General features: G+C 50.3%; 5 protein-coding genes across 10 annotated transcripts in view; 3 read left to right on the forward strand and 2 right to left on the reverse strand.

Moving 5' to 3' along the window:
• Positions 1–9,826: 9,826 nt before the first annotated feature.
• On the forward strand, positions 9,827–12,556 carry SLC25A35 (solute carrier family 25 member 35; the record flags this gene model as incomplete). 2 transcript variants are annotated; one of them, XM_079725346.1, is made up of 5 exons in its annotated part: positions 9,827–10,201; positions 11,094–11,159; positions 11,585–11,737; positions 12,094–12,228; positions 12,383–12,556. In XM_079725346.1, the coding sequence occupies 5 exons, from the start codon at positions 9,827–9,829 to the stop codon at positions 12,554–12,556; spliced, it is 903 nt and encodes a 300-aa protein (XP_079581472.1). The 2 variants fall into 2 exon arrangements, with proteins under 2 accessions (XP_079581472.1, XP_079581473.1); XM_079725347.1 differs by lacking the exon at positions 11,094–11,159.
• Positions 12,557–12,984: 428 nt separating this feature from the next.
• On the reverse strand, positions 12,985–14,277 carry RANGRF (RAN guanine nucleotide release factor; the record flags this gene model as incomplete). 4 transcript variants are annotated; one of them, XM_079725351.1, is made up of 5 exons in its annotated part: positions 12,985–13,230; positions 13,453–13,538; positions 13,629–13,785; positions 13,987–14,103; positions 14,192–14,277. In XM_079725351.1, 5 exons carry the CDS (start codon positions 14,266–14,268, stop codon positions 13,107–13,109), a joined length of 561 nt encoding a protein of 186 aa, XP_079581477.1. In that variant the 3' UTR covers positions 12,985–13,106. The 4 variants fall into 4 exon arrangements, with proteins under 4 accessions (XP_079581477.1, XP_079581476.1, XP_079581475.1 ...); XM_079725350.1 differs by having other exon boundaries at positions 12,985–13,218; positions 13,650–13,785; positions 14,192–14,268; XM_079725349.1 differs by having other exon boundaries at positions 12,985–13,218; positions 13,453–13,529; positions 14,192–14,268.
• A 15,352-nt stretch (positions 14,278–29,629) lies between these two features.
• LOC307068413 (cytochrome c-like) lies at positions 29,630–30,490 on the forward strand (the record flags this gene model as incomplete). Its single annotated transcript, XM_079726255.1, has 1 exon — positions 29,630–30,490. The coding sequence occupies exon 1, from the start codon at positions 30,005–30,007 to the stop codon at positions 30,488–30,490; it is 486 nt and encodes a 161-aa protein (XP_079582381.1). The 5' UTR covers positions 29,630–30,004.
• An 855-nt stretch (positions 30,491–31,345) lies between these two features.
• Positions 31,346–44,670, reverse strand: PFAS (phosphoribosylformylglycinamidine synthase). Its single transcript, XM_079724759.1, has 27 exons — positions 44,511–44,670; positions 44,290–44,425; positions 43,733–43,838; positions 43,166–43,355; positions 42,972–43,077; positions 42,488–42,628; positions 42,245–42,369; positions 41,948–42,076; positions 41,203–41,334; positions 40,944–41,072; positions 37,576–37,649; positions 37,308–37,464; positions 36,959–37,020; positions 36,650–36,811; positions 36,281–36,406; positions 36,018–36,149; positions 35,531–35,761; positions 35,215–35,395; positions 35,053–35,136; positions 34,672–34,827; positions 34,331–34,450; positions 33,876–34,021; positions 33,544–33,751; positions 33,303–33,394; positions 33,109–33,223; positions 31,880–32,203; positions 31,346–31,789 (listed from the first exon to the last, which is right to left on the reverse strand). Exons 1-27 carry the CDS (start codon positions 44,650–44,652, stop codon positions 31,479–31,481), a joined length of 4,017 nt encoding a protein of 1,338 aa, XP_079580885.1. The 5' UTR covers positions 44,653–44,670; the 3' UTR covers positions 31,346–31,478.
• Positions 44,671–52,888: 8,218 nt separating this feature from the next.
• Positions 52,889–68,117, forward strand: part of CTC1 (CST telomere replication complex component 1) — a gene marked incomplete at its 5' end in the record, with an annotated part of 19,330 nt that continues 4,101 nt past the window's right edge. Inside the window, 14 exons of one of the 2 annotated variants that reach the window (XM_079724971.1) lie at positions 52,889–52,921; positions 56,261–56,424; positions 59,338–59,575; positions 59,727–59,935; positions 60,486–60,630; positions 64,028–64,318; positions 64,421–64,549; positions 65,064–65,296; positions 65,423–65,600; positions 65,699–65,899; positions 66,456–66,582; positions 67,193–67,307; positions 67,446–67,773; positions 67,851–67,940. In XM_079724971.1, the coding sequence (XP_079581097.1) occupies positions 52,889–52,921; positions 56,261–56,424; positions 59,338–59,575; positions 59,727–59,935; positions 60,486–60,630; positions 64,028–64,318; positions 64,421–64,549; positions 65,064–65,296; positions 65,423–65,600; positions 65,699–65,899; positions 66,456–66,582; positions 67,193–67,307; positions 67,446–67,773; positions 67,851–67,940 (2,481 nt within the window). Of the gene's footprint in view, positions 52,922–55,591; positions 56,425–59,337; positions 59,576–59,726; positions 59,936–60,485; positions 60,631–64,027; positions 64,319–64,420; positions 64,550–65,063; positions 65,297–65,422; positions 65,601–65,698; positions 65,900–66,455; positions 66,583–67,192; positions 67,308–67,445; positions 67,774–67,850; positions 67,941–68,117 lie in introns of those variants that run through there. The other variant, XM_079724972.1, reaches the window with a different exon arrangement.

Below are 68,117 nucleotides of genomic sequence, written 5' to 3' on the forward strand. Positions count from 1 at the left end.
TTTAGTCTCCTTTTCCTGCCATGAAGATTCCTGGAGCCTCTGACCCCAAGAGACCAGGAGGCCCCGGCATGGTCTCTCCTGCCCCCATCCTCATCCCTGCCTGTCTCCCAGCCCCCCACCTGGTCGTGAAGAGAGGCCCCGGTGGAAGCCTGGGTCCTGCCAGGATGCCTAGAGGGTGGTCAGGAGGCCAGACTAAAGGTGAGGACCAATGGGGCCAAGATGCTGGGGCCTGGGCTCACTTCTTCCCGTCGGGAAGGCGCTGTAATCCTGAGAAGGCAGCAAGGTCCGGGCTGGGAGACCTGGCGCCCCCAAACTCCCCTGTGGAGTCAGCAGGAGAGTCAGATCCCTCCAGGCCCCAGATTGGTTTTTGAGAAATGATGCAGGGTGGGGGCTGGGAGCTGTAGGCTGGGAGTCTTGCAGCTCAATGGCCTCTGTGTTCTGGCAGGAAGCTCCTTAGGTGACCCCGGGCAGTAGCCTTGCCAGCTGGCCAGCTCCTCCCCAGCCTTGCCCCCCTCAGAGATCCCTGTCCCCCTCAGGTACCTGCCCTAACTTCCTTCCCCCGCCCCCCACTCAGGCCTCTCGCAGGGATCCAGGTACTCGGCCCAAGCACTCACCCTCGAGGCCTCTCCACTCTCGGTCACCTCCCGGGGCCGAGTGACTAGGGGCAGGAAACAGGAATCGGATCCTCCTCCCAACCGGACACCCCCCCCCCAAACCACACCACACTCCACATGCGCACACTGGGGCTCTGGAAGATGTGAGGGACCCCGAATGCTGGGTTTCGGAGGATAACAGAGTCTGGGGAAAGGATGAAACTCAGCCGTGGAGAGTGGGCTGTTTGTGCACGTTGTATGTGCACGTTCTGTCCTGGGTCCGCATTGCTGTGTGGACAGCGGCCGGGGGTGGACGGGGGTGGGGGTGAGGGCAGGGTGGCAATGGCACTGGCTGGGCTGGCAGGAGGGCGTGGGCTCCAGACACCTTTGGATCGCCGAGGGATGGGGTGTGTGTCCCTCGACGGCGTGTCTGACCATCTCTTCCACACCTCGCATGACAGCCTGTCCCTTTCGCATCCAACCTGTCCCCTGGGGGTGAGTCAGCCCATTATTTCACACCAAGGGACCCCACCGCCCGCCCCGGTTTCCCCCTCCGTAAATTTACCTTTATCTTTTTGGAAGCTGTTTCTATTTTCAGCCCGTCCTGCCTGCCCCTTGGAGCAAGGAACACGGGGCCAGGTCTCTGATGGTCTGTTCCTGTGTTTCTGGGGCGGGAACTGAGGGCCCAGATTGAGATCTCCGCAGAGGAAGCCAGTTCCTCAGCCCCACCCGGCCATTGTGTCAGGCGAGCGTGTGTGTGTAGTGGACCAAGGGGTCGGTGTGAGATCTCGGTGCACCCCAGGTGGATATGCCCTTTGCTGGGCCCCCTGCCTGCTCCCCATTCTCAGTCCCTGTCTCTCAGGATCCCAGCCCCTGACTCTCCCTGTCCCCCTGGGAGGCTTTGATGTTGACTGGCTGGGAGTCGGTACCCCTGGGGGCGGGGGCAGTGGGCAGGGGTCCCTCTCACCTCTGATTTGCTCTGTGATTGAAGAGCTGAGTTCCCAGGGCTCAGAGTGTGTCATAAAAACAACTGAGGGGGCGGAATGAGCCACACCCCAGCCTGGGAAGTAGGGTAATGAGAGGAAGATGCAAGGGCAGTTAGGAACTCAGGGGGCCTTTGCCCACGCCCAGGTGCCTGCTTTTGCCAGATTTTCTCACACACACACACGCTCCAAACAAAACACTAAGAAGAAAAGCCAGAAAACTGGGATAAAACATATGTTTTAACTCATTTTTCCTCAGAGTAAAAGACAAGGTCCAACAATGAACCTAAACCTCTCCTCTGAGGCACATTCCTGCCCCAGGGCCTTTGCACTGGCTGTGTCTTCTGCCTGGAGACCCCCTTCCCAAGACATCCCCATGAAAGATTCCCTCACCTCATTTCTCAAATATCACCTTCTCAGTGAGGCTGCCCTACCACTCTTTAAAATTGCATCACACCAAATTCCTGACCTGCCTTTTTTCCCATAGCAATCATGCCTTATAACATAGCATATAGTGTATTACTATTAAATTGACATAGTTTGTTTATAGCTACATACACATTAGAAAGTGAGCTTCCTGTCAATAAATAAATGATGACATTTTACAAAGAAGAAAGTAAGCTTCCTGGAGGTGTGATCTTTATCTTTTTTGTTCACTGATATACCCTAAAATTCTGGAACAAGTTCAGGCACATAATAAGAGGTGCTTAATATTTTGGTGAATTGAACAAACTGAGTTGAATCCTCCCCACAGCCCACTCACTACTTCCTGGCTCTCCTTTCCTACAGACCATTTCCATAATTCTGTTGATCTCACCAGTTTCCCATCTCTCTCTCTCTCTCTCTCTCTCTCTCACACACACACACACACACACACCCCAGGACCAGACATCCAGTCTCCCAGCCCTCACCTCTAGATCCTTTTCGGCTTCCAGGGAGAGGAAATCTCTACAAGAGTGCCTCAGAGACCCTATCAAGAAAGCTAGATACATGTGTGTAGCCAAACAGATCCTGTTTTTTGTTTTTACTAAAATAGGAATGTCTTTATTAGTTTTACTACTTACAAAAATAACATTTAAAAAGATAACTGAGACTTCCCTGGCGGTTCAGTGGTTAGGACTCCACGCTTTTACTGCCTAGGGTGCGGGTTCCATCCCTGGTTGGGGAAGGAAGATCCGGCAAGCTACACAGCACGGCCAAAAAGAAAAATAAATAAAAAGATAACCCCAAAGTGCTGGTTGTCGGCTGCAGACATGTTGGCACTTGGTACTACATGAACCACCCCAGCTCTGCATGGGGGTATGGGCACAAAAAGAGGAATTAGGTGGGCTGGGCCACCCATGCACCTTTACCTGTCCTTCCTGGCTCGTCTGAGCTTATTTCCTTGTCCTCTCTCTGTCCTTATCAGAGACCCACCTGAAGGCTTTTCACCTGCCTGCCTGGTGGGGAGAGACTTCCTCTACTCCCAAAGGCAGGATAGCATGTTTTGGGGAACTAAAGTTCACTGGAGCTACACTGAGAATGTTCTAACACTCCTGACAAAGAGGTTCCACTGGGCCCCCTGCTCAAAGCAACCACAAAGATGAAAAGCATGACATTTCAGATCTTTACAAATCACTGTCTATTTATGCCCCATCTCATTCCGAAAAGAAACTTAGCTCTGAAAATCATATCCTGTGAAATGTGCCAGATTATTTTTGCACAAACACCTTTTATTTATTGTACAAATATTTTTGCAAAGGTACTGAAGATTTTTATTTTATTTATTTATTTATTTTAATAAATTTATTTATTTATTTATTTATGGCTGCGTTGGGTCTTCGTTGCTGCGCACAGGCTTTCTCCAGTTGTAGTGAGCGGGTGCTACTCTTCATTGCGGTGCGCGGGCTTCTCATTGTGGTGGCTTCTTGTTGCGGAGCATGGGCTCTAGGTGCGCAGGCTTCAGTAGTTGTGGCACTCGGGCTCAGTAGTTGTGGTGCACAGGCTTAGTTGCTCTGTGGCATGTGGGATCTTCCCGGACCAGAGCTCGAACCACCTGTGTCCCCTGCATTGGCAGGTGGATTCTTAACCACTGCACCACCAGAGAAGTCCCAGAAGATTTTTAATATAATGATACATTCTTCCACCACCCCAACAAAGCAAAAGTTTTCTCTTTTTCTACCTTCCAAACGTGCCATCATAGTTTCAATTCTGTTTTCTGCTTCATAACTATTTGCCATGTTACTACATACATGGACTTTGTAATTATAATTTTTCCTGGAATGTAATATTACATCAACTAGATTTTGTCACCCTGGTAACAGCAGTAGAAGTCTTCTGGGAAACTCTTCATCCACCACCCCACTCCATGTGGTTCCGGTGGGTCGGTCAATCACAGCAACGTCCTCCTGGCCACCAGAACCAGATTCAGCCAATCACAGGATCCCATTCCTCTGGCCACAGAGACTGGCCCAGGAATGAGCAAATCACCCATGCCAGGATGTCCTGCCCTGGGTCTCTGGGAAAGGGCATCTTTCTCTTTCTTCCAAGGTCACAAAGCAGGAATAATATAAGTCTGGAGCAATCTGTGTCTTGGCCTCCCTTTCCCCACAATGGAGGAAACTAGTCAATAGTGAGAGAAAATGAGCCCCACACCGGAGGGAAGCAGAACCAAGAGATGGAGGGGGCCTGACATCATTTAAGCCCCTTGGACTGCTCAGTTTCCGGAGCCACTGAATTCCCTTTTGTGCTTAAGCTAGTTTGAGCTGAGCTTCTGTCACTTACTGTTGAAAGAATCTTAAACGCTGTAATTCATTCTCGAGTGCAGGGCATTTGGGCAGCTTCCAGTTTTTGGCATTACAATTAATGCTGCAGTAAACATCTTTGTGAAAAACAAAACGAAATACTTTCAATGTAAAAATGATTAAGGGGAGTTCCCTGGTGGCCTAGTGGTTAGGATTCCGGGCTTGCACTGCCGTGGCCTGGGTTCAATCCCTGGTTGGGGAACTGAGATCCTGCAAGCTGTGAGGTGCAGCCAAAAAAATAAATAAACATTTTAAAAAATAAAAATGATTAACAAAGTAGCCCCAGAAGCTTCAAGGTGGTTGGTCTTGATTTTGCCCAAAGATTCTCTGTTGGAAGGTTGGAGGAGTCCTTAGGTCTTTCTATCTCACCCCTTTACCTCCACATCAGGTGGCTTTGACCCTCCTTCAGTCCTCCTTACGTCACTCACCTGGTTGTTAGGAAAATCAGGTAAAGTTTGGCCATGCCAAGAGACAAGGCATGGGTGACCATCTGGGGAGACCATGGCAGTAGAGAAACAGTGAAGAGGAGAGTAGGCCCATCTGGAGAACTGTGAAAGGGAAGCTTAGCTGATATGAAAAGAGGAGTATGAGGCTAGAGGAACATGTAGAGGCCACCCCACAGGCAACCAGACAGGGCAGAACAGGCACTGAGGTTTCTGAGCAGGCGGAGGAGTGGGTGGCAAGAGTTTTAACCAGTTCCCCACCCATCACCCCCTTCTGGTACCAGCACCTAGTTTTCTCTTGGGGACCCGCCCTTCCATCATTCTAGGTCCACATGGCCCATTCTGGGGGGAATGTATGGCCCAGAAGCAGCCAGTCAGCACATTTCCTCTTCCCTAGCTACTGAGATTGGCTCAGGGGTGAGCGTGTGACACAAGCAGGGACAAAGCTTAATTCATGCAAAAAAATCCCTTCCAATGGGAGAGGAGTGATGAAAGAAGTGCTGAGTCCCACTGGCCTCTGATAGGGCCAGGACATTGAACTCCAGTAGAATCCTTCACGGAGTACAAAACACCTAGGCCCTCTTTTCTGTCTAGAAAGCTATTAGGGGTAGGTAGCCTGCCTGTGGTGTGGGATAAATCAGGAAGCGGGCAGTGAGGAAACGCTGGCCTGCTCTGGGAATCCGTGCAGGTTCTAATCTATGTGAGGATAGAGGATTCTGTCCAACTGCCACCAGGTGGAGTGTGAGCACTTCAGGTGTGGGGCCTGGCAGCCAATATGAAGCTATGGATGTATAGGCCACCGCAGGTAGAGGTGCAGAAGAGGCACAGCTCCGTGCCTTCCAGGCCTCTGCATCGTTCACTCTCCCCTCTCTGTGGTTTCACCCCCTCTCTCAGACCTGGGGCCATCTTTGTGCTTCCCCTCCACTCCTCTCACACGTGTCTCAGGACATTCATACCCAGGGGGAAATAAAATGATAATAGCCTATGATAATCAACACAGCATGGTATTGGTCAAAAAACAGACACATAGATCAATGGAAATGGGCCAACACAAATACAGTCAACTGATATTTTTTCAATTTTTAAAAAATTGAGGTATAGTTGATTTAGTTTTGGGTGTACAACATAGTGATTCAAAATTTTTATAGATTATATTCCATTTATAGTTATGATAAAATATTGGCTCTATTCCCTGAGTCAACCTATTTTTGACAAAGGAGCAAAAGCAATTCAATGGAGAAAGGGTAGTATTTTCAACAAAACTTCCTGGAACAACTGATATCCATATGTAAAAAAGACACAGACATCATTCACACTCAAAAAAGATCATAGACCTAAATGTAAAATACAAAACTATGAAATTTCTAAGAGTATAGGAGATAATCTAGGTGACTTTGGGTTTGGGAATAAGTTTTTAGATACAACACCAAAAACATGATCCATGAAAGAAAAAAATTGATGTTAGACTTTATTATAATTAAAAACTTCTGCTCTGTAAAAGACACTATTAAGAGAATGAAAAGACAAGTCATAGACTGGGAGTAAATATTTGCAAAACACTTATCTGATAAAGGACTGTTATCCAATATACACAAATAACTCAAACTCAACAATAAACAACCCAGTTAAAAAAAAAAACAGGAAAAAGGGCTTCCCTGGTGGCGCAGTGATTAAGAATCCACCTGCCAATGCAGGGGACATGGGTTCGAACCCTGGCCCGGGAAGATCCCACATCCATGGAGCAGCTAGGCCCGTGAGCCACAACTACTGAGCCTGTGCTCTAGAGCCCAAGAGCCATAACTACTGAGCCCATGTGCCACAGCTACTGGATCCCGCACGTCTAGTGCCCATGCTCCGCAACAAGAGAAGCCACCGAAACAACAAAGAGTAGCCCCTGCTCGCCGCAACTAGAGAAAGCCCGCGCACAGCAACGAACACCCAACACAGCCAAAAATAAATAAATATTTTTTAAAAAAATTAAAATTAAGCTTATTTTTTAAAAATAACACTTTAAAAGTTGTCTATCTGTAGGGCATCTGGATATTAAAAATGAAAGGCTTCAGCAGTGGTTCTAAAACTTTAGCACATATCAGAATAACCTAGATGGTTTGTTAAGCCCCTGTCAGGCCCCCACCTTCAGTGCAGGAGGTCTAGGATGGGCCTAGAGAATCTGCATTTCTATTAAAAGTCTCCAGGTGCTGCTGCTGTTGCTCCAGGGACGGCACTTTGAGAATCACTGGTATAAACTCAAAGATTAAAACAATGATGAACTCTCATCCTATAAGCAGATAGGGTAGAGGGTCCCGGAGAAAGAGAACCCCGCATGGCTTTCTTGACATAAGAGAAGCCATTTTAGGCCTAAGCCATTTTGTGATCTCAGCCTGGCCACAATGCTTGGCCTAGAACAGGTCTCAGTAATTAATGATCTTAGGAGAACAAAAGAATGCAGGAACAAAGGAAAAGCATTCAAGAAGCAACAATTCAGCGATAAAACAGAGTCCTAGGTCCTCCTCAAGGGATATGCATAACAATCTGATCTTTTTAGTTCTACTGGAACCAAGGTCCCCCATGCAGGTGGAGGTTGGTAAGTAATTAGGGGCTAACACGCAGACTGGTGGGAACCTAATGATGTTAACCTTCTTCAGATGCTTGAGACTTCAATCAACTAAAGCTTGGACTCTAGCAACCTTCGCCCCTATTCTATGCTGATTCCTCTTCTGCTCAATCCCCTTCACGAATAAGCATACACCACCCAAACCCATTCACTAATATGCATGTATCCTTAGCTTAAAACGTCTCCAGTTTTGCTGTTCGGGAGACACTGCTTTGGGAAAGATCCCCTGTGTTCTCCTTACTTACTTACAAATCCTTCCTTCTCCCGCTCTTTGGCTTGGTTGTGTCTTTTGGCTCGACACTCACCAAGAGATGAATTCAGTTTTCTGGGTGTCAATCCCAGCCAGCAGGTGGAGGCATTTGGGGAGCATTCCTTGGAAATTTTCAGGGGACCCTTTCAGAGCCTCTCCTGAGAAGCCCCGTTATATGCTCCACCCCTCCTGCCTAACCCAGAGGCTCAATGATTTAGCAGTACACTGGGGAGATAAGACCCAGACTCAGCCCCCCAGCCCCGGGGGCATCCAAGAACTCCCAGAGTACTGGAGGACTCAGAGTAAACAACTACTAATCAAATGAGAAACAAGGGTAAATGCCTGAGGAGCAAAGCAGGATGGAAGTGGCTAAAAAGCTTCAAGGATCAGGAGATGAAGCTCAAGATGAAGAGTGATTTGGAGGTCACCAAAATAAGGGTGCAAGGACTTTCACCGGCAGTGGGAACAGGATACGCACGGGCACAGGGAGACTGATAATTGAGAATCTAGAGAAAATGCAACACTTTCACTCAGGTTTGTGCAATAAATAATTATCATTCCCATTTTACAAAGGAGGCTCTGAGATGTTAAGTAGCTTGCCCAAGGCTGTCCAGCTGGTAAGCAGGAAGACCCAAACTGGAACTCCAAAGGCCTCTGAGTCTAAGTTTGGTGGCTGCCTCACACAGAGCTGTGCCCCCTTGCCTCCTCCTCCCGCCCCAGAAGACATCCCCTATCCTCCTGCCACCTTTCTCCAAGCCTTCCCCCCTCAACCCCTTCCCAGCTAGCTTCCCTAGTCTCTTTCCTCAGAAGTTCTTGCGTAATTAACCATTACCAGGCTCACGAACTAGGACAGGAGGGAGTCCAGAGTCTCAGGACCTCTCCCACCACTTGCTGGCCCTGTGTAACCTAAGCCCAGGGATCAAAATCCCGTCTTACTTAGCCTGTCTGGTCTTCTCCCTGGTTTGCTGTGAGGATCAAAAGAGCGTAGGGATGTGACTATGTTCCGTCGCCATCCTTCGGGACCCCTTCCTCCGCTCCCGCAGCCACCACACCCCCGCGCTGGAACCTACAAATATTTTACCAAGCCTAAGGAGATCTGTCCCGTCCAGCAGGTGTGTCCCACCTGCCTCGCGGGAAGAGCCGCAGTTTCCGGGCTCTCCTGGCGCCTGAACCGAGAAGGGAGTGGACCTACAGTTTGGCAACCCCACCCGGCGATGACCCGGGATACAAGGCGAAGGAGGGGAGCCCTCCGCCCGCAAGAGCAACAGCCCAAAACATGCAGATGAGGGCCCGCTGCCTCCGTACTCGGCCTCTGCGCCCGTCCAGTAACCCAGGGTCCAACCTCTCCTCCCCGCCAGTGATAAAACCGCTGCTCCCCGGGGACCCCTCCCAGCACTCCGAGTCCGCAGCCCAGGCACTGGTACCGGGGTGGGGAGAGTTAATTCCAATCGCCTCTCTGCGGATTCCGGAGGCCGGGTCGCCGAGAGCACCTCCCATTGGCCGCAGAGCCGGCTCGGCGCTGATTGGCTGAGGCTCTCGGCTAAGGCTCCCCATTGGGCGTCGCTCTCCAGTGATTGGAGTGTGGCGGCCCGGCCTCCGCAGGCTCCCTGGGGTGAAGCTGCTGCGGGCTCCGGCAGCTGCCTGAGGGCGCTCATACCCGGCCGGAGCCTCGACTTCCTTCCCCGATCCAGACCTCGTTGCTGTCCGGGGACGCCACTGGATCTTCTCCTGGATTTTCTTTTTCCTGCTGATTTTCTTTTTCCTTCCTCCCTGGCTCCGGTCTCCCAGCTCCGCGTTTCCCTCACCTACTCCCGGCCCCCATAGCCGGCCATCCTCAGCATCCCACCTGCCGCCCTCCTGGCTTCTGCCCCTCCTTGACCTCAAATCCCTTGATTAACAAGTTCCTGTCATAACCTTCTCGCCAGACTCTCCTAAACTCATATTTCTTCTCTCTTTGCCATCTCCTGACCCCCAAATTCCAGCTAACCCTTGACCTCTTGATATTTGACCCTGACACTCTTGACTCCAGACTTCTGCATTTCTACCTCCTGCAGCCTGGACTGCTAGAACTGAGGCTTTCCCCTGATTTTCTGACTCCGTTTCTGAAGCTCATTTTAACTTTCTTGCCCCTGGGCCAGTTCCTGCTACTGCTGTCCCACCATGGACTTCTTAATGAGCGGCCTGGCAGCCTGCGGGGCCTGTTTGTTCACCAATCCCCTGGAGGTGGTGAAGACCAGGATGCAGCTGCAGGGAGAATTGCAGGCCCCCGGGACCTACCGACGACACTACCGAAACGTCTTCCATGCCTTCATCACCATCGGCAAGGTGGACGGCCTGGCAGCCCTGCAGAAGGGCCTGGCCCCTGCCCTCTTATACCAGTTCCTGATGAACGGAGTCCGGCTGGGCACCTACGGGCTGGCTGAAGCTGGGGGCTGCCTGCACACGGCTGAAGGCACCCTGAGCCCTGTCCGCAGCGCAGCAGCTGGGGCCCTGGCTGGGGTCATGGGAGCCTACCTGGGGAGCCCCATCTACATGGTGAGAAGAAGGGTCTTGCTTGGGGCCTTCAGGGCAGACCTTTGGTGTAGGGTGGGTGCCTGGGCCTTCACAACCTGATATTGAGGTTGGAAGTGGATTTGTGTAGGGGAGGGTGAGGAATTTGGTTAACATACATCATTGAGCGTGGAGATCCGGGGAAGTCCTGGGCATTACAGAATTACTATCCCACAGTCTGCCCCTTTGAGTTAATCTGCTATCGGTGAAGGGTCAGGAACCTGAGGCCCAGAAAGGGGAAGTGACTAGCTCAAGGTCACCACAGCTGCTTGTTGCTAGGACTTGGCCCTGCTTAGCGCCCTTTCTGGAAAGACGTTGGGAGGCAATGAGTTCTGTAGAAGGAGAGGCAGTCTGGTATCCCTCCCAGGGTATGAGATTCAGGGACAGTGACTTCTCCAAAGTCAGCTGGACACATGCCCCCCACAGGGCTTGGGGGCCAGAGAGCAAGTTTTGCCGATGACCTCTCACAACCTGCCCCAGAGTCTGATGGGGAGCCTGGTCATGATGGTGGCTGAAGATCCTGTCTGCCGGTCTGGGAGTAGGAGCTGGCATGAGAGGCTGGACACCAGGTCTTGCCTAACATGAACAGTCTGAGGAATTGTTGCCATTCTCCAACCTCTCCATCCCCGCCCCTTCCCCCAAGGGAAGAAGGATGTAGAGGGGGTCTTGCAGCGCTAGGAGAGCCATCCCCCGGGACTGGAGCCAAGGGACACAGTCTCACGCCCAATTTATTAAGTGGGAACAACAATAATTGTCAGATTAGAAGGATATTCATTTCTGAACACCGCAGAGGAAGTGTGAAGGGGTCAGGCATTTGGCTGTCTGAGGTGGGGGGCTGGCCGCTGGACCATAGGCTGTGATACTCTCTCGTCTCCAGGTGAAGACACACCTACAGGCACAGGCGGCCACAGAAATTGCTGTGGGGCACCAGTATAACCATCAGGTGAGGGTTTTCCAACCCACTGGCATCCCTGCCCATTCTCTTCCATTTTCCCCCAGGTTTCTGCCTGCACCCAACAGCTGCAACCCAGCCACGGCTCTGCCCAGCCCATCAGTTCAGCCCTACTCTGCCCCTGGAGTCCACCCAGACCCTCTTATCCCCATGTTCCCTGTTCCTCTAGCTTCTGCACCTATTTCTCTTGCCCCATTCTCCTGACCTGCTAATGTCCTCATTTGCATATACCCTGCCCTGTTCTGGGGTGGCAAGTGAGGGCCACATTCATGCTCTAAGCCCACATGGCACTGGTTGTCTAGACATCAGGTGCCTTTTATGGACCCATACTTGGCACTGTTAAGGGGTGGCAGTCCCTGATGCCTGGGTGACTGAACACCACCCCCATGGTCTTTTCTCTGCCCCCCCCCAACCAGGGCATGTTTCAGGCGTTAATCAAGATTGGCCAGAAACATGGTCTGGTGGGGTTGTGGCGTGGGGCCCTGGGCGGCCTGCCCCGAGTTATCGTCGGTTCCTCCACCCAGCTGTGCACCTTCTCGTCCACCAAGGACCTCGTGACCCAGCAGGAGGTACTGCCTGGGAAAGGGGCGGGGCCACCCTGGGAATGTGGGCAGGGGGAGGGCAAGCTGAAGTGGGCTCAGCTTGAAGAGGGACAGTGCCAACATTCAATGTGAGGGAGCGGCAGGAGGGCTTGGGGGGATCACTGTCTCTTTACAACCTTCCCACAGTTCTGTCGTCACTTCCTCCCAGGTGTACCTGAGTCCTCAGGGCCTTCTGCTCTTCCACCTTCACAGTGTTATCACCGGTGGAGTGGAAGCTCCTTGAGTTACCAGCTCTCCACTGTACCCCCAGTGCAGGGCCTGGGCTTTCCGAGGGGCTGACTGATTGGCTGACTGACAGAGCTCTTCCTCCCTACCCCCCTTAGATATTTCCACCCCAGAGCTGGAAGGTGGCTCTGGTGGCCGCCATGGTGAGTGGCATTGCGGTGGTCCTGGCCATGACACCCTTTGATGTGGTCAGCACAAGGCTCTACAACCAGCCCACAGATGCTCAGGGCAAGGTAAGGGAGTGCTCTGGTGTGCAGGCAGGCAGGGAAAGCCATGGGGTGAGGGAAGCAGATTGTGGGTGCAGGTAGAAAGCCTAAAATGCAGCCTGCTGAGGTGAGGCCCCTGGTGGGCTCTGACAAACTCTGCTCTTCCTCTTCAACCTTTCAGGGCCTCATGTACCGGGGCTTGCTGGATGCTCTGCTGCAGACAGCTCGGATAGAGGGCATTTGGGGCATGTACAAGGGTATAGGTGCCTCCTACTTCCGCCTCGGCCCCCACACCATCCTCTCCCTCTTCTTCTGGGACCAGCTGCGCACACTCTACTACATGTATACCAAATAACAACAGCCACTCTTCCAACACTCCACCAAGTCGGCACTCCTTGGACTCTTCTGACTCCATTGTTATGACCTGGTGACTTCTGACCAGATGATCTTTCATCCATCAGAGGGGGACCACCAACCCCACTCCCCATCTGTTTTCTCAGGGTTGAATCACTACAAGGGATCGTTTCCCTCCCTTCCTTGGGTGTCGCTTTAAACCTTCCCTACCTGTACCCCTGTGAATTTCACACCCCTCTCTCAGGGCTGAACCAGTCACTGCAAAGTGTATGTCCTCCCTTCCTCCACTGCCGGCCTTGGGTCCCTTCTGATCCCATGCACAATTTTAAACTCCACTGTCCAAGACCAAAGGGAATTGGGGGGACCCAGGTGTTCTGTTAGATTCAAAGGCACAGATTATATTGGTTATAAAGCAAGTTTATTTCTGCAGAGAGGAGGTGTCTTATGTTTATGCACTGGGAAGGAATTAGGGGAATATATCCAACCCTTTGATCCCCTTGCAGAACAGAGGCCCCAAGTCTTCAAAAGCAGCATGCAGCATTTCAGCCTCCTTACTGGGGACCAAAGATGTTGGGATCGTGAAGGGTCAGACTGGTCACCAACTGTTCAAAGTCACCCAGGCTCCAGGGCGGAAGTGACAGATTTTCAGGGCCAAGAGATGACCTATTCTCAGGGCTTGGGGTGGGGAAGAGATAGAGAGAGAACATCATCCGGGCCTTGGGCTTGTAAATTCCCATTTCCTGTTTCCCAGAGGACCTGGTTATCTGTGACCCCAAACCCCTGGCCCACTCCCACTTCCTTGGAGGACCCCACCAGCCAGTCTCCCTACTCTGCCCCTCCGAGCCAGTTCTCCTGGGGACCCAGTCATGAGCCATGTGCCCTTTCTGTTCTCCTTACGGGGGCTGATTGAAGGTGAGCAGGAAATCAGTCTGGTACTGGGGCAGCCGCAGCAAGGCCTGGTACATTGTCACATACTTTGCTACCTAAAGTGATCAGAGTCAGGATGCTTACCTGATTCCCTAGAGCCACCCCCTTCACCCCTCCAAGACGTCTCACACTCCCCTGGCCCTCACCTGCTGGTTTTCTTTAGCTACCTGCTGCTTGCCAGAGAGGATCCAGGCTTCTTGACAGCAGCCCCTCAGGGCCAGGTTCTCCAAAAGGAGGGGCTGCACAGCCTCCACTTGCACAGCCCTAGCCTCCTGCACCCCGCCAACGTCCTCAAAATGGTACCTGGAGTTGGGGGAGCAGGGTCAGGGAGGGGCATTTCTCACTGCCCCTTACAAGCATCTCATCCTAAACTTCGCTCATTTCTGGTGATGTGGTGTTACCCTTGGAGTTTTCATTGCCCACATTAACCCTCCCGCCACAGGCCCCGCCCACTCCTTCGGCTCTGGTCCTCCCATTGGCCAGCCGCGGGCCCGCCTCCCTCACCGCGCCGCCTCTTCGCCCTGCACGTGGGCCTGCAGCTCCAGAAGTTCCACGATCAGGCTCTGGTCTGTCACGCGATGACAGAAAACTTCTTGATTGTCCGGGACCGGTCGGAGGTCGCTGAAGAGAGGCGAGGCAGGCCCTGGTTGACCCCGGCTACTTCCGCAACCCACCTGGTCAGCCTCCTTTGGCACCCGGGCCTTCTTACCTTACGTCGATGGCCCCCGGAGGGAGAGTGGCGGAGAAGGCGCCCCCGAACAGTGGGTAGTCTCGCGTAGGCTCCATGGGCCTGAGACTAGGGTATGGGCATTAAAGAGTTAAAAGAAACCCACATGGGGCCACTTGGCATCACCTCCGTTTCGCAGCAGCCCCGGCCCCCTTCAGGTCTTCCTCTGCTCCTGACCTTTTAGGATTTGGCCCCGCCCCGCGATCACGCTGGCCAATTGGCGCCCGCGCCTTGGGGGGCGGTGCCCCAGCGTAGCTCCTCCCGGAAGCCAAGCTCTTAGAAGGGCGCGGGGCGGGACCGCGGGGTCCGCTAGGAGCTGAGACTTCGGTTTAGGACTTGTGACACTCTCGTGGTCCCTCACCCGCGCCCGCCGGTCTCCCCCTTCTAAAGGGGTCGCACTTTCTAAGAGTGTTGCCTGAGACCCTCCTTAGGGGCCGTTGCTCGTCCAAGGGACCGATATCTTTGGGGTCTCCTGAGTTGGTGGGGATAGTTTCAGGGTCTCCCATATCACTTTCCCGGGCCTCTTGACAGGGAATGAGCTGCCAGCCAGTTCGCTAATTCCCGGATGCATGGAATTAGGGGAACAGTGGGGCCAGGTGTGCGGGGCCGGGTTAGGATTCAGGCCTCACGCCTTCCTGAAAGCAAGACCCAAACCGGGGATTATACATGTGACTCCCTTCAAATCTTCGCCTTGGAAACTGAGGTGAGGCGAGGGGATGGAGGGGTGGGGAGGGAGGCGTGGCCCACCCCTCACACACAGGCCTGGACGAAAGCACAGAATAAACTGTTTTTTTAATAGATTTTGAGTGTTCTTAAAGTTTCAGCTCAAGTGTATCCTCCCAGCTAATTGCTCCATTCATCTTTGATCCCCAGCACCTGGAAGAGTGTTTAGAGCATAACAGACCCATGATGTACTGTTGAGTGATTGAATAAACCCAACAGGGTGAATTTTGGAACCCAGGGGACCACCCATACCCTCAGGGGTTCTAGATGTCATCTACTTCCAATCCAAAAACTGAGCAAGAGTGATTCTCATCCTGAGGCCATCCTGTTACTGACCAGGGTTCTTGGCCTCCTTAATTAATAGAAATTGATCAGAGGCCAGACAAGAAATTCAGGCAAGGCTTTATTGGGGCCCCTGCTGCAGCAGGGGGAAGTGAGAGCAAACAACAGTTTCCCTTGCTTGCCGGCTCCCTGAGGGGGTGGTGAACTTGTTCTTTATGTGGGTGAGGGTAGGGGTGTGTCCAGGGGTCAGGCCGGAGGGGGGGCTTTGGTGGTTTTACCACCCCTTAGGTGGTGTGTGCAGGAGGCATGCGCAGTACCCTGGTTTTGCTCTGGGCTCTTCAAGAGGGGCAGTTGGGTTTTATGGTCTCTTTGTATCTTTTATCCAGGATTTGCCCCGACTGTGCATGCGTGCAGTATTTTTAGTCCTATACAATTTCTTTGTATTTTGTTGCTGGAGGAGACGTGTGTCCAGGTGCAAGCACTGCAGCACTGCAGCAAAGGGTCCCATGTTGCAGCCTGTATCACTAGAGCTGGCTATTTCTGAATGGGAAAAGAATACGGGACAGAGTATGGCCTCAGAAGGTTTGCGGAACAGGAACAGTGAGAAAAGAATTTTGTATGTGATCAGGATTTTCTAAGGTTGGATTAAATTTAATTAGGTAGATAGACTATGAAGATCAGGCTGATGCAAGACTGGATTTGGTTTGTGTCTCTCATAAGAGAACAAAGTTGTCCTGGAATGCTGCTTTTGAGAACAGATCGTGTGAGTTCCTGTGCCTTTAAATTATCTATATTTACTTTTGATTTTTTTCCCTACCTTGGCTCAAGGAATCAATATTGGTTCACAGCAACATATGATCCTATCCAACCAGTGTTTTAAAACTTTAAAAAATTTTTGACAGACTCCCCAAATACATCATGGCTATTCTGGCCCACTGTTGTACCCCGGATGAAAAGGAGCGTATACTGAGGAAGTCCAGGGAACACACAGATGGCCTACTGGCCACCAATCCACACCACCAGATTTATCAGGTGGATGGGGATGCAATCCCAGAACATGACCCACACTGGGACTATGAATACCGTGTAGGCCAGGCTAGGATGAAACATTATATTACTCGTTTATCAGAAGGAATGAAAAGGTGTATGGTGAAGCCTGTAAATTATGATAAGGTCTGAGAGGTTGCACAGGAAAAAGATGAAAACCTGGCAGTCTTCCTGAGCCGGTTGACAGAGGCATTCAGGAAGGACACCAGTACAGACCCTGAGTCTGCCGAAGGGAGGACACTGTCGGCCATGCATTTTATCACCCAGGCTACTCCTGATATCCGGAAAAAATTACAAAAGCTTGAGGCTGGGCCCCAAATCCCATTGTCAACCCTGGTAGAGGAGGCCTTCAAGGTCTATAACAACTGAGACTTAACGGAGGAGGCCAATAAGGATAAGAGGCTAATAAAGAAAACGCAGCTTTTGGCTACTCTGATTCACCCACCACCTCAAGGGGACCCTGGAAGGACAAGAAGGCGGGACAGACCACCAAGAAACCACCTGGGCCCAAACCAGTGTGCCTTTTGTCTGAAGGAGGGGCACTGGAAGGGGGAATGCCCTGAGCGCCCTCCTGTGGGACGCCCGAGGGGCAAACCCGATTGGCCCCAGTTCCTTGCCAATGTCTCAGATGAGAAATTCCCACACACTGACTGACAGCCCGATCGCCTGCCCAGCTCCAGATCCCGCTCGATCCATCCTCATTTCTCCAGTGGAGCCTCGGGTCACCCTCCATGTGGCAGGTAGGAGAACTGAATTTCTTGTAGACACTGGAGCTGCCTGCTCTGTTCTGACTTGGCCAGCCGGCCCCTTCTCCAACCATGACTGTACTGTGACAGGAGTTGATGGACAGCTAAAGGTAAGGCGATTTACGTCTCCCCTTGCCTGCGGAATCGGGTCCGTTATTATTACTCATTTTTATACATGCCAGAACGCCCTGTCCCTCTCCTCAGGAGAGATTTGCTAAATAAGTTAGAAGCTAGTGTATTCTTAGGACAGGGTGAAGTCCAAGGAGGTGAAGAATTCGAACAGAGAGTGCATCTATTAGTAGCCCCAGATGACCCACCTGTTGGGCATCAAAATATTCCCCGAGGGCTTCCCTGGTGGCGCAGTGGTTGAGAGTCCGCCTGCCGATGCAGGGGACACGGGTTCGTGCCCCGGTCCGGGAAAATCCCACATGCCGCGGAGAGGCTAGGCCCGTGAGCCATGGCCACTGAGCCTGCGCGTCTGGAGCCTGTGCTCCGCAACGGGAGAGACCACAACAGTGAGAGGCCCGCATACCACAAAAAAAAAAAAAAAAAAAAAAAAAAAAATATTCCCCGAGACATCCCTCAAGAAATTAGAGAACAAGTAGATCCTGCAGTTTGGGATACCTCGGTGCCAGGAAGGGCAAAATGTGTTCCCCAAATAAAAATAAGGTTAAGGCCTGGGGAAAAATACCCCTGGAAGAGATAATATCCTTTAAAGCCTGAGGCCCTGAGGGGAATCCAACCTAAAACACGAACTCATTAGGCCCTGCCAATCGCCTTGCACCACCCTGATCCTCCCCTTCAGGGAGTGTCGGTTTGTGCAACAGTCATGAATGTGGGAGTCATCCCTATTCACCCTCTGGTGCCAAACCCATACATACACCCTCCTCACCCAGGTGTCAGGGAGCGCCCAGTATTTCTCTGTTTTGGACCTCAAATATGCATTTTTCTGTATTCCCCTACACTCAGACTCTCAATACGTTTTTGCCTTTGAATGGAGGGACCCTGACCCCCTGGAGGTTACCCAGTATACATGGATGGTGCGTCCGCAGGGTTTTCGGGACAGCCCCCATCTTTCTGGAAATGCGTTGCAAGGGAACTGAAGGAACTGAGCCTTGAGAAGGGAACTCTGTTACAATATGTTGATGAGTTACTGATAAGTAGTGAGACCAAACAAGATTCAGATCAAAATACTGTTAGGGTCCTAAATTTTCTGGCAAAAAGAGGATATAAAGTCTCTCCAACCAAGGCTCAGATCCCATAGCAAGGGGTTCAATATTTAGGATTTGTTTTGACCCCAGGGGCATGAGTCCTGGCCATAGATCGAAAAATAGCAATTAGTGCATTACCGTCTCCAACCACAAAGAGGCAGCTCCGAGACTTTCTCCGGATGGCTGGGTTCTGTCGTACCTGGATTCCAAATTACGGCCTTGTGGCAAAACCTCTATATGACGCTCTAAAGGGAGGAGAAAGGGAATGCCTTCAATGGAATAAGGACCGCCAGCAGGCCGTTGAGACTCTAAAGCCTGAGTTGATCAGAGTACCAGCACGGGGGCTTCCACGTTTGGACAAGCCCTTCACCCTATACGTTCAGGGAGAGCACCAGGAGTCCTGACCCAAAAGCTGGGACCAGATCAGAGACCAGTGGCTTTCTTTTCAAAACAACTGGACTCAGTGGGCCTGGGATGGCCAAGCTGCCTGCGGGCAGTAGCAGCTGCAGCCCTGTTGGCTAATGAGGCTTCCAAGCTCACCCTGGGACAACACTTATGTAAGGTCGGATCTTAACAAACGGCATCGCGAAACAGAGGAAAGCTTTAAGTGAGCTTTATTAGGGGGCGCTCCCGGGCGAGGTTCACTGGTCCAAGAGAAAGGGGCCAGAGAAGTCGCACCCGGGCGAGGGTTGGGCAAGATTTTATAGGGGAAGAAGGGAAAGGGGTGTGGTGAATCTGGGAGGGCGCAGGGTATTCCTTATTTGGTGGTCTCTTCGGGTATCGTGGCAATATCTGGTGCCGGTTGCATCAGTCTTGGGACCGTTAGTCCCGCCCCTCGAAAGGCGGGAAGGCTGGGCCGGGTGGAAGGTCCCCAGGTCAGTTCCTGGAACTGGGTGGTCCGGAGAGTTTCAGTCTGATGCAACCTGTGAATCTGATTGCGTTCCCCTGCCTCGGGCCAGTTGGCCTTACAACTTAGATGTGTTGACCCCTCATCAGGTACAGTCTGTGCTGGAGGTCAAAGGACATCATTGGTTGACTAGAGGAAGGTTAACAAGATATCTGTCCCTCCTAATGGACACCCCCGACATTACCTTAAAGGTGTGCCAAACCCTGAACCCAGCAACTCTGCTTCCAGCAGTGGAGAGTGGAGACTTACTGCACCAGTGTATAGAGACCAGAGAACAAACTTACTCCAGCAGGCCTGATCTTCTAGATGAGCCTCTTGACAGCCCTAAGGTCGAATGGTTTACTGACGGGAGCAGTTTTCTAGAAATGGGAAACCGAAAGGCAGGGTATGCCACAGTTAGTCTAGATGAAGTCATAGAAGCCAAGGCCCTGCCACCCCCTGCTTTTGCTCCAGGCTCCTCAAAAGTGGCAGTTGGGTTTTTTGGTCTCTTTGTATCTTTTGTCCAGAATTTACCCCAACTGTGCATGCACACATAGTTATTTTTAGTCCCATACCGTTTCTTTGTATTTGGTTGCTGGAGGAGAGGTGTGTCCAGGTGGAAGCATTGCAGCACTGCAGCAAAAGGTCCCAGGTCCCAGCCTGTCTACCCACTGGGTTCCAAGTGCCGATCATACCTCTGGACCGTAATAATTTTGTGACACTGGGGCCAAGGGGCACATATTCTTTGGTCCCTCACCTTACCAGGCCTTAAGCAAAAGGCTGGAGATATAGGCTATTAGGACAGAGCCCCTGCCTCACCAGGAGTATACAATGAACAGTAGAGGACACTCTGAGTCTTAAAGGTTGACTCAGAATTCACCAGAGCAACCTAGGGGTATTCTAGCCAAGGGGAACGTTGGGAGCAAAGACTTGGAAATGAGAGGGCCATGTTTTGGGGAGTGTATGTATATTAGTTTGGCGAGGGTGCCCTGGGGAATGGATGGCAGGGAGCTGTGAGGCTGGAGGGTTGGCCACGGTCAGGGTGTGCTGAGGAGCGTGGACCCCTCACTTCTGACAGCCAGCATCAGACTTCTCTCGGAGCCTCATTTCCTCAACTCTAAAACATTGTTAGGAGTAAAGGAAGTACGGATGTAGTTGAATTGAATCTGTTTCGGGGCAAAGAGAGTGGGCTAAGTTTGATCCATGAGCAATTAGAAAGAAGAGGGGTGTGTTACAGACCCCCAAGGGAGAGAAGGCGCCTGGACATGGGGAACCAAGGGAGCCAGGTCACAGGGGTCAACCCCATGCCGCCTCCCTCACGTAGGGGGTGATGTACCTCTCTATCCCTCCCTCCCCATTTCTGCTGGCTTGCCTTCTGCTCCCACTTGGCCCCCACTGGCAATACTGGCTCTGGCTGCTTGGTGAGCAGTCAAGCAGGTAGGGAGCCCTTGGAAAGGGACCTGCAAGGACATAGAAATTAACAGGGCCCTGGCACCAGGCACAAGGGGTGGGGGCCTATTCATGGGCCAGGAGGAGGTCAGATTAGATTCGGGACACTGAGGAGAATCTCCCCAGCTTCCTCACTTTTGGTCTCTGGCACGTTAGGCGTCATGCTCTGCTGTGAGCCTCTTGTGCATCTCGGGATGCCTGGCCCTCCACCATTCTGGAGCCCTTGGGGCACAGGTTAGGTGGGCTCTTCCAGATGGTAGGAAGCAGACCTCCAGGAAGTGACAGAGGTGCAGGGCGGGACCTCCTCTGGGAGAGTGGCGTGGAAGGAAACCTTAACTTGGCAAGTTCCTGCTCTTGACTCCACTTTCCTCTCCCTCACCTTTCACCTTTTTCTCTGTGTCTGTCACTTCTTCTGGCCTTCCCAACCGCTGACTCCCCCTGCGTGTTCAAGTTCAAACTTCCCAAGAGACAGGATCAAATTGGGTCAGTTAGTCACCATCCAATCTGAAAGTACCCATTTGGCTAGCTCTCCTGCCTGGCCACGAGCTAGACACGGATGAGATCCCTTCCTTGTCCAGCTGGCTGTGGCTAGGATGACCAGTATCATGGGAGAGATCTCAGAAGGCTGAGATGGCCCGAAGCTACTTTTCTCAAGAGGGTGTGAGGGTGTGTCCAGCTCTCAACTCACTGGTTTGAAGTAGGCCTGCAACTGATTGATTCTGTACCCCTGGGACTTCCCCTCTTCCAATGCCCTGCATGCAGTTGATGCAGTTTTTTTGCTTCGGGGACAGTTGTCTCAGAGCCCCCACCCCACCCCCACCCCATCACCTTTGAGGGCACCAAGCGGTGGAAGTGATGGACTCGGACCAGAGAGGTAACTCATTGCACAAAGTCAAGCATCCCTTTGGGAAGAGTAAGGACAATATATATTTCTACCAAGCAGGGTTTTTAACTTTTTTGTTTCCATGCACCCCCTTGGCAGTATGGTGAAGCCCATGGACCCCTCCTACTCAGAATAATGTTCTTAAATTCATAAGATAAAATATATAGGGGACCTCCCTGGCGGTCCAGTAGTTAAGACTACGCGCTTCCACTGCAGGGGGTGTGGGTTCAATTCCTGGTCTTGGAATTAAGATCCCACATGCTGCGTGGCCAAAAATAAATAAATTAATTTAATTAAATGGATAAGCAACAAGGATAATATGTACAGGAAAATATAACCATTATAAAAAAATAAAATATATAGGAATACAAAGAAAATTAAACTACTTAAATACAGTTATCAAAATTAAAAAACAAAATTGTAAATGGAGTGTAACCTTTAAAAACTGTGTGTGTGTGTGTGTAAATTGGTATATATATATATATATACACACATATATTGGACTAAACGTAGATGTCTTCAATATACTTTGTACGTTTTTGATATTTGAAGAGAATTTTTTGAATCTGTGCATTTTATTTTTTCAATCTTATTTTACAAATTCCTGTTCTATAAATAATAGGGTATTTCAGATAGAGAAACTTAAGGCACTTTGCCATTTGGTGATGAAATGAAGGGCAGAAGATTTAGAAAAGTACATGTGCCCAAACCCACAACAAACCAAAATTATAAACTCATGGCTAATGTGTCCAGTGGTCAAAGACTTTATACTGCTGCCAGAATTGCCAAATAATTTTAATAAAAGTGGATCTGAACATAAAAAATTTGGTATATGTATATACATATATTGGTGTGTATATATATATGTATGTGTGTGTTGTGTGTGTATATATATATGTCTGTGTGTGTATATATATATATATATATATATATATATATATACACACACATATACACAGTTGGTAATTGTGTGTGTGTGTGTGTATATATACCAGAATTGTATTATAGTACATCCAGTTGGTGTTAGACCAGTTAGGGGTGAAATAGAAGAGGTCATTGTAATATCCCAAGTTTGGGGTGATGAGGGTCTGCACTAAGCTGGTAGAGGTGGGAGAGGAGGAGATGAAGCCAGATAAGCAAAAAGCAAGGGCAGTAATGATATGGATGATCCACAAAGTACGGAGCAGAAAGAACAGGTTCAAAGATGGAGACTTTGCCAAGAAGAACGGAGACACCAGTGACAAAAACAGGGCTTCTGATGAAGCGTTTGATTGTGGATAGGGCAAAGAGGAGAGAGGGCTTCTGTTCTTGCCCCCAGGTCACAATTTGGGCACCTTACCCTTTGTCCCCCACTCGCCAACAGTGGAATTCTGCTATGCATCGCTTTTCACTGTGGGATTCTCATTGGCCAGCAAAGCAGGGATGACTGAGCCGTATGTCAGAGCTCTGTACCATTTCTTCATAAGGCCCCTGTGTCTGGAGCCAGTGAGCTACACACGTCCCCACCACCCTCAGAACGAGTTACGTATTCTTCTGACAAAGTTCTGGCAACTCCCAGTGTTGCCTCCTTAACCTGCCCTCCTGCATCTCACACCTGTTTCTCAGCATTTATTCCAGAAGTGGGAGGAGGAGGCAACTTGGACGTGGTCAGATGGGAGAGGAGGTGTGTGGTGGTGGACATCCCCCTGGTGACCTGCTTAGAGTCTGAGGGAGGTGGGGGTGAGGGGCTTGGGGGTTGGTCCCATCACTGCGCTTCATAATCTGATGGGTCCTCATGGAGAGGGGGGTGCCCATCACATCCTCAAGGGTAAGGAGAAGTTTCCTCAGGCTGTGACCCAGGCCAGGATCTTTGTGTCCTTAACCCAGTGGGGATGCCCCCTGTTCCTTCCCTTGGAACCTCCTATAAGGAGCCATTGGGAGTCCACGGGGCCGCAGCCTCCCAAGTGCCACATAATTTAGCTCTTTTCACCTGCTTTGTTTAGCCAAGCCATTTCCTTGTAACCTTCTGCAGGTGAGGTGTTTGGGAGTGGGGAGGGCTGTCTGTACTACGTTGGGAAAGGATCTAGGGGAGAGAAGGGTTTGCCTCATTGTGAAGGTGGGGTCAGCAGAGCTAGGACTCAGTGGTGAGGAGAACAGGCTGACTCCCTAGTCCCTTCTGTTGCCCTGGATACCTTCCCAGGGGCATCCCAGGATGCTCCAGTGACTTGGGCAGTGGGAAGCCACTCAGCTGGTTAGACTGTAAGGTTAGTGGTGCCCTTCCTTCTCAGCCTCCTCTTTTGCTGCCAACCCTTCAATGTTGGGTTACCAGGCTCTACTCACTCCTCCCAGATCACCTTCCCCACGCACAGACCAGTGCCTCCCAAACCTTCATCTCCATCCCAGGTCTCTTCTGACTACCTGGGGGACACCTCCATTTTTGTGTCCCACCGACAACTCAAACTCAACACGTCCTAAGCAGAGCACATCATCTTCCTCCCATACATGTGCCATCTCCCGTGTTCCTATCACAGTTAATGAAATTATCACCTACCCAGTGGTCCAAGCAAAAAGTCTGGGCTTCATCATCAGCTCCTCTCTCTCCTCTCTTCACATCCAGTGCCTGGTGATTCTACCTCCTGACATCTTTTTTTTTTTTTTAATACATTTACTTATTTTTGGCTGCATTGGGTCTTCGTTGCTGCACGTGGGCTTTCTCTAGTTGCGGCGAGCGGGGGCTACTCTTTGTTGCGGTGCGCAGGCTTCTCATTGCTGTGGCTTCTCTTGTTGTGGAGCACGGGCTCTAGGCGCGTGGGCTTCAGGAGTTGTGGCTCAAGGGCTCTAGAGCACCGGCTCAGCAGTTGCAGCGCACGGGCTCAGTTTCTCTGTGGCATGTGGGATCTTCCTGGACCAGGGCTCGAACCCGTGTCCCCTGCATTGGCAGGCAGATTCTGAACCACTGCGCCACCAGGGAAGTCCCTCCTGACATCTCTTGAGTCCTTTCATCCCTCTCCATCTCCACGGCCGCCACCCTAGTCCTGGCCAGCACTATTTCTGTCTGGAGCGTGCAAAGCCCTCTTATGGGACTCCCCACATCCTCTCCTGTCTTCTTCCTCTGCAGCTGGAGTGATCATGTCTCTCCCTAATATAAACCCATTTGGGTGGTTTCCCATTGCTCTTAGGATAAAATCCGCATTCCTTGACATGCTCTGTTAGGCCCTTAACTGTGCCTGTTCTGTTTCCCATTGTACTTAATGTTCCAGACAGACTCATCTTTGTTCAGTTCCTTAACTCGCTTTATTGCTCGCCTCTGAGGCTTTGCAAATATCTTCGGCTTTCCCTCCCTCCCCTCTCCCGTGACCAGCCGCTAGTCATCCCTCAGGTGTCAGCTAATCCTGGGAACCCTTCCCTGATCCAGAGAGTCTGGGCTGCATCCCCTGCTGTGAGCTCCCACCTGTACCCTGAGCTTCCTCTCAAAGATGTTTCATTGAAATTGTCTGCTTCACGGCCCTCTCCCACTGTGTGTGCACCTGCCCAGGGAGGAGGCCCTTGACAGTTTTCTTACCTGAGTGACAGATGGGGTGGGGCTCCCTGTTTCACACCCTTTGTCCCATTCTCTAGCCACGGGCTTCTCCTCCAGCCTGAGCAGACAGATGAAGCTGCACAAAGCCACCCGTCCTGGGAGAAAATGGCCCACAGTCGCCGCACTCCTAGTGGACTGCTCACATAGGAAGGTCTTTCCTGAAGCCCAAGACAGGTCTCTAACCCAGGCCCCACCGCAGCAGTGCCCGAGGCTCCACCATCTGGCTGTTTGCTGCTCCCAAATGTCTAATGACAGGCTGAGGATTTCTTTGATTTCCGCCCCAGGGTCTTGAATGCAGCAGGTGCTGGGGAAATAAATACAGCTTGTGGGACCCTGGGGCCTCTGAAGGCTCAGCTGCTTTGGGGGACACCCCCCTCCCACAGGCTCGCAACTGTCTGGTGTCCACCTCCTTTTTTCCTTTCTACCCCTGTTGTCCACACCTGGGTTTGGGCGGGGTGACCCAGGTGCTATTTGGAGGGCCGCCCAGGGGTGCGCTGGCCTGTTAGAGAGGCTGGGAGCCGCTCTGGAGAAAGTGGCCTTCTCCAGGGGTCCCATCCGGACCCCTGCACACACGTACCCATCTCTGTGCCCGGCCCTCCTGGAGCCCTTCTTCCAGCACATATCAGGCTGAAAGGGATGAACGCATGCTCAGTTCAGTGCCGTGTCTTTTTCTGTGAAATTGAAGGCCCTGTTGGCTGCCAGGCAGGTGTTAAGACAGAGACAAGACTTACTGGTTCTCCCTGTCTCTCCACGCCCCACCCCGCCCCGCTCCAACACATGCATACACCGTCCTTCATTTGACATGAGGACAGAGCTTGTAACTTTGAATGACTGGAGGAATGAAGTAAAAAAAGGGAAATGCTTGAGGACTTGCAAAGCAAAGCCACCCATAAGCCCAGTTCACTAAGTTCACTCTTCTATTAAGGAAAAAAATGTGTATCAACCTTTACTAACTTTAACATTCACATTTATTCATTTGTTCAACATATATTTACTGAGCACCTTGTAGGTGACAGGCACCATGCTAGGTGGTAGGATACAGTGGAGGGCAGAAATGGAGTTCCTGCCCTCATGGAGTTTACACTCTACTGAGGAGAGGACTCGTTGAGCAAAGAAACACATCGTTCAATGTTAAGATTGCAATGGTAAAAAAAAACACAACACCAGAACAAAACAACAACAACAAAAGATTGCAATGCTGAAAAAGAAATTACAACAGTGACTTGGGCTAGAAAAGGAGGTGTGTGATGCTACCGTAGGGGCCTCCAGTGTCTAACAAAGAATTTGGTCAGAGAGCTGTTGACTGATGAGACCCCCAAAAAAGACAAGACTTAGGTTTGGACATTGTTAATGGTCTTGTTTCAGACCTCGGGTGTAGTGAGCTGAGGTCACCATACTCCTTCTGTTCATGGTACATTATTATCATTGCTCCACTTGGGTGCCCTCTCTTATTACCTTTGGTCTCTGTTTCTCATTCCGATTCCCCGCTTCCCCCATAGGTGGGTAATGCTGAATTTCTAATGGGACAATCTGCCCTGTTGTCTGGCTTTCTCTGGGAAAGCTGATGGGTTGGGATTTTGTCAAATGGGAATGATGAAAAGATACTGGGTCAAGTTGAAGGGCACCGGAAAAGCTGTTACTGGAAGTTGGATAAGGAGGGAAAAAGAGAGAAGAAATGGATTGGGGCAAAGATGTGATTGAGCTGGAGGTCCTGATGACTTTGAGATCCGAGTACTGAAGAGGAAGATGCATGATGGAAGGAAGGGAGGTTATGGTCAGAGGTAGGGTGCTTGAGTGAGTGTGGAAATGAAGCCCATCTGGGTGATGACAAAATTCCATGGCCGAGGTAGAATGGAGGAAGTCATTGGAAAAAGGTTCAGGTTGCACCCCTTCCTTTAAGAACACGTAGAAGTTGTATACATCATTTTCTCTCCTACCAATCAGAATTTAGTCACAGGGAATTCCCTGGTAGTCCAGTGGTTATGACTCCATGCTTCTACTGCAGGGGTCACAGGTTCAGTCCCTGGTCAGGGAACTAAGATCTCACATGCCATGTGGCATGGCCAAACACAAAACAGAATTTAGTCACAGCTGTAAGGGACACTGAGAGATGTCATCTTTATTTTGAGCAGCCACAACCCCTGCTAAAATACTGGAGGGTCCTATTTCTAGAAAAGGGAATCAGATATCGGGGAACAACTGGCATCCCCTTCCACAGGGAGTGATGGGGAAGTCAGCAGAACACAAAGTAGGGGGTGAAGGTGATATAGAATGGCATGAACCTAAAATGGGCAAGATTTTCTTCGAAGGGGGTGGAGAATAATCTGGGAGTGGTACAGAGAGGACCCAAACCCCAACTCCCTGGCCGGAGGAAGGTGAGATGAGGTTTGAGAATAAACGCCACCACCTGGAGGGGCTGTGGAGTGGCTTTCAGAGCAGTTGGTTTCCCGGGAAGGCAAAGAGAGGCAGAAAAGAGCTAGCTGGTAGTTTGCTAGACGGCCTTTGGGAGAGGTGGGGAGATAGAAGCTGGGTCAGGACCAGCAAGGACAGGGTTGTGAGGCTTCTGGATAAAAACAGAAGCTGAGCTGACTTGGTTTTGGTAGTGTCCGAGGGTGGGTCTTGCTTAGCCAGGGTAATCTAAACCAGAAACCGCTCCAACTCCAAAATGCATGAATTTACCTGTCACAGCCAATCAGCAGGGTACCTCACATACCATCCTTCTAGAAGCTTTTGCGTCAAGCGCTTGTAAACCTGACATCCAAGACTTGGTATCAGCCCTCAGAATTGTGCATTTGAGATTACCTATATTTTTTACACACACACACACACACACACACACACACACACACACACGGCTTCCCAGCATCAGGGAGGAATACTGAAATGCCAAAAATGACCCCTACTCCCGCAAACTGCTCAGGGGAGGTCAGTTTGCAAAGCAATGAGAAAAAGACCTGAAACAGTAATTTTCTCCATAACCGTGATTCAACACTGTTTCATCAGTCTCTCCTTAGGCTACTCTACTAGGAGTGCACCACTCAGCCTCCCCATTCCCCCACAGGTTCAACATCCTCAGGGATCTGAGAGTCCAGTCTCCATTCTGAGAGAAATTTCTTTAACCAAGATGTTGAGCTATTCAGGGAGCAAACTGACTTGAGCTGTACGACAGGACAGTCACAGAGGTCATGAGGAAGTGGCCTTTACACACACTCCTGTGAGCAAAGGGAGCAAGGACAGCTGTCAGCAAGAAGTCCTGACAATGCTGCCTCCGGAAATGTGATTGCAGGGCAGTAGGAAGCAAATGCTGCAATTTATTTAACCTTAATTCTTCCTTTGTTTTAAAAAGGGAGGGGAGCTATCAAGTACTTTGCTGAACTCTTATGAAAAATAATTTAGTTACATATAAAATGCCTAGCATATGCTTGGTTCATGGTAGGTGCCGTATACAGAAACTATTTTTTTTCAGCTTTATTGAGATATAGTTGACATATAACATTATGTGAGTTTAAGGTGTACAAAGTGTTGATCTGATACACTAGCAAGTGATTACCACCATACCGTACACCTGCATCACACCTTACACCTGCATCACATCGCATAATTCCTACTTCTTTTTCCTGGTAAGAACATTTCAGATCTACTCTGGTAGCAACTTTCAAGTATATGATACAGTATCATTAGCTATAATCACCATGCTGTACCTTAGATCCCCAGAGCTTGTTCATCTAATATCTGGAAGTTTGTACCCTTTGACCAACATCCCCCTTTCCCCCGTCCACCATTCTCGTCTCTGAGTTCAGCTTTTTTTAGATTCTACATATAAGTGAGATCATATAGTACTTGTCTTTCGCTGACTTATTTCACTGAGCATAATGCCTTCAAGGTCCATCCATGTTGTCGCACACAGGATTTCCTTCTTTCTTGTGGCTGAATACTATTCCGTTGTGTATATACATATATACATCGCATACAGATATTATTTATTTATTTATTTATTTATTTATGGCTGCATTGGGTCGTCGTTGTTGCGCACGGGTTTTCTCTAGTTGTGGAGAGCAGGGGCTACTCTTCATTGCAGTGTGTGGGCTTCTCATTGCGGTGGCTTCTCTTGTTGCGAAGCACAGGCTCTAGGCACATGGGCTTCAGTAGTTGTGGCTCACGGGCTCAGTAGTTGTGGCTCATGGGCTCTAGAGCGCAGGCTCAGTAGTTATAGCGCATGGTCTTAGTTGCTCCGCAGCATGTGGGATCTTCCTGGACCAGGGCTCGAACCCGTGTCCTCTGCATTGGCAGGCGGATTTTTTTTTAATTTATTTATTTTTGGCTGTGTTGGGTCTTCGTTGTGGTGCACGGGCTTCTCACCGCAGTGGCTTCTCTTGTTGCGGAGCACGGGCTCTAGGCGCATGGGCTTCAGTAGTTGTGGCACGCAGGCTCAGTAATTGTGGCTCATGGGCTCTAGAGCACAGGCTCAGTAGTTGTGGCACACAGGCTTAGTTGTTCCGCGGCATATGGGATCTTCCCGGACTAGGGCTCGAACCCGTGTCCCCTGCATTGGCAGGCGGATTCTTAACCACTGCACCACCAGGAAGTCCCACAGATATTATTTTAAAGCCTATTAGACCATAAAGTCCCTGGTGGCAGCGACAGTGTTTGGCACTGTAGCAAACCATCGAAAATTAATGGAATGAATGAGTGAATGAATGAAAGAATAAATGCATACTAAAGCCTCAGTGCTAGGGATAAGGAAGGGAGCTGCTAAACTAGGAGAAGCAAAGATCAGGAATATTGAGTTCAGAGGCCAGCAGCAGGGCAGTCCTATGACTCAGCTGGAGACACTGTCACAGAAGCTGCCAACAACTGCTTACTTAGCACAGCGCTGCATTTAAAAAGAAGAATCGAGGGCTTCCCTGGTGGCGCAGTGGTTGAGAGTCTGCCTGCTGATGCAGGGGACACAGGTTCGTGCCCCAGTCTGGGAGGTCCCACATGCCGTGGAGTGGCTGGGCCCGTGAGCCATGGCCACCAAGCCTGCGCGTCCGGAGCCTGTGCTCCGCAACGGGAGAGGCCGCAACGGTGAGAGGCCCGCGTACTGCAAAAAAAAAAAAAAAAGAATCGAGAGAGCAGGACGTTCGGCTTGTGAGTGGGAACCTCTTAGTCGTGCACGTCGAAAGAATGATTTAAAAATGGATGATGTTGAGAAGGGCAAGAAGATTTTTGTTCAGAAGTGTGCCCAGTGCCATACTGTGGAAAAGGGAGGCAAGCACAAGACTGGGCCAAATCTCCATGGTCTGTCTGGACGAAAGACAGGTCAGCCTGTGGGATTCTCTTACACAGATGCCAACAAGAACAGAGGCATCACTTGGGGAGAGGAGATGCTGATGGTGTATTTGGAGAATCCTAAGAAGTACATCCCTGAAAGAAAAGTGATCTTCACTGGCATTAAGAAGAAGGGAGAAAGGGCAGACTTGATAGCTTATCTCAAAAAAGCTACTAATGAGTAATAGTTGGCCACTGCCTTATTTATTATGAAACAAATGTCTCATGACTTTTTATGTGTACCATATTTAAATTGATCTCATATACTAGAATTCAGATCATGAATGGATGATGTAGTATTTCTGTCCTGATTTGAATAAGATTGGCTTGTGGCTAAATGAATATGGTCAGCTTTTTGAGTTTTGATAGTAATTCTGGTTCAACAAGTCCTATCACTGTTTTCCCCTTCTAAAGAGATGATTACACTTGAATAAGGAATGTTAAACTTTTCAGGGATATGGTGAATGCCTTCTCAAACCCTATAGGAGATTGGTTTTATATTTAGATTTCTATAACTGGTTATATTAATATATTTAAATACTGAGAAGCTCCCTTCACTGTCTCATAGATGAGCAAAATTCACCTGTGTTTCAAGTTGTGTTCATTTGCCTGTTAAAGCAAGGGCTGAAGATACACTGACGATGTCCACTTTATCTTTTTGGTCTTAACTATGCCAATTTAATTAAAATTCTCTATCATCTAAAATTTAAAAAATAAAATAAAAATAGAAAGAATCCAGGAAGCTTCTGCTGTTTTCCAGATGAGCACACTGAGGTCCTGACTTGCTTGCTTTTGTCCGCCCCCATTCCCTTAAACCCCGACGAGGAAGGGGGGCATAGGACATCCCTCCGAGCTCAGATAAATGACATGAGTGATGTGGTGCAGGGAAGCGGGGCAGTGGAACCCCCTCCCCCCATGCATCCTAACTTCCCACCGCAGGCTCTTTTCTCTGAACCGCATGTTGCTTCCCGGGCCCACAAAGGACAAAACGTGTTAGAACAGAACTGAAAACAGATCCAACAGCGTAAGGCATAGACAGATTCATAAAATCAGCCGAGGTTTTTTTGGGCATTTTGGTCCTTGTCTGTCCAAGACATACAGAAATAATATGAGGTACTTCTAAAGACACCGTGGGTGAAAACCACGGGGCCCAGGGGAGTCTCCCCGGCCTGCTCAGCAGCCTCCTTCCCGGGTCCAGTTTCGGGCATTAATGAAGAGCTGGAGCCAGGGCGAGGTGGTCAGAGTGTCAAATGGAGGGGGTCGCCACGCCCACTGCCAAGGCCTCACAGATCGCTCAGGGTGAGGCATGAGAGCCAGGTGGCGGCCATCGGGGGAGCAGATGCCAGCCACGCCCCCTGGGGACCCGTTGGGATTCAGGGGGTACTGTTCCGTGGGGTTGCCGTCATCGTCTGCCCAGTGCAGCGGAGCCAAGCCCCTGGCCTCAATCTGGGCTTGGAGTTCCGGGGAAGAAAATGCCATGTAACCTGGGGCAGAAGAGGGACATGAGAGCAGAGCTCCCTGGCGTCCTCCCCCACCCTTGCCCTCAGGCCCTCCCCGCCTCCCCATAGCCTGACCTTCCCCGTGGGCGCTCCACACGGGCAGCACCGCACCCTCCATCCCTCGCAGCATCAGGGCCGGCCCGGGCCCCACTCGCACGCTGGCCCAGCGCGACTCGAAGCGCCCTGACCGGTTGTGGCGCAGCAGGAGACCGGGCCGGGCCGGCCAGGACCCATGGCCCATCTCCGCCGCCTCGTCACCAGGACTGCCTCCCACCCAGCCCAGCAGGGCCAGCAGCTGGCAGCCGTTACACACGCCCAGGCTGAAGGTGTCTGGCCGCTGCCGGAAGCGCCTCAGCTCAGCCCCGGCCTGGGGGTTAAAGGTCACCGCGGCTGCCCACCCTAGGAGGGAACAGGAGGCTGGGGTGAGCGCCGGAATGAGGGGGGACCGTCGCCTTTCCATCCCAGCATGCCCCATTACACTCGCCCAGGACCTCCCCCCTTTGCAGAGCTCAGGGCAAACGCCAGGGAAAAAAAGCAGGTTTAACTGATTGAAACATGTTGCCAACTCCTGGGCCTGAGACGGCCCATGACGAGTTTTCTGCTTAGGCAGCAGAGCATTTTCAAAAATTTTTATTCAGTTGCCTAACATTTAATCAGGATTTCTGGCTTGTCTTGAAAAACAGAAAGATCTGGCTGTGCCGAGCCTGCTTTCGGACAGGATAGCCTGCTGGAGCTGAGTAGCAGCTGCCACTTCTGACAGGGCACATGCCCCCGGGGCTGGCACGGTGCCACCCAGCCCACCTGCCTCACAAGCTACCTGCAGGGGGCTTCCCTGGTGGCGCAGTGGTTAAGAATCCGCCTGCCAACGCAGGGGACACGGGTTTGAGCCCTAGTCCGGGAAGATCCCACATGCCACGGAGCAACTAAGCCCGTGCGCCACAACTACTGACCCTGTGCTCTAGAGCCCGCGAGCCACAATTACTGAGCCCGTGTGCCTAGAGCCCGTGCTCCACATCAAGAGAAGCCACCACAACGAGAAGCCTGCGCAATGCAATGAAGAGTAGCCCCCGTTCGCTTCAACTAGAGAAAGCCCGCGCGCAGCAACGAAAACTCAATGCAGTCAATGAATGAATGAAAAAAAAAAGCTACCTGCAGGCCTGCTGGCGGCTGGCCCAGAATGAACGCGCTCACTCCCCTGGCCAGCCTCGTGGAGGCGAGAGGCCAGTTCTCAGTCAAGGGAGAAGGGGGCTAAGGCAGGTCTTTAGGAACGTGCGGGGAGCGAGCGGGCAGGGCCGCACACCCACCTTTGGCAGAGCCCAGGACGTCGGCGTAGCTGAAGCCGCCCACGAAGGCCATGCCTTGGAACATGTCCAGCCTGACTGCTCCAGAGCAGAGGTCCTGCATGGTCACGTCCCACACCTGGCAGGAGGGGGAGGGCAAGTGTCAGAGGGCCCATGGCCCAAAGCCCAGCCCCGGCTCTGCCAGGCAACCTGCTCACCTCAAACCCAGCCAAGTGGAAGGCATCGGCCATCTCCCGGTCTCCGTTACTGCCTTCTTCTCGAAAGATGGCAACTCGGGGGGTGGGACCACCTGGGGGGAGAAGGAGTGTCCATGTGCCAGAGGGTTACTCCCCCACCCCAGCCCCCCAGATGCCTTGTCCAGGGCAGGCCCCCACGTCCAAGCCTTGGGCTCCTCCCCAAAGTGCCCGGGCAGCCAAGCCACTACACACATTCCCTCACCAGGCTCATGAGGCACAGAAGCTTTGGGAAAGGTGGGGGGCAGGCAGTAGGTGGGCCCCGTCCGCTCCCTCAGCCCCCCTTCTTCCTGGGCCACACAGTTGGGCTCTGCCTGCAGCCGATCCAGCTGGAAACTGGTCTCCTCCCAGAGGGCTCGTAGCTGCCCAACGGGCTCTTCCAGAACGACAGCCCCGTTCACTGATACCCGGACCTAGAGAGGGGGGCAGATCTTTCAGGGGCTGAGAGCAAAGATGTCCACGTTGGGCCCCCTCCAAGGCTGGCAGAGGCAAACCACGACCTTCCCTCTGCAGGCCTGCCATTCCTCACTTCCTCACCATGGCGTGGGGCCCGGCGTTGCCCGTGCGGCCCAGCTCCAGGCAGTGGAGGCCAGCCTCCCGGTAACGTGTCAGCACTTGGGCCAGGTCTGGCTCTTGCACCTCCAGCACCAAGCCTGGCTCCTCAGCGAACAGTACAGGCAGCGCTGGGAGAGTAACAGAGGGGTCAAGGTGACTAGGGTATTGCCAGGGACTCAGAGGTGGAGTCAGGTGGCTATGGCTAAAGGAACGAAGGCAGGGGTCAGGGATGGGGTGAGGCCTGGGAAAGCAGGACCAAGGATGTGGCCGCAGGGTCTGCAGGAGGTTTCAGAGGTGCCACCTGGCTCAGTGGTCAGAAAAGACAGCAAGGGACTCAAGGGAAAAGGAGTTGGGGACACTCTACTCTTTAATAGGACGTGGGGTCTGCAGGATGGGGCAGGCAGCCCAGGCTGGAATCTAGACCTCAGGCTCCTCACCATTGACCCCAGGGGCAGGGACGGCCACCTCTATCCCACAATTCCCAGCAAAGGCCATCTCCAGCAGGCAGGTGATGAGACCTCCGTCACTGACATCGTGGCCTGAGCAGAGGAGGCGGTCTGGAGGAAGGAATAAAATGCTCGGCAGCCTTGGGACCCAAACCTGGCGGCCCCGCCCCCCTTCTGGGCAGTCGGGAGAGGGCGGGGGCGAGAGTGTGGGCTCACTCAGAGAACCAGAGAGAAGGGCGTCAGATCCCTCTTGGCCCACCCTCACACGCTCAGCTGGTCAGTGCCTGCCCCATGTCAGCCACAGGCACCGTCTCCTCCAGGGCCTCACTCACCTTTCAGCAGCCCTTGGGTGATGCCAAAGGCTCGCACCAAGTTCTCGGGAAGGTCCAGATCAGGAGGCTGCTCACCGAGCTGGGAGAAACACTGGGCCAGAGCTGTGCCCCCGAGCCGATGGTGCCCAGGACTCAGAGGCACGTAGAGCAGGTGGCCTGGGGAGACAGGGGCGGGGTGAGGGGAGATGGGTGGCTCAGGAGAACCCCTCCCGCCATGCTCGCTGAAGTTCCCAGGATGTGGTGAGGCACCCAGACCACCAGCCCCAGAAGGCACCACGGCCCCAGTGCTGAACGGGGGGGCCCAGCACTCACGAAGCAGACCCCAAACAAAGGACCAGGCTGTGAATCCACAGTGCACCGAGGAGAGGGAAGAACGCATACCTCTCCCTCCGGGACACTTGAGGTCTGGGGTCACAGTGGCTGTAATGTCTGGACAGACAGCATAGGCTGAGATGACCAGCGACCCTGCAGAGCAAGGAGTGGAGAGTGAGGCGCAGCCCGGCCCACAGACCCGCCCCTCGCCCTTGGGCGCCCAGAGCTCACCAGGAGCCCGCACGGTCTCAGCGCCAACCCGGGCGGCCATGCTGAGGGAGTCCTTGCCACCGTCCACTGCCACACCCAGGGCCGCCATCACAGCCGCCACAGCCCCACAGGCGTCGGCCAGAGCCGCGCCCTCCCCCTGGAGCTTGGCCGCCCACATCCAGTTCCCGCTGCATTTCACGTCCTGGGAAGCGGCAGATACTTGCGTTAGGGAGGGAGGGCGGTGTGGAGAGGCTGCGGGCGGAGGGGTGAGCAGGCGGTGGTTGCGTCTGCGTCCCAGAGGCCTGGGGCTCCAGGGCAGAAGCTGCAGGGGACTCACCGGGAGGTCGGTGACCAGAGCAAACACCAGGTTGGTGAGGGCTTCGGCCACGGCCAGCCGGGCAGCAACCTTGGGGTCCAGCAGACTCTTGACTGGCTGCTCTCCCAGGGCTGTGGCAGCCCCTACAAGCTCCTGGTGACTCAGTGCCACCACTGCCACGTCTGCCAGAGGGGTCTGCAGGGGTCCCACACACTGCTGCTGTGCCACCAGGCCGCCCACGGAGCGGTCCACCTGCGGAACCAGGTGGAGTTGGCAAGAGGCCAAGGGACAGGGACAAGGGGGTGGACGGAGGCCTGGCTCACCCTGGACACAAGACTCGGGGTGGACAGCAGGGGCTCAGGCCATCGGGGTAGCTGCCCTGCCCCTGCCACATCCCCCTCGGGCCGGGTGGGCTCCCACAGCCATCCCCTGGGCTGGGCGAGCAGAGGGAAGGGCGCAGAGGGCTGAGGGGGCGGAGCAAGGGGGCGGAGCAAGGGGCGGGGCAGACCTTGCTGGTGAGGTAGCGCTTGCTGGCCACCGCAGGCAGCCTGAGGACCCGTGCCAGGGCCTGGCGCACGCTCAGCCCTGGGGGCAAGGCCAGGGGCCGCAGCACGGGGAGACTCCTCTGGAGGAAGAACTCCTGCAACACAGGTGGCAACAGTGGTGTGAGCGCCTGGGGAGGCGCTGGGCACACAGGTGACAAAGCACGTGTAGGGCAGACGGTCTGAAGGGCTGGGCCAGAGAAGGAGAAACCTCCCGCCCCCCATATACCTTCCGGGGCATCTTGCCCAGCACCCAGTCCAGATCCAGGTCCACAGGGGTCGGGGGAGGTGTTGGGGGGGCATCCCCCTGGCCATCTCTTCCCACAAGACACTCCCGATCATCCACCAGCACTATCTGTAGACCACAGGGACACCGCCCAGAGAGAACGAGACTATGACCACCAGCAGGGAATAAACACTTCTGGAAAGCCGGGCAGAGGTGCTCCGTCCACCGGACTTGGCTTCTCCTGTTGAGCCCCCTGGCCCCACGCTGGTCCCCACGGCGCCCATGCTCTCATCTGTTTCCTGAGACACGCTCCCTCCTGGGCAGCTCAAGCCCACGCACAGCATCTGTTACCGACTCCCTGAGCCAACTCACCCTCCTGTCTCCCGTGATGGTGCCCACAAAGCAAACTGGGCAGCGTTCCCGGGCGCTGACACGACTCAGGAAGTCCCGGTCGGGGGGCCTCAGCAGAAGTGCATTTGACTCCTGGTACTCGGCCCCCCAGATTTCCAGGGCGTTCAGGGTCGGGTCCCCGAGCTGCACATCCATGGGGGAGGACGAAAGGGAAGGGTCAGCGGGCGCTCCCAAGTCTCATGTTTTTGCTGCGAGTGGGGGACAGATGGGTGGGGCCAGCTGGGACCGGCAGGGGCAGGGAGACAATCAGACTTCAGGGAGGAGACCCACCTGGAAGCGGCTGGTATAAATGACGGCTCCGGCTGGGTCACTCAGCTCCTTCAGGACGTTGCCTGGTGAGAGGGTTTCCGGGAGAGGCTCTCATCTGGCCCTGGTCAGTACCGGGCAAACAAAAGGCCGTTCCCAGCCTCCAAAGGAGCCCCTAATTCTGTGCAACCCTGTTTGAACCACTACTGCACCCTCTCCAGCAACTAACCCTGAGCCTGTCCAGAACGTGTAGTGGGTGCAGAGTGGGGCCCAGAGCTAGCTGGTTGGTTGCAGATCCGCGATACCTCTCCCCAAACTGAACCTGGCAGGAGACCAGGTAGGCCTGGTCCTCCGTCCCAACCCCTCCTCTCACCATTGCCACCGGCGCCCTGGTCATGAAGGCTGCAGATGGGGTTTCCTCTGGGGGCCTCCACACAAGCCCGGATCACACGGTTCATCTTCTGTTCCATCTCCGGGTCTCCCCGCTGCACAGCCCCAAAGTCCAGGTCGCTGGCGTTGTCTCCCTGCACCTGGGAGGACAGATGGCACATCTCAGCTCAGGGGGGCTGGGAGCTCACACCCCACCCATGCATGGGGCCCAGAGATGTCATGGAGTTGGCACCTGAGCTATTTGCACTTGCCTGCACGGACGAAGCAGCTCCGCCCCCAACTCCAATCCTGTAGACAGGACCCCCAACCTTCACAACGTCCATGCCTGCAAGGAAGGAGGGCAGAATCGGAACACCCGGGAAGTGACCAGACGTGTGAGAATGAAGCAGTGTGAGGATAAAGGGAAGCCGGTATTAGAGGAGAGCAATCAAAATTCTTTGATTGGGTAAATACACTTTGAGGAATTTACCCTCCAGATTTATTCACACAGGTAGAAAGCACCTACGTACAAAATTAAATACGACAGCATTATTTGTATTACCAAAGACAAGAAATAAGCTAAATGCTAGCAACAGAGAACTGGTTAAATAAATTATGGTATAAGCCATATAATGAAAAACTAAGCCACTGAAACAGAGAATTTTTTTTTTTGGCTATGCCGTGCAGCTTGTAGGATCTTAGTTCCCCAGCCAGAGATTGAATCCAAGCCCTCAGCAGTGAAAGCACGGAGCCCTAACCGCTGGACCACCAGGGACTGCCCCCGAAAAAGAGAGTTACATATGAATATAATGAAGTAATCTGATCTCATCAATATGAAATGATCTCCAAGTATATTGCTAAGCTGAAAAAAAGCAAGGTGCAGAAGTATGCCTACCCACTTAGAACAGCATCAACAAGAATAAAATACTTAAGACTTACACACTGAAAATTAGGAAATATCTTAGGAGGCCTAAATAAATTGAAAGAGATCTCATGCTTATAGATTGGAAGACTTAATATTGTTACAATGGCAATACTCCCCAAAGCGAACTGCAGAGTCAACACAATCAGCCACCTTTTTCAAAGAAACTGACCAGCTGATCCTAAAATTTATATAGAAATTCGAGGGACCTAGAACAAAGCCAAAACAATCTTGAAAAAGAAGAACAAAATTGAAGGACTCATACTTTCTGCTTTTAAACTTACTGCGAAGCTACAGTAATCAAGACAGTGTGTTACTAGCAGGAGACAGGTAGATAGATAGGTCATTGGAATAGAACTGTGAGTCCATAAATGAGCCCAAACATTTATAGCCAACTGATTTTTGGCAAGAGTCCCAAAACAATTCAATGGGGGTAAGAACAGTTTTTTTCAAAAAGGATTGTTAGAACAACTGGATATCCACATGTGAAAGAAGGAAGTTGGATCCCTGCTTCATACCATATACAAAAATTCAAAATGTATCAGAGACCTAAATGTAAAAGCTAAAAGCTATAAAAGTATTACAAGAGAATATATGAGTCAATCTTGGTGACCCTGGCTTAGGCAGTGGTTTCTTAGTCATGACAATATAAGCCAGAAGCCACAAAGAAAAAATATACAGATAAATTATACTTTACCAAAATTAAAAACATTTGTGCTTCAGGGGACACCATGAAGAAAGTAAAAAGACAACCCACAGGATGGAAGAAAATATTTGCAAATCATTTACCTATCAGATAAGGGGCTAGTATCCAGAATATGCAAAGAACTCTAACTTAAACTCCAAAAAAAAAAGACAACCCAATTTAAAAATGGGCAAAGGACATGAACAGATATTTCTCCAAGGAAGGTATACAGATAGCCAAGAAACATAGGAAAAGATGCTTAACATCCTGAGTCATTAGGGAAATGCAAATCCAAACCACCATAAGATACTACTTCACATCCACTATGATGGCTATAATCAAAGAGACAGATAAGTGTTGGCAAGGATCTGGAGAAATCAGAACCTTCACACACTGCTGAGGGGAATGTAAAATGGTGCAGCTGCTTTGGAAAACAGTCTGGTAGTTTTTTCAAAGACTGAGTACAGTTATCATGTGACCTAGCAAGTCCACTCCTAGTTACCTACCCAAGAGAACTCAGAACGTAAGTACATAGGAAAACTTGTACACAAATGTTTATAGCAGGACTTCCCTGGTGGCGCAGTGGTTAAGAATCTGCCTGCCAACGCAGGAGCCCTGGTCCAGGAAGATCCCACATGCCTCGGAGCAACCAAGCCCGTGCATCGCAACTACTGAGCCTGGGCTCTAGAGCCAGTGAGCCACAACTACTGAAGCCCATGTGCTTAGAGCCCGTGCTCCGCAACAAGAGAAGCCACTGCGATGAGAAGCCCGCGCACCACAACTAGAGAAAAGCCCGCACGCAGCAACGAAGACCCAACGCAGCCAAAAATAAATAAATAAATAAATAAAATGTTTATAGCCGCATGATTCATAATAGCCGAAAAGCAGAAACAACCCAAATGTCTACCAACTAAGGAATGGAGAGACAAAATGATATAGCAACATGACGGAATATTATTCAGCCATAAAAAGGAATGAAGTACTGATACATACTATAATATGAATGAACCTTTAAGACATCACGCAAAGTGAAAGAAGCCAGACACAACATTTATAACAGGGAAATTCATCGAGACAGAAAGTAGATTATTGGCTTCCAGAGGCCGAGGAAAGGGGCATGGGGAGTGACTGCTCAGGGGTGCAGGGTTTCTTTCTGGGATGATGAAAATGTTCTGGAATTAGTGGTGATTGATGCACAACTTTGTGAATAGACTAAAACCACTGACCTGTACACTTTACAAGGGTAAACTTTATGTTACATGAATTACATCTTAATAAAATGGTTATTAAAAAAATAGGTGGGGAATTCCCTGGCGGTCCAGTGGTTAGGACTCGGTGCTCTCACTGCTGGGGCCCTGGGTTCGATCCCTGGTCGGGGAACTAAAATCCCATAAGCTGCCCAGCGAGGCCAAAAAGAAAAAAAAGGTGTGCACACATGCTATTTGTTTAAAAAAGGGGGGCAAATATACACATGGGTCTGTTTATGTATGCAGGAAAAACCTCTGGTAGGGTACGAAAGTAACCAATTAACATTGGTTATCTCTAGGGAGGGAAACTGGGTGGCTGAAGGTCAGGGGAAGGAGAGTTTCCACTGTATAACCTTTCTTTGCTTTTTAAATTCTGAGCCATGTGACGGGTCACCCATTCAATAAATGGTACCTGGCCTTTATCTAGATTCCACCACAGGTCCTAGCATGGTGCCCAGCACCCGATGGGCACTCAGTAAATGTTGACCGATTGAAATGAGCTTGCAGATAAAAACAGGCCCTGGATAAACACTGGCTGCCTTGACTTAGCAGGGTGGGCCCCTGCCATGCAGAAGTCAACCCGGGAAGAAACAGAGGCCACACAGACTGAGCCTGCCCCACTGGCATAAAGCCCTGCCCTGCCTTAAAAGCCTGTACTGGGGAGAGGAAACATGAGCTGGGAGGTAAAAAACAAACCACTGAAGTTCCTCTAAATTCCACTTCTGCGGCTGCCACGTGCTGGGGAGAAAGCTGGTTGGACCTGGTAGCGAGGTGGCGGGCTCTTACCTGGCTCTGGGGGCTCCTTGCTCACATGCTCAGCTTCCATGGACCCAATGCCTCCACTAAACATGATGGGCTTGATCCACTCACGCCGCTGGCCATCTGGGAGCTGGAGGCCCAAGGAACGGGCAAAGCCTGAAGTGTAGACAGCACAGGGACAGGGGACAGGGTCTAGTCAGCCAGGCTCCTCAGCGCTCACTGGGTCACACACCTCACCCCACCCCGCCTCTGGGACTGTCATCCCCCATGCCCCTGCAAGCCTCACCAGCCAGAACTGGTTCTCCAAACTTGTTGCCGTAGTCAGAAGCCCCATTACTGGCCTCGATGGCAATCTCCAGGGGTCGGGCAAAGTTCCCAGGATACTGGAAGCTTGGATCCTCCCAGGGCATACTGTAACCTGGGCAGGAAGGAGAAAGATGGGTGGACTGTAAAGATGGAAGATGGAGGAGTCAGGGCCCTTCAGGAAGAGTCTGACTCTTGGGATCAGAGTTCTTAACACTTTCCAAGAAACTGGATTTGGGGACTTCCCTGGCTGTCCAGTGGTTAAGACTTCCCCTTCCAGTTGGGGGGTGGGGGGGAGGGTGTGGGTTCGATCCCTGGTTGGGGAGCTAGGATCCCGCGTGCCTCGCAGTCAGAAAACCAAAGGATAAAAGCAGAAGCAATAAACAAATTCAATAGAGACTTTAAAAATAGTCCACATCAAAACAAAACAAAAAAATTGGATTTTGGGGGCAGTTGATGGCCGTAAGTCCAACCCAGTACCTCAATTCTTTTTGGCTAAGTAGATACTAGTTTATAAAGAAAATTGTGGTTCTGCAAAGCCAGATCTGGGTCTTCCTTGGCCTACTGTCCTCACAACCATGGTTGGCGAAAGGCCAGCTACTCTAGAGCCCTCCCTCCCAAGAAAAGGTAACCATGATGACCCTTTGACCTAAGAGACAACAGTGTCCGGTGCCTGCCAGGACAAGGGATCTGGAAGGGGAGATGGGTAGAGAGGAAAAAGACGGGACCTGGGATGTGCAGGTTTCCAAAGCAATAGCCAGCAGTGCCAGCCACCACGTGGGCCCCGCGGCCTGTGCACTGGACATCTCGGATCCGGCCCCCTGTGCCAGTGGTCGCACCGCTGAAGGGGGCTACTCCTGTGAAGAGAGAGGGAGGGTACGGGTACTGAAAAGGCAAACTCCACCTCTGACCACCCCACTGAAAATAAGGACAGGCAGCCAACCTGCTGGTCCCCAGGTGGGCCTGGGGCCTTTGCCCTACCCTATACTCTGACCCTGCCTATCCCTCCTGGGGACTCATCTCACCCGTGGGGAAGTTGTGGGTCTCTGCCGTGAAGACGACATGTCTCAGCCCCTGACGTTGCCGGAAGCAGCTTGGCCGTGAGGGGTCCTCGGGACGCAGGAATTGGACTTCCTTCCCCTGGATTGCACTGTGGACACATCCGTTCTGAGTCTCACTTCCTTCCTGGCATCTGCACTTACCCCACCAGAGCCTGGGGCCTCCCATTCCCTGGGTCTGAGGTCACCCCAGCTAAGGGCACAGCCCACCTGCTGTTGTCACAGAATTTGAGGACGTTGTTGGGGTGCGAGGATGCCTGGGTGCTCATGATGGACTCAAACAGCGAGTGTGCCAGCTCCTGCCCATCCATGTGGAGTCGGCCCTTGAAGAACCAGTGTCGGCTGTGCTCACTGCAGGGGGTGACATGGGGAGGGAAAGGCAGGGTGGAAACATGGGTCATTTCTCAGGCCTTGCCATGTCTTCTCATCAGCATAAACGGCAGAGTTACGGCCACAGGTCAAAATAGATTCCAGATGTCATAAGCTTCCAACAGTCTGTCATTGTGGATGGTCCAGATCCAGCGTGAAGATAAAACCAAGATGTGAATGCAGACTGCTGGATGGATGGGGAACCCAGGTACTCATACAGACTCAGGGAAGCCCCTAGGCCAAGAGAGAGCCATGGAGAGTCCCTGTGGTCTTTCCTTCCAACCTCCACGGGATCAGACATCAGAATGTCCCCATTCCTCCCCACCTATTGGACTGAGCCAAGTCGAAGGCCTCCACAGTGCTGGGGTTCCGCTGCAGCTCCTGGAAGCGCTTGGTGTAGAAATCCAGGTCCCAGGAGTCTAGGGCCAGACCTAGGAGACAACCACCAGAAGAGCTGACTGTGGGACTCAGCACCCCTACTAGCCTGGCCTGGGCCTTCCTCCAGGGACCCCTGCTCACCTAGCTCCTGGTTGGCTTTCTCCAGGGCAGCCCGGCCCTTGGCCAGTATGTCAATTGGGCCGCCGAGGGGTGCTGGGATGCACCCCAGGGAGAAGCTCTGGATGGGACAGGGGAAGTGCTGCTCCGTCATCCGGTCATGCAGGGTAGCCAGGGCGATGGCCTCCAGCTCAGCCGAAGGCGGGTGGGCAAACTAGGGGTGGAGACACACACAGAAGGCGAGGGGTGCAGGGTTGAAGAATGGACAAAATGGTCCACCCTCGTCCTCCAAGCCACACAGGACCAGCCCACTGCTAGCCTCTCTGGCACCTTTGTTCAGATTAGAAAAAGATGCTCCTTCCAGGCACGAGTCCCTGTCAGCATGCACAGATTAGTAAGGGGAGCACAGGCTGGGTTTCTGTCCTATTCACTCCTTGACCAGGTGGCCTCAGGCAGTGAACAACCTGCAAACAGCGCAGGCGTCAAAGCAGGAACTCCTCCTCCTGCTTCTCATCGTTTCCTTAGAGTTTAGGACCCAAAATCTCTCCCGCTTCCTCCTCCTGATCCCCACCTGGCTGCCTATGAGCTCACCGAGAGCAGGTAGCGTCGAGTCGGCTCCACGCGGTCCACGGCCCCCAGCCCCGCAGCCTGGCACACTGACACGATGTTGCTGGATGTTGGCGTGGAGAAGTTCAGCCTGTGGATTGGTTAGGACCAGGTGGTTAGAGCCCCAGCTGAGAAGGTGGATCCTGCTCACTGCTGTCCAGGCAATCTCCCACCTCTACCTGCCCACACCACTGGCCTCCAGCCTCAGACCTGGGCACCAAGAAACCTGCTTTCAAAGGTCATTCAAATCAAACCGTAACTGTTCTTGTAGCAACAAAATACTTCAATTTCAACTTCCCAGAATACAACGTGTTATATTTCCAGAACATGCCTGGCAGCTGGCTCAGTCTTCAAACGTATCTTCCCACATGGGGAAAGCATTTGCACAGCTTTCTAGGCGGGGAGTAGGATGAAGGGAAAACAAGTCTCCCAAGGACCACAAGAGGAGGAAGAGGAATGAAAGTGGGAGGGGTGGCAGTGTGTTTGGAAAGGCTGACGGGCTCTGGACCACGGGATGGGCTACCCGAGGCTGAGACACTTGCCTGGGCCCGACCTCCAGCAGCAGGTCAGTGGAGCCGGGAAGGAGCCAGGACTCCTGAGCGACATCGTCCAATAACAAGGGGCAGCCAAACAGCCATGTCAGCTTCTTCATCTCCTCGGCGCTCGGGGAGGACTCAGCTGCAGGGAGACAGGGCAAGGACACCTTGAGACACTGTGCCTGGCACTTGGTACCTCTCCCAAAGAATCCAGTAAGTGGCCCAACCTGTCCAGTTCACGTTGTAGCACAGCTCGGTCTGGACACCCTGCAGCTCTGGCAGTTCCCCTTGCAGCTTCCTTTGAGTATATTCAGAGGCTGCCCTCTCGTGGCCAGAGGGACGGACATAGAAGTGAAGGACTGAGGACATCTCTGTAGGTGTCCTTTGCTGGCGAGATGAGTTAGAAAAAATAACATTCACTAGAGCCTATCTGTTGAACTGATTTCAAGTTTCAAGGACAGCTGAGGCTGCGGAAGCATAGGGATGTGGTGGGGGAAAGCAGTGGGGGCACTGAGGCATAAATGTATCCTGGTATTTCCCGTCCAGTGTGGTCAAGGCCACGGGACTGTGGGTACCAACCTAGCACTTTAGGAGTGGGAAAGACTTCCTAAGGGAAATGGCATCTAAGTGTAAACCTGAAGGATGAGCTGGACGGGGCTGGCCAGTGAAGTCAAATGATAGTGCCTCTACTTCACTGTTTCAAAATATTATCTCCCTGCTCAAGGTAAATCCAAAGCCTCTAGCCTAACAGTCATAGGCTCTCCACATCTATTCCCCAACTACTTTTCAACTTCTGATCCCAGTGCTTCTCAATAGGACCCTAGCTTTACTCACTAAACCCTGCCTAGCCTCCTCGCCATTCCTTTGCCCCATCCTAGAATGCCTATGCCTATCCCTATCCTGTCCAAAGCTTTCCCATTTGTCAAGGTGAGTACAGGTCTCACCAACTCTGGGAGGCCTTCTTCACTGCTCCAGTGCTCAGGGACACCTCCCTCCTAGCAGAGCTGAGGGCTTCTGATCTGCACCATTCATTCAGCTCTGATCTCTCTCTCTCTCCCTCTCCCTCTCTCTCTCTCTCTCTCTCTCTCTCTCTCTCTCTCTCTCTCTCTCACACACACACACACACACACACACACACACACAGAGGTCTCCCAGGTGTACACGGCCTCTTCCCAAGGAAGTGGGAAGAAAGGAAGCTCATTGCTCCGCTTCTTCACTTGGATGACTCATAGGCATCTCAAATCTAACTTACTCAAGGCTGACTTTGACTATTCTGTCAAGGTCACCAAAAACTGCAACATTGCCAATCTAGAGGTCACTTAACTTCTTACCTTATTCGACCTCTCAGCAGCATTTGACTTATTCATTCTCTACCTCTTGAAACACCCTCCTCTCTTGGCTTCTTTTTTTTTTTTTTTTTTTTTTTTTTTTTTTTTTTTTTTGTGGTACGCGGGCCTCTCACTGTTGTGGCCTCTCCCGTTGCGGAGCACAGGCTCCGGATGCACAGGCTCAGCAGCCATGGCTCACGGGCCCAGCCGCTCCGCGGTATATGGGATCCTCCCAGACCGGGGCACGAACCCGTATCCCCTGCATCGGCAGGCGGACTCTCAACCACTGCGCCACCAGGGAGGCCCCTCTCTTGGCTTCTTGACGCCACTCTCCCGATATTCCTCTCCCTTCTGGTTGCTCCTTCTCGGTCACCTGTGCTGGCTCCTACTCTTCTGCTCCACCTCTAAATGGTGGGCGCCCAAGACTGCGCCCTTTGTTCTCTTCCCTCTAAATGTTCTTCCTAAGAGACTTCATCCAGACCTGTGGCTTTAAATACAATCTATTAGACTGAACCAATGAAACTGCCAGCATTCAACCATTTTTGACTCAAAATGGCAATTTCACATGATTCGAGTTACTATCTGCCAACAGATTCCATAACTTTATCCAACTCTGACTCTCCCTGAAACTCCAAACTAGTACATTCAAATGTTTAGGTGACATTGCCATATAGATGTCTCATAAACACAGATAGCCTGTTTTGGCCAAAACAGAAATTTTGATTTATCGTTTCTCCAGACCTGTGGTTCCCCCCATTTTCACCATCTCGGTTAGCACCACCATCATCCAATCTGTTGCTCAAGTCAAAAACACAGGAGTCGATCTTAATTTTTCCTTCCCTGAGCCCTCTCAATACCCAATCTGCCAGCGAATCCATTTCCAAACATATCCCAAATCTGTCCACGTCCTTTCCTCTCTCACTCCAGTTCAAGTCAGTACCAGGACTCACTTGGACTAATGCACCAGTAGCCCTCCTGACCAGGACCCCTGATCCTACCGCTGCCCCAACCACAATCCACTTGCCACAAGTTAGCATAAATGAAATCATGGCTTCTCATCACACACGGTATAACATTCCAACTCAGTGCCCTGCTTTATGTTGTCTGGCCATTGCCTACCTCTCTAACCCTATCTCACACCACTCTCCTTCTCGCCTACAGTGCACCAATCACACTGGCTTCTTTTCTATTACTGTTTTCTAACTTGCCAAGCTCAGTTCCGAAAGGCATTTTTCTCACCCTGCTATTTGCATGGCTAGCTTTCTTGTTATTTAGATTTCATCCTATATAGTATTTATCACTATCTGACATTTTATTTTTAGCTCTGCCTTCCCCACTAGAACAAAATCTCGATGAGGGCATGAACTGTAGCTATTTTACCTCCATCGGATTACCAAGGCTTAGAACAATACCTGGGGCTTAAAAACCAAAAAATCTCAAACTTGTAGACTGACAAGTTCCAGGCCAGGTCTCATTTCAGCAACCAGTGTTCCTGCCAGATCTTGATTCCTCCCTTTCTCAGCGGCCCCCACCCAATGCTTATGACCCCCTTTATTTTTTTTTAATTTATTTTTTCCTTTGGCCGCACTTCGTGGCTTGTGGGATCCTAGTTCCCGGACCAGGGATTGAACCCGGCTCTCGGTAGTGAGAGCGCTGAGTCCTAACCACTAGACTGCCAGGGAATTCCCCTTATGACCCTTTTTAAAATTAGGCGCCTCAGTTGTTCTCCATACCATAATTCCTTCACAGGAATTATCACAACCCGAAATCATTTTGTTTATTATACCAGTTGACTTTCGTCTATCATTCCCAGTGAAACAGAAGCTCCAAGAGCACAAAGACAGGATTGTCTACATCAGGGCTGTCTCCCCAAAGACCAGCATGGTACTTGACATAAAACAGGCTGTCAACGGATTTTTTCTTGGTTGAATGAATGGTCATAGCGGGGATGAGTTTACGTGGGGTCTCCCCTGCCAGGCGTCCAACAAACGCGAATGGACACCTGCACTAACGCGGGCACGCAGGCGCCCGCTGGGCGCAGCTCGGCCTGGTGGGGATCCTGCAGCGGCTTGGATCAGGCTTTGGGTGGGTGGCTAAGGGGTGAAGCATACAGGGGCATCCGGGTTTGCGCGCGGTAACCATACGCACGTGGCAGCCGTTCTCGCAGTCCCTGAGCTCCTGGAATCCTGACGCGCCCACCTACGTCATCCGCGTGCGCCGCAGGAAGAGGCGAAGCATGAGAACGCCCCCGCCCCCTCCTGCACGCCGGGGTGTTTTAACTTTTGTGAAAATACAGTCAGATCCGTGCATCCAGCTTGAGCTCTGACGGAGACCTTGCATGCGGGGAAACGGACTGAGAAGCACCTTACCTGTCCAGGACTCGGTTTCCCTCCCCCTACTCCCTTGGCTTTCTTTCTTTCACTTTTATTTTTTCTGAATGAATTCATTTATTTAATTCTTAGCAGGGTGGGAGGCATATATATATATATTTTTTGTGGGGGGCAGGGCGCACCCCGATCGCCATGTGGAACCTCCCCGACCAGGGATCGAACCCATGACCCTTGCATTGGAAGCACTAAGGCTTAACCACTGGACCACCAGGGAATTGGAAGCACTAAGGCTTAACCACTGGACCACCAGGGAAGTCGAGGAGGCATATGTTTTTAACTTCTGTATTCTGGCTAGTTACGGTGACAATAATAATGATCGGAAGAATTTACTGAGCACCCATTAAGGTACTTTACATGATCTCGTCCATCCTCACAAAAACCCTGTTTTACAGATGTGCAAGCTGAGGCTCATTGCCATGCTCTCGTTCCTTAGTTTTGTAACTCAAACACTTAGCAGCTTTGTACTGTTTTTTGGCACATTCTTTAAACTCTCATACTATATACATATACGACTGTGATAGGGACAGAGTAAAGGGACAAATTAGGTAATTAAATAGTTAATCCCACTAGGGGATTGCAAGTAAAGAAAAAAGTATGGGAGACCCCTGTAAGTTAATGATCACTCAAGAAAACAGGTTTGCTTAACCACAAAACCAAGCAGGCCTGCTTAGCAACAAACCATGCAACAGAAGCATGAGACATGCCCCAAAACAATAAAACCCTGGTGGCATGAGACCCACATCCTGCCCAGTGAGCTCAGTAAGTTAATGACCCCTAGGACATGCTCTCTGCACACATAAAAAACAATAATTTATGGAAAGATGACATATCAAAGTAAAAGACCCTCATTGTACTGAGACCTGAAATAATTTTTCCATAGTGCCATGACAGTCCTGGCTTGACCATGTAGGGACAAGAAAAGTGACTTCCAGATTCATCAGTTTGCCCCTGATCCTTCTCCTGACTTGGGTCCTATGTCTCCCACTGCCCCCTGAACAAGTGTAGCTTATTCAAAATCACTGGATCTGAGACAGCTCCCAATCCTCCATACTTACCCCACTCTTTGACAGACCCTGTGGCCCTCTCATTTGATCCTGCATGCTGCCACCAGATTAAGCTGCTAACTTGACATTTAAATCACACCAACGAGGGTGTTGGTGGATCCAGTTCAATTTACAATCTGATCACTGTAGCCTAAACTCAACTCTCCCTCCTATGAACTAGCAGAGGTAAATCCCAGGATATAGGGCACACCTTCATGGACTTGGTAAACTAGAGCTAATCAATGAATTTGGTAAAGTAGCAGGATACAAAATAAATGCACAGAAATCTCTTGCATTCGTATACACTAATGATGAAAAATCTGAAAGAGAAATTAAGGAAACACTCTCATTTACCACTGCAACAAAAAGAATAAAATACCTAGGAATAAACCTACCTAGGGGGCTTCCCTGGTGGCGCAGTGGTTGAGAGTCCGCCTGCCGATTCAGGGAACACAGGTTCGTGCCCCAGTCCGGGAAGATCCCACATGCCGAGCGGCTAGGCCCGTGAGCCATGGCCACTGAGCCTGTGCGTCTGGAGCCTGTGCTCCGCAACGGGAGAGGCCACAACAGTGAGAGGCCCGCCCTCGTACCGCAAAAAAAAACAAAAACAAAAACAAAAAAAACCTACCTAGGGAGACAAAAGACCTGTATGCAGAAAACTATAAGACACTGCTGAAAGAAATTAAATATGATACAAACAGATGGAGAGATATACCATGTTCTTGGATTGGAAGAATCAATATTGTGAAAATGACTATACTACTCAAAGCAATCTACAGATTCAATGCAATCCCTATCAAATTACCAATGGCATTTTTTACAGAACTAGAACAAAAAATCTTAAAATTTGTATGGAGACACAAAAGACCCTGAATAGCCAAAGCAGTCTTGAGGGAAAAAAATGGAGCTGGAGGAATCAGACTCCCTGACTTCAGACTATACTACAAAGCTACAGTAATCAAGAAAATATGGTAGTGGCATAAAAGCAGAAATATAGATCAATGGAACAGGATAGAAAGCCCAGAGATAAACCCACGCACCTATGGTCAACTAACCTATGACAAAGGAGGCAAGGATATACAATGGAGAAAAGACAGTCTCTTCAATAAGTGGTGCTGGGAAAACTGGACAGCTACATGTAAAAGAATGAAATTAGAACACTCCCTAACACCATACACAAAAATAAACTCAAAATGGTAAATGTAAGATCGGACACTATAAAACTCTTAGAGGAAAACATAGGAAGGACATTCTTTGACATAAATCACAGCAAGATCTTTTTTGATCCACCTCCTAGAGTAATGGAAATAAAAACAAAAGTAAACAAATGGGACCTAATGAAACTTAAAGGCCTTTACAAAGCAAAGGAAGCTACAAACAAGACGAAAAGACAACCCTCAGAATGGGAGAAAGTATTTGCAAACGAATCAACAGACAAAGGATTAATCTCCAAAATATATAAACAGCTCATGCAGCTCAATATTAAAAAAACAAACAACCCCATCCAAAAATGGGCAGAAGACCTAAATAGACATTTCTCCAAAGAAGACATACAGATGGCCAAGAAGCACATGAAAAGCTGCTCAACATCACTAATTATTAGAGAAATGCAAATCAAAACTACAATGAGGTATCACTTCACACCAGTTAGAATGGGCATCATCAGAAAATCTACAAACAACAAATGCTGGAGAGGGTGTGGAGAAAAGGGAACCCTCTTGCACTGTTGGTGGGAATGTTAATTGATACAGCCACTATGGAGAACAGTATGGAGGTTCCTTAAAAAACTAAAAATAGAATTACCATATGACCCAACAACCCCACTACTGGGCATATACCCAGAGAAAACCATAATTCAAAAAGACATGTGCACCGCAATGTTCACTGCAGCACTATTTACAATAGTCAGGGCATGGAAGCAACCTAAGTGCCCATCGACAGACAAATGGATAAAGAAGATGTGGTACATATATACAATGGAATACTACTCAGCCATAAAAAGGAACGAAATTGAGTCATTTGTAGAGACGTGGATGGATCCAGAGACTGTCATACAGAGTGAAGTAAGTCAGAAAGAGAAAAACAAATATCGTATATTAAAGCATATATATGGAACCTAGAAAAATGGTACAGATGAACTGGTTTGCAGGGCAGAAATTGAGACACAATGTGGAGAACAAACGTATGGACACCAAGGGGGGAAAGTGGCAGGGGCGGGTGGTGGTGGTGGTATGATGAATTGGGAGATTGGGATTGACATATATACACTAACATGTATAAAATGGATAACGAATAAGAACCTGCTGTTTAAAAAAATAAATTAAATTAAATTAAAAACAAAAACAAAACCCAAAACGGTGGCGGGGGGTCTTCCAGAGTTGAGAAATATTGAATGCAAAAGGAATGATTAGGTTTGGGATTTTGACTAGGCTCTGACTGGTGTTCTAATTAGGGAGCCAGTGTGGCTGGAGGGGAGTAGCAGAGAGGTTTCAGCTTCTCTGCGGTAATCTCTCATTGCTGTTGTTTTGGTGAAAAGGGAAGGAACACATCTCTGATGTAATAATGGGAAATAACTGCAAACAAAGATTTGCCTTATAAATAACTTAGCGCCACAGTGCAAAACTAGTTCATGCAATAAGGAATAGAGAGCTTGCATTGAATGAAGTTGAATTAGGGGATACCATAACTTGTAGAGTTAAAGTCTTTATTCTCCTGTTATGACTAGAGCATTCTTATTGTCTAAAGTGTTTATACTTATTATATTATAGTCAATGTTTATCCTATCTTGCTCCAAAAACAATTTGAAGCTCCTATAAGTGTACAATGGCGTTAAATGCCTCTCTTTTACTTTATGTCTTTAATTTCCTCTCCTTCCCTCCAGCCTCACTGACTTCTTGCATTTCTTTCCACCGCTGGGCCTTTGTGTTTGTTGTTTCACCTGTCCATCCTTTCTCTTTGATCTCCATCATATGAATCCTTCATCTCTTTCAATCCTTTAATATAAAGTCACCTTTTCAGTAAAGCCTTCTTTATATAAAAGGGACACACCACACTGCCCCCTGCATTCCATAGCACCTATTACTAACATTCTACACATTTTACCTTTTTTTTTTTTTTTTTTTTACTATCAGTCTCCATGTTCTAGAATGTAACCTCCATGGGAGCAGGGATTTTTATCTGCTTTGTTCACTGTTGTATCCCCAAAGCCTAGAACAGTGCCTGACACATAGTTGCATGAATTCTGTGCACTCCACTGCCTATTAAGCCATAGATTGATTGGTTGGTTGACTAAATTAGGGAGAGCAGAGGCTTTTATTAGTAGATCCACAAAAATTTATCAAGTTCTTATTTAACAACAAGCACTGTTCTAGGCACCAAATACAAAGAAGAATAGAATAAAGCTTTTAGGTACTCACAGCCAAGTGGGGAAAATAGTTAAACAATTACAGCAATAAGTTAAGGCCATAAAGCAAGTATGAATGATGTGCTGCATTAAGGAGGAAACACTTCTCTCTGCCTGGCAGAATCAGGGAGATGGAAAGATGCATAGGAATTACCAGCTAGAACGGCTGTGTTTGAGCTCCTGAGCTCCCCCACCCCACGGATACCAGACAGGATATCACTGGGGAAGAGGGTGGGGGTGCCAGAGTCGGGTGCCAGAGTCGGAGTGCCAGAGTCAGAGTGCCAGAGTCGGAGACAGAAGTGGCAGTTGGGCAGAGAGGTCCTGACGCTGAATGGGGAGAAGTCGGAGGTGGAGCCAGGGGGGCGCCCTCCGATGACGTCACGGACCAGCCCGCCTTCGAGCCTCGGCGCGCTTTCCCGGGGGTGGAGTCGCCGGAGCATCATGGCGGCCTGCCGGGCTGAGGCTTCTGCCTCCGTGAGTGCTGTTCTCTGTCCCTCGTCCCTTTTTTCTTGCCTGTCCCATATTTTCTTTCTGCTCCTGTAAGCTCCACCTTGCTTCTTTGCCTCCCTGACTTAGCTGGCCGCCCCCAGGAGAGGGGGGACGGTGAGACTCTTCGTCCCGCCCCTCTCACTGGTTCTGCGATTATATTTATTCCATCATGGCTGTGGCTCCGGCAGTGAACCATAAAGACACCTCTGTCCACTCTTTAGGCTTCAAGCCCAGTGGGAAGCCAGGAGCAGACGAACGGCTAACTGTGGGGCTGTGAATTCCTGGGGGAGACCTCTGACGCAGCTGTATGGGAAAGGGGTAACCGATAATCTGGAAAAGCTTCTGAGACCCGAAGTACGTGCAGGAGTTAGCAAGGAAAAAAAAAAAAAAAAAGCGCTAAAAGAGGTTTCAAGGCGGAGGCAAAAAACATGTTCAAAGGCAAGAGACAGAGCAGGTGTCTTTGAAAAACTCAAAAAGTTCAGCTGGGTGGTGGTGGAGGGGTCAAAGGTGACAGTCTCGTAAGTCTTGGTAGGCAGTGATTTCAACCGGAGGGTAATTGGGAGTTATTGAAGGGTTTTAAGCAAAAGACTGGATAAGTTTTGTTTTCGTTTCCTGAGGTAGCAGAGTAGAGAGTGGACTGCGGTGGTCCCCAACCTTTTTGGCACCTGGGACCGGTTTCGTGGAAGACAGTTTCTTTTTTGGGGGGGATGGTTTCGGGATGATTCAAGCACATTGATTTATTCTGGTCTCTATGCAGTCAAACCTCTCTGCTAATGATAATTTGTTTTTGCAGCTACTCCCCAGCGCTAGCGTCACTGCCTTAGCTCCACCTCAGATCATCAGGCGTTAGATTCTCATAAGGAGCGCACAGCCTAGATCCCTCACATGCGCAGGTCACAGTAGGGTTCTCGCTTCTATGAGAATCTAATGCCATCGCTGTTCTGAAAGGAGGCGGAGCTCAGCCATCGCTGCTCTGAAAGGAGGCGGAGCTCAGCCTTTAATGCGAGCGTTGCGGAGTGGCTGTAAATACAGATGAAGCTTCGCTTGCTCACCGCCTGCTGCTCACCTCCTCCTGTGCTGCCTGGTTCCTAACAGGCCACCGACCGGTACCGGTCCATGGCCCGGGAGTTGGGGACCCCTGGACTAGAGAGTATCAGAACGCTGTGGTTTAAGTGTAGTAAGAGATGGTAGTGACCCCGACCATGGCAGCAATGTTGAGGTTCCAGAGGTGAAAACAGTAAAGAGATACTGAGGAGATAAAATCTAAATTAGGTAAGCTCCCCAGTTTAATACTGATATACGCCGAAGTTTGAGAACACTGTACACTTTATTCTCGACCTCATCCACTGACTGCATGGCTTTAATAGCCAGTGATAGATGCTGGTTTTTCCTAAATCTCCACTTTGGCTGTGATCTCTCTCCTGAGCTTTAGTTATATCCATCTGCCTGCCAGATTCTCCATCTGGCCAACCTACAGGCGCCACATATGCCCAACAACACTGAGCTTTTCAGAAAATCCACCTCTCTTCCAATATTCACTAACTTGGCAAATAGCACCCTCAACCGAATAGTTCTGCCATTAAATGTGGATGTCTTCTTTCACTTCTTCCTTTCCCTACACAAGACCCAAGTTCAAAACACACTCTGGAGCTAACTCCCCCCACCCCACCCACTCCTGGGTTCTCAGTCAATAGACGGGATCGCCTAAATATCATTTGCATTTTAAACAGAACTTTGGTGATTCTGAGGCATCAGTACCACTTTGAGAAACAGTAGTATTCAGTGTGCCAATGGACAGGTCCTCAGGAATAGGAGCTAAAAGAGAAGATCAAGAGAGGAAGGCAAAAAGTGTGGGAGTCTGATGTTGGTGGGCAGTTCTGAGTGATAACCTGGTCCAATTTTGACAACATTGACCATGAACAAGAGTGTTTGACTGAGATGGGGTGAAGGTGAAGGTCAATGATAGGGCCATCCACAAGGACACTGAAGTCATCTAGAACTTGAACACTGGTTTTTCAAGCTGTTTTCAAGCTGCTAAAGGTTAACTGGATGTGGAGGAGTGACTGGAGGAGCACTGGAGGAACAGGGATAGAGCTATAATGGTTTTGAATTATCACTGGGGATCAAGAAGGGTAAAGGTCATTAAGTATTGTTGAACTCTGTCGGAATTTTAAAATCTGCTTAGCACTAGGAGTAGGCTGAACTGGCCCCCTCCCCTAGAGTTATCTATGTATAAAGACTACTATGTCCCCAGAATGTGGTACACATACAAAGATGGTTCCTGTCCTCCTTAGGAAGCCCACATCTTAGCTACAAAGACAGAACAGGAAACAATTCCAGTGGGATTGTATCTCATATATATTTAGCTTATAGGCATTCAAATGTATACACTTCACTAAAAAAAGAGGGGGATGATTAAAAATTATGCTCTGCTTATGTCCTTTTATGTAACGTCTATTATTAGGCACATTTCCATTTTCATATACATATTACTGTACAGTGTTATGTACTATTCCTTATGAGCAATTTAAAGGATTTTTTTTGAGAGTGACCTTAGACCAGTCTTGTTTTTCAACTTGCTGGCTTTAGAATCAGACCCCATAGAAGGTGGGCTGCCACTATATCTGGTGGTCATTGCTCCATGTGCAAGGTACTGTGGGAGCTCCAAGGAGGGAGCAGCATTCTGCCAGGGATGCTCAAAGAAGAGTTCACAAGGAATATTTATTCTAATTGAGCACTTTAAGGATTGGTACAGGTTTGTTAAAGAAAGAGGCAAGACCAAAGCTAGATGGCCAGTTGTCTAAGTTGATTGGCTAAACTAAGACTTCTAAGGTTTCTTCAAGCTCTAAACTGCTTTACTTTACATCTTCATTTTTTTCCCGCTTGATTTGTTTCTTTTTTGGCTGCGTTGGGTCTTTGTTGTTGCACGCAGGCTTTCTCTAGTTGTGGTGAGCGGGGGCTACTCTTCGTTGCAGTGCGGGGGCTTCTCTTATTGCAGAGCATAGGCTCTAGGCACCCAGGCTTCAGTAGTTGTGGTGTGTGGGCTCAGTAGTTGTGGTTCACAGGCTCTAGAGCGCAGACTCAGTAGTTGTAGCACACAGGCTTAGTTGCTCCGCGGCGTGTGGGATCTTCCAGGACCAGGGATCGAACCCATGTCCCCTGCATCTGTAGGTAGATTCTTAACCATTGTGCCACCAGGGAAGTCCTCCCTCCTGATTTAAAAAAAAAAAAAAAAAAAAAAAAATCTATTCCTTTATTATTCCCCAGTTTCCTTGGTGGGCAAGATGGTCAGGAATGTGTTTGAACTCGCTTCACTTTCCTCAGGAGCAAGCCTGGCTTGAGGCTGCCCAGGCCTTCATCGAAGAGACCCTGTGTCCACCTGGCAAGGAGCCTGATGTCCAGTTGACTCAGTTGGTAATTGACTGTGTGAAGACTATCTGGTTGTCCCAGGGAAGGAACCAGGGTTTAACACTGCCCCTCAGCTACAGGTAAGGAGAAGTGGGGTTCCCAGGAAAGTTAAATTTGGGATTGAAAAGGAAGGACTTATTTGAGTTGAGTAAGGGGAAACTTAAGGGGAGGAAAAGGTGGTCTAAAGAAAACCCTTTCTGCCAGTCTTTCTCATTCTCCATCAAGCTGCTTTCCTTTTCTTGTAGTTCTCCTTAATTGGCTCAAGTCAAGTTTAGAGACAAGGAGAGGGGCGTGAGAAGATAGAAAGAAAATATGGAAAAAGAACCCTCAAAGTGGGGAGAGAGGCTGATACTATTTCATTTTGTGCATTAGGAAACTAAGATACACACTGTGACTTCAGCAAGTGTAGATCGTTGATTTTGAAAGACCTGAGTTTGAGTCTTCTGAAGGTGTTTTTTTGTTTTGTTTTGTTTTTGTCCTTTTTTTAAAAATTAATTAATTTATTTATTTGGGGCTGTGTTGGGTCTTCATTTCTGTGCAAGGGCTTTCTCTAGTTGTGGCAAGTGGGGGCCACTCTTCATCGCAGTGCGCGGGCCTCTCACTATCGCGGCCTCTCTTGTTGCGGAGCACAGGCTCCAGACGCGCAGGCTTAGTAGTTGTGGCTCACGGGCTTAGTTGCTTCGTGGCATGTGGGATCTTCCCAGACCAGGGCTCGAACCCGTGTCTCCTGCATTAGCAGGCAGATTCTCAACCACTGCACCACCAGGGAAGCCCTGTTTTTGTCCTTTGTAATACTATACTACCATTCCTAAACCGTTCTAGGCAATGTTAATAAAGTACTACAGGAAAAGGGTTCCATGGCCAAATAAGTTTGAGAGACATTGCATAAGATAAACTTCTCTAGGAGAATCATGAGGCTCATTGACATGTTAAAGGCTCCGAAAAGTTCTGCAAAAAGAAACCTGCTTACCTCCTCATAGAAGTAACTAGTATCTGGAGTATGAGGGTATATCATTCTTGTGAATATCTTTATATTTTTTTCTATCCATGCATCTATCCCTAAGCAATATACAGTAGTTTTACATACCTTTAGACTTTGTATAAACGGTACCATACCTTGTATATCCTCTGCAGTTTGCTTTTTTGTGCTTAACATTATGCTTCTGAAATTTATTCACATTGATAGCTCTAGGTCTTTCTCCCGTTGCGGAGCACAGGCTCTGGATGCGCAGGCCCAGCAGCCATGTCTCACGGGCCTAGCTGCTCTGCGGCATGTGGGATCTTCCCAGACCGGGGCACGAACCCGCGTCCCCTGCATCGGCAGGTGGACTCTCAACCGCTGCGCCACCAGGAAAGCCCTAGGTCATTTATTTTAACTGCCGTACGGTATTGTTACGTGAATAAACATATCACTGTTTGTTCTTTTTTTAAAAAAGGTAGAAATCTGTTTAGCTTTGTTTATTTTGTTATTTCCCAATAATAACTGAAAATCCAAAAAGAATAATTGAAAAGTGGTAAGTCAGCAATTTTTAGAAAACTTGCAACCTGTTTAAGTTTCTTGTTATTCTTCAGGATAAATGTAGACTAGATAGCGCAATATGTAGAAGATGGTGGATGAGGATACAGTAAAAATTATTTGACAGGTATAAATATTCATTAATTTTTCCATTTCCCTTCACTGAGTGCCTGCTGTGTGCCAGGTACTGTGGTGGCCTTGAAAGTTAGAGGGCAGTGGCCCATGCAGAAGGTCTGCAGTTATCACCTTCAGTTTCCTGACCCAAACCCTGAAGAATCTGAGAAAAGTGACCCCTATCCTTACTGTTTTCTGTCCTGAAGGTGCCTAGGGTAAAGGCATGGTTCCCTCCAGTTGTTTTTTCCTAGGCTTTTATAGAAGTAGGGAAAGACAAAAAGACTTTTGAGTGAGACATACCTGGCTTTGCCACCTACACCACTGTGTACCTGAACCTCTGTAAATTTCCTCATTGGTGTGTTTCCAGGGGTTTTTGGTGAAGATTCAATGCAGTATTGAGCGTAAATGGACCCAGTACGGTATGTGTATAGCAGGGGTGCAACGATGTTAGTTTCTGTCGTTGCCTTTTATCTGCTCTGAAGTCACTGGGGAAGAATGAGGCAGATGTGGAAGGGGAGTGGGCCATCTAGAACAGCATTTCTAATCTTTAGCACTCACATGTGGCTTATGTTCATGAGTGCAACAAGGAGGATAAATTGTCATGTTTTGTAACCTTATCCTGTTTCTTTTCCGCTGAAAAAACCATGGGAGTAGAAGTGAGTGAAAAAACCGTGGGAATGTAATAATGGTATTACAAAAATGTGAATCTATCACAACTTTGATAATTTAACTTGTATCACATTCTCTGCGATATACCTCACAATTGGTAGTGACTCAGCAGTGTTGCGGCACTTTGCTTAAGAATGGTTGATCTCAAACATCTCTTGAGATTTGGGAGCTTGTATTATCAACTCCCACCTCAGCCTCGGCTTCCCAGCCAGTCTCTAGTACTGTGATACTCCAGACTAGGAAGGAAACCTGGCTGGGGCCAATGAGGTTGAGCCATTAGGCAGATGCCTTAGTGCCCCCACTGAAGTTCTCTGTGGAGCTGAGAGCTGAGATGCCGTCAGGGGAGCAGTTTGTGTTGTCTCTAAAATGTTCTCCCCACATGCTCATCTCCTCAGGCTGCTCTTACATTCCCACTCCATTTCTCTGGGTCCTCTCTGTGGCACTGTCTTGTTCAAGATATGACTCAGCACAGACTTTCTTCCTGCCTTCCCTAGGTACTACCCAGTGTTTGGACCCAGACCCCATCCTCATTTTCTTAGGCCCTCACTCCCAGTTTTTTCAATCCATCAAACTTTCTTAGTCCAGGTTCCCCATTGATCTTTCCTTGGGATCTTGGGGGATTTGTTGGGGTTGAGGATAAAATTCCTAGGCTTGAACATAGCTTTACAAAACCTCTGTTCCCTTCACTCTGCAGCTTTGTCTCAGTAAAGGACCTCAGGACCCACCAACGTCTCCCATGCTGCAGCCACTTGTCCTGGAGCAGTACCGCATACCAGGCTTGGGCCAAAGAGGCTGGACCACATGGCGTCCCCCTGCCCCGGGAACGGCTGATACTTTTAGGGACACTAACAGACCTATCAGGGGACTTGGAACAAGAGTGCAGGAATGGAAGCCTCTATATAAGAGATAACACTGGTACCCTGGGCTGTGAGGTGAGTAGGAAGGGGGCAGTCAGATCCCTCAGATACTAATAAGAATGGTGTCTAGGGAGCAAGACAATTAAGTCTCTGAGGGAACAAAGATGGAGGGGGGGTGGACTGGATGCTAGGGTCCTGATTAATCCTTGCCCTTGGTCTTTTCTAGCTCATAGATCTGGACCTTTCTTGGTTGGGCCATCTCTTTCTGTTCCCCAGCTGGAGTTACCTCCCTCCTGCAATGAAGTCCTCAGGAGAAGGGCACTTGGAGCTCTGGGGTGCCGCTGTGCCAGTGTTTCCCTTGACCGTCAGTCCTGGCCCCCTTACCCCCATCCCTGTTCTCTACCCAGAGATGGCTTCCCACCTGCTCAGGCACAGGTAATTCTTCCGTGTAGGGGAGGAGGCAGCACTGTAAAACTGGGATGATGATGGTGGGTCAGTGGAAGGAGGGAAAGAAAGGCATTGAGAGTAATATAGATGGAATGTTCCAAATCAGGGGAACAATGGGGCCTCTCAGAAAGTTAAGAGTCAGATTCTTCAAGGGAAGTTTGCCTTATCTAAGGGCAGGTAGAGTTTGAAGGAGGTTTTTTTTTTTTTTTGCGGTACGTGGGTCTCTCACTGCTGTGGCCTCTCCCGTTGCGGGGCGCAGGCTCCAGACGCGCAGGCTCAGCGGCCATGGCCCACGGTCCCAGCCGCTCCGCGGCGTGTGGGATCTTCCCGGACCGGGGCACGAACCTGTGTCCCCTGCATTGGCAGGCGGACTCTCACCCACTGCGCCACCAGGGAAGCCCTGAAGGAGGTTTTTAGAACAATGGCTTTGGGCTATGGAAATTTTACATCACTACTAGATTATAGTGGAAAGGAAGGCATTTGTAGGGGAAAAAAAAAAGAGAGAAATAAAAATGACTTCTCTCTCTACCTTTTTTAGAAGCAAGCACAGAAATGTGCAGCCAAACCTTGCTGGGGAGCTGGTTCGATTGAGCGCTCTGGTGAAAAGTCGAAAGAAAGCCTACTTCATTCTGTTTCTTGGTGGATCATCCCCAGTTGGCAGCCATGTGTCTATCATCGTGCAGGTGAGGATTAGGGTCAATTCAGGGGTGTGGAGGTGTGGAAGGGGGGTACGAACTCCTAATAGGAAAGATAACATCATAGGAGGAACCAGGTAGGAAAGGAGGACAGCTGGGGAGAGTTGTTTCTGGAACAGTGCTGTTGAGGGAGCAGTGTGAGTGACGCCTTCCCTACATACAGGACGTGGGGACTAGACTTCCCTGCTGTGCAGCTCATTCGAGGAGACAACTTTTGTATCATGTGTCCCATTTTGAAAACCTGCCAGAATCACTTGTTTTTCCCCTGCATTAGAAGAATGAGCAAGGAAAGTATTTATCTTAACACCATTGAAACATGAAATACATGTACTTTTAGTAAAACTTGGTACTTATTGTTGAGTCTTTTTACATCAACTGGTACGATTTTATTTTTTATTATTATTATTTTTAAAGTATGTATTTATTTGGTTGTGCCGGGTCTTAGTTGCAGCAGGGTGGGCTCTTTAGTTGCGGCTTGCCAGCTCCTTAGTTGTAGCACATGGGCTCCTTAGCTGTGGCATGCAAACTCTTAGTTGTGGCATGCACGTGGGATCTACTTCCCTGACCAGGGATCGAACCTGGGCTCCCTACATTGGGAGTGCGGAGTCTTATCCACTGTGCGACTAGGGATCGAACCTGGGCTCCCTACATTGGGAGTGCAGAGTCTTATCCACTGCACCACCAGGGAAGTCCTTGGTATGATTTTTCTTCCCCTCCCCGGGTATGATTTTAAAGTTATTCATTTTTATACTGATTATTGTTATATGATTTATACAATTATCTGAATAAAGTTTCAGAAGCATTCAAACCAATTAAAGGATGAATGGGCTCTTTAACATGCATATCGAAAAAGGAAACTATGAAATTTGCTAGCACTATAAGAATTCTTACCTGTATCTGTGTGTGTCATGAGCTGGAGTAACAGTAATTAGAGTATAAAGAAACTAAAAAAGCTTACAAACCACCCAAATTTCTAATCTTGTTTTTTCCTTTTGGGTTAAAGAGGAGCTTATGTATATTGTTTACATTAGAATGTTTTAAGTCTCCTAGAGCATTCAAAAATTCTGGGCATGGTAGGATTGGCTCATTTGAGGGAGAAAGCTCTGAAATGCACTTGAATTTCTGCAGGGCAACTAAAGTAGGCCAAGGCCTTTGGGTAGTTTATAATCTTATTGTAGATTTTATATCATACTGATTTGTAAAACAAGCAGAGAATAATATAGAACAGTGTGTAAGTTCCAAGGTGTGTGGTATAGTTGTAACTGCTATAGCAGGTTAGCTAGAGTTTATTATGTGGAGAGAAGCCTAAGGAGGGAGAGTTTAGACTCGATCTGGTTCTTGAAGGTGGCTATGATTTGAATCCCTAGAAGAGAGGGAGGGCTGTCTGGGACTGGAGTATCACCTGTACCAAGATTGGCCCTTTATTGAGTATGTGCTGTATGCTAGGGGCTTTGGTCATTTCAGAGGCACAAAATTGAGTAAGTTGATGGCTCTTGTCCTCTGGAAGCTCTCAGCCGGGTAAGTGAGTCAGTGATTACTGTTCAGGGTCATAAGTGCTGGGGTAGAGACATGCACATGCACAAGGCACTGTGAGGGTGCAGAGATGGGCTTTGGAATAAGTCTGGGAGGTCAGGGGAGGAGTGATCTTGGTTTGTTTACAGGCTGCTGAAGAGACACATTGGCGAAATACTGTCACTCTAGATGATCCCAGTGAATCTCCTCCATGATAGAGGAGTGAGGTCATGTCTAGAAAGACTGAACTCTGAAGAGAGGAGTAAAGGTTCAGGGTAAACTGCTGTGCCAGGCAGTTGAGGATAAGAGATCGCTAAGCAGTGACGGGGGTGCAGCTGGAGAGGGTTAGCGTCAGTGTTTTGCCCTGGGGTGGTGTGGGTCTGTCTTCCTCAGTAGGGTTTTTGCCTTAGAAGAAGAGTTGAGGAAAGAAGGCTGTGATGCTGTAAACTCAAGGGTGAAGTGTGGGTAAAAAGGGCAGGATTCAGGGGATAGGTATTCAGATCCTGGCATTTGGACAGAGGAAGGGAAGGACCTCAACGTCTGAATAAAGGAGAAGTGGCTGCAATATTGGGAGGTCCTAGTAAGAGGTTAGAGGAAGTCTAGTGAGCCCAGGGGGAGCAGGGGAGAGCAGAAGCAATAGTATTCAGTCATTCATTCGTGTGTTCAGTCAAACCATCATTAGCTACTTGTTTTGCATAAGCAGTAAGCTTAAGTGAAATCTTAGCAATACCTTATGATGAGTTGTGACGTCCAAGGTCCGACTGGTGGTACTCAGCTGGTTTTAGAGAGAAATGGGGGGTCTGTGAAGCCGAGCATAGGGGACTATGAAGTTCAAGTATCCAGAGTCATCAGTGTGTTTTGAAGCCCCTGAGAATGGCAGCCGTGCTCTGGGAGGGACATGCCCTAGAAGATTGTTATATTTATTAACGGTCTCATCTATGTAACTTTTTTCCTTTTGCTTAAATTTCTTCAACAACCACCTTTCTCCATTCCATATGAGACCCTCTGCCGTTCATTTTTATTTTCCTAGTTGGATGTCTCTCCCTTTCCGAAAGATTGAAAGTCTTCAGCATGTTATTTCTGGGTTTTTTCTTCATCTCGGCCCTTCCATCTTGTCTCTGGCAACTGCCAAGGACATTCCTCCTCCATCCTGGCCAGGGTTTTCACTGCCTTGCTCATTCTGGGTTCTGAACATTTCTGTGTTGTTGCCTGTTGCTTGAATCACGCTTCTCTCTCGTCTCTACTTCAGCAAAGCAGAGATGGCCTTCAGGACCCTGGCAAGTTCAGCTTCTTTCACTTGGCCTTCCTGATCATTCCAGCCCATCCTGACCTCTTTCTTTCTCTGAAACCTTACCGGATGTGTATTGTTTTTGCCACTTGATCATACATGGCTCCATGTTATTACTTGGGTTTGTGTCTGTGTTTCCCCGTGGTTTGAAATACGTTGGAGATGAGAGAAGTCTATGGTATTTCCCTTAACATCTGTCCCAATACGGGATGCTTATGTACCGTGTGCATACTGATTAAATAAGTGAACGTTGTTTGTATGGCTGGTTTGTATGTTGGAGTGGGATGGGGAAAGGGCAGAATTTTCTGAAAGGAATATTTATATATTTTGGAGAAAGTTGTAGGGATGGTTTGTGCCTTGGGGGACGGATTAGGAAATATTTGCCATTTCCTGTGAGAGGGGAGAGATCCTGAGAGTTCTGTCGCTTAAGATTTAATTGGCGAACAGGGAAGATGAAGAGGCAAGGAAAGGCTCTCGAGGAGTAGGTCTTTGAGGGTCACATTGTGATGGGAAGGGACCCTGGCAGAGGGGCAGCGTCATGGGAAGCCTCTCACGTACCATGTTGCCTGCTTCCACACAAGCCAGGTCCCTGCCCAGCTGGTGTGGCACCGAGCCCTTCGGCCTCATAAGGCCTATGTGCTGACGGAGCTGCGAGCGTCCAAGCTCCCTGGTCACCGTTACCGGATTTGGATGACCAGTCCCTCCTCCCAGCTTTTGCCACTGAAACCAGAATATGTGCAAGAGCTGGAACTGGAGCTGGAAGGAGCCCCCTTGGAGACCAGCCCCCAGCCACTCCCCATACTCAGCAATCCGCAAGACAAGAAGGGTCCAGGTCCAGACGGTCTCGTCCGGGACTCCAGGCTCTTATCATACACGGTGAGCATAAGGGAGAGATCCTTGAGCCCGAAGGGCGGGAAACATGGCAGTCTCCAAAGAGGAAGGGAACAGGGATCACCTGGCCCTTTGGCTTCTTTGCAGGGAATGGTCACTGGCACGCTGAATCAGCCTGCGGGCCTCTACGAGCTGGACGGGCAGCTGGGGCTCTGCCTCGCCTACCAGCAGTTCCATGGCCTCAGGCGGGTAGTGCGACCAGGAGTCCGTCTGGAGGTATGTGAGGGGCCAGGGCTGGTGACAGAAGGAGACCCTTTCAGTAGCTTGTCTTACCTTTACGGGCTGGTCCTTCTTTGCAGCAGGTCGACGCCTCTACAGCAAGATTATAAAAATAGTAAATGTGTGTTGGGGTGTGGGGGTGCTTTTGTTAAGAATGATTTGGACGAGAGCTCAGATCGGAAGGGAGTAGAGAGTGGGGCTCTGGGAGGAGCGGTTAGATCCAGAGCCTCTCCTTTCCAGAAGGGCCTTCCAACTGGAGTTGAAGTGCAGGTGAGCAGCCAGGGCCCCGCTGGCCAGGAGCCCCCAGGCCCACAGAAAGGCTGAGTGAGGCTCCTGGGAGATGAAGCCTTACCGCAGGGGAGCGGCTTGTGATAGAAGGCGAGGCATAAGGGGCTGGAGGGAAACAACCTGTAAAGGAGAAATTGTATTTCTCCTGGGACCCAGGCAGTGGAAAACTGCATTTAACTCTGCCTGGGATCACTGAGTTGCTTTTTCCCTTCTGCCTCCCCAGCTCCAGGATGTTCACCTCCTGCAGTCAATGGGTGGGGGGACGAGAAGGCCCATGTTAGCCCCCTGCCTCCGTGGTGCCGTTCTACTTCAGGGCTTCTCTCGTCTGATGCCTGAGACTCAGTCTTCCCACCGAGCCCCTGGGGCCTCCCTGTACGAGCAGCTGGTGTGGGAACATCAGTTAGGACTTCCCCTCTACCTGTGGGCCTCCAAGGCCCTGGAGGAGCTGGCCTGCAAGTGAGGAGGACAAGGGTCTGGGCTGGGGAGGCGGTGGGCGTGGGACACTTCCTCTGTCAGCAAAGCCAGATTCTGGGAGAGACAGGGTCTTTGGGGGAAGTGACTCCGCTTCTTTTCGTGGCCAAGGCTGTGTCCCCATGTGCTGAGACACCACCAGTTCCTGCAGCGTTCCTCGCCTGGGAACCCCAGCCTGGGACTACAAATCCTGGCCCCTACCTTGGAGGTTCTTGTTCCACCTGGCTGCCCCGGTCGGAATACACACAACGAGATCCTTGAAGAGCCGCATCACTGTCCACTGAAGAAGGTCTGAGGATGTGGGGGAATGGAGTTGGCAGAGCTAACGCCCTGGGGGACACCCCGGGCACAGGGGACACATAATCTTATGTCTCTTCTCTCTGACAGTACGCTCGACTGCAGACCCCCTGCTCTTTCCCTACACTGGCCGCCCTGAAAGAGGAAGGGAAGTCCAGGGCCTGGGCCTCCTTTGACCCTAAGACCCTTCTGCCCCTCCCAGAGGCTTCTCACCTGCCCAGTTGCCAACTCAATCAGCGCCTGGCCTGGTCCTGGCTCTGTCTGCTGCCCTCTGCCTTCCACCCGGCCCCAGTAAGTGCGTTTCCAGCGGGGCTCAGGGGACTTCCTCTTTTTGCCATTTTCACTACCACTACCGTAGTCCTTTCTTGTCATTTTGACTACACTAGCCTTCTCACTAGAATACTCCACCTCTTCTTGGCCCCCTCTAATCCGTTCTCTTGCAGCACCTAGAAAGGGATGGGGTACAATTGAACATCGATTATAAAACTCTCTTAATTTAACTGCTTCTCTTGTTTCTACCAGTGTGTATAAAATCAAACCCAAACTCCTTGTTATGTCTTGGGAGGTCCTCCATGGTCTCCTAGCTCTAACCTCGATTTGTATACTTTCTCTCTGGCTACTAAATGTGTGAATGCAGGTGCATTTTTTCCACATCTGTCTACCTCACTTCAATATAAATTCTTTGAGGTCACAGACCATGTTTTTGTGGTTCACTTTGTAGCTCTAACAGTTAACACAGTGCCTGGCACGTGGTAGATGCTCAGTATATTTGTTTAATAAAACTTGATGCCTCGGCCAGTATATCTGTTTAATAAGACTTGATGCCTCGGCCTTCATCTCCATGTAGGTTCTGCTTGGGATTCTGGTGCCTTCATCTCGTAAAGGTTGTCTGCGACTTCAGGACCAAAGCGGTTCCCTCCCCTGCCTACTCCTGGCCAAGCCCTCGCAGCCCCTCACTGACCCCGGGCTCATAGGTTTGGAGTTCAGAGGTGGAGAGAGATGGTGGTGGGGTAGAGGTTCTCTGAACTGGGGGCTTGGCAGAAAGCACTGCTGGGATTTACTAGAGATGCTGGAGTGGCTTCTGTTGATCAACCAGTCTGGCGGGAGGTGTAGGAGGCTGGTATTGGCAGGTGGTGTAAAGGAGCAAGGGGGTCCCGGCCAGAACTACAACTCCCAATATTCACTTCTCCCTCCCTAGGCAAACCAGGATGACAACTTCCATTTCTTAGCTTCTTAGTGTGGAAGAGTAATGGGGCTTATTTGGGCTTATTGAGGTTTGTAGGCAGGGAAACCCCAGAGAGGAAAGCTTTTCAGATCTCGGAACAGGCGTTTTAGGGATTTATGAGAAAGTAGAATCAAGGCCTCTCAGCCTAGGTGGCCAGGGTTGGGGTTGGCCATGCAGATGGAATGGTTTCTTCCTTGGAGGTATGACTCCTCCAAGATGAGGCTCAGGCCTAGGCCTTCACGTTGTGTTAGGGGAGCAGCTCTGGCCTGAGTCAGGCAGTGAGACCTGCAGGGCGGTCGGCTTTACTGCCCATCCCACAATCCTCTCCTCTTGCCAAAGTAGAAAACTTTCTTCTCCAGGCTGCCTGGTGCGGGCGGAGAGGTTCCAGTTGGTCGTAGAAAGGAATGTCAGAAGCACCTTCCCTTCCTGGAAGGAGCTGAGCATGACAGTCTTCATGCAGAAGAAGCAGGCCAGGTTGGTCCTTAGGCTGGTGACTGTCCTCTGAGTCCCTGAGGGGAAGGGGAAGGGCCCGGTGCAGGTGGTAGAACTCTGGGGCCCACAACATCCAGTGCCTGCATCGCTAAGAAACCTATTCCTTGTCTCTCCCGACAGAGTCTATGTCCAGATTCTTCTGGCTGATGCCCTGATCCTGTCTGTGCCCAGACCCGTCCTTCACTCGGCCACCTCCTCAAGGCCTCCTCAGACAGAGCCCTCCCTGCCAGAGGGTCCCCACATAGGACAGAGCCGGCTGTTCTTGCTGTCCCACAAGGAGGCACTGATGAAGAGGAACTTCTGTGTCCCCCCAGGAGCCAGTTCGGAGGTGCCCAAGCCCACCCTCAGCTTCCTTGTGTTAGGGAGCTGGCTTGGGGGCACCCAGAGGAAGGAGGGAACTGGATGGGGCCCACCTGAGCCCAGGGAAGGTGAAAACTCAGATCAGAAGGTAAACTGAGGCCTGGGGCCTGGGACCTGACCTCCTGTGCCCCAGCCCCTGTCTGAGGGGCCCTGCTCTCCCCTCAGGTTCTCCTCATCTTCCTGAGCTCCTCAGTCCGCTGGTTTGAGTTCCTGCACCCAGGGCAGGTGTACCGACTCGTGGTCCCTGGCCCTCCCGTGAGTGCCCTAGTTCACCATGCCCTTCCCCGGAGAGCTTGTTTTGGCTTGGGGTCTGGAGAGGAACTTCTAGGTCTCCTAGAAGAAGGGTGGATTTAGATCAAATAGAAGGCCTGTCTGTGTCTGGATCACTTTCCTTCACTAGGCTCCAGAGAGGAAACAAAACTGGGTCGTAGT

The sequence above is a fragment of the Hyperoodon ampullatus genome (genome assembly GCF_949752795.1).
Source record: "Hyperoodon ampullatus genome assembly, chromosome: 19".
Taxonomy (NCBI): Eukaryota; Metazoa; Chordata; class Mammalia; order Artiodactyla; family Ziphiidae; genus Hyperoodon; species Hyperoodon ampullatus.

What these genes read in the sequence shown, in the direction of transcription:
- PFAS (XM_079724759.1), bottom strand. Translation starts at nt 44,652, where the DNA reads ATGTCCTCAGTCCTTCACTTCTATGTCCGTCCCTCTGGCCACGAGAGG. An exon ending in TGGGCAAGATGCCCCGGAAG is followed by an intron (nt 36,150 to 36,280) that starts GTATATGGGGGG and finishes CCTGTGTTGCAG; the next exon opens with GAGTTCTTCCTCCAGAGGAG. An exon ending in ACGCCGGGCCCCACGCCATG is followed by an intron (nt 33,752 to 33,875) that starts GTGAGGAAGTGA and finishes CCCCCTCTCTAG; the next exon opens with GTCCGGGTATCAGTGAACGG.